Source organism: Nicotiana sylvestris, chromosome 7, assembly GCF_000393655.2.
Source record: "Nicotiana sylvestris chromosome 7, ASM39365v2, whole genome shotgun sequence".
NCBI lineage: Eukaryota > Viridiplantae > Streptophyta > Magnoliopsida > Solanales > Solanaceae > Nicotiana > Nicotiana sylvestris.
Window position 1 is genome coordinate 106617220 of NC_091063.1, and position 72089 is coordinate 106689308.

Genomic DNA, 72089 nt, shown 5'->3' on the forward strand with positions numbered 1-72089 from the left:
TTTCGGCATAACCCGATGACTTTCCCGGCATAACCCGTGGACCTCCCCAGCATAACCCGTGAACCTCCCCGGCATAACCGAGGACCTTTTTCTTTTCCGGCATAACCCGACGACTTTCCCGGCATAACCCGTGGACCTCCCCGGCATAACCCAAGTACCTTTTTCTTTTCTGGCATAACCCGACGACTTTCCCTACATAACCCGTTGACCTCCCCGGCATAACCCGATGACCTTTTTCTTTGCTGGCATAACCCGATGACTTTCCCGACATAACCCGTGGACCTCCCCGGCATAAACCGAGGACCTTTTTTTCTTTTCCGGCATAACCCGATGACTTTCCTGGCATAACCCATGGACCTCCTCGGCATAACCCGAGGACCTTTTTTCTTTTCCTGCATAACCCGATGATTTTTCCGGCATAACCCGTGGACCTCCCCAGCATAACCCCAGGACCTTTTTTCTTTTCTGGCATAAGCCGATGACTTTTCCGGCATAACCCGTTGAAACTCCCCAGCATAACCCGAGGACCTTTTTCTTTTCCGGCATAACCCGATGACTTTTTCGGCATAACCCGTGGACCTCCCCGGCATAACCCGAGGACCTTTTCTTTTCTGGAATAACCCGATGGCTTTCTTGGCATAACCCATGGGCCTCCTTGGCATAACTCGATGACCTTTTTCTTTTCCGGCATAACCCGGTCATTTTTCCAGTATAACTTGGTAATTTTCCCAACTTGGGGCCTCCGATCCCCATTTGATTGCATTTTAGATTTAGGGTCTCCATTCCCTAATCTCTTTTTCTCAGGGATACACAATCCTAATTTTAATTGTTTTCAATAAAGAAATAGTTTAGATTTTTGTTACAATAACTCACGAAATTTTTCTAGTGAAAACTGGGGCATAAAATTTCGTTCGTTTGTTTGCTTTGGTGCCTAAATAGGTTTTCACCGTGAGGTACAAGGTTTGAGATGATCAAAAGAAGAAGTCTCAACCCAAATAGAAGAAATGAAGAACAAGAAAAAAAGTTGAACTCTAAGTATAGAAGCGGAGAAAAAGATGCGGACTGCCCAAGATATGATTGAAGTCACAAGTTTTGCATGTCTCGCCTTGATCTGAAAAGCTGAAGAAGAATGAACCAGCGGTTGCAACTAACGAGCATCAAGATTCAGATCAAAGTTTGCAGGAAGAACCATCCAAGACTCAAGATCAAGCTTCAGAAGGTTTATAGGTAGGAATCTTGTAACTCGTAGTTGATAGGCTTAGCTAGTCTAGTTTTTCATCTTTTATTTCGGTGTAATAAGGAGCTCAGCAAGCAGAAACAGCAGCAACAACAGTGAAATCATAGTTTCTCGCTAGTTCTAGCTACCAAAACTTCCAAAACTACACCGACCTGATTCCTTTATAGCCAAGGATATGTAGACAACCTCTGAAGCAAGGTTCAGTCAAACTTTTTCAAAATGCTTCCAAATGGAGTCTCAAACGGGCAAATATTGCTCATAATTACTCACTTTATCTTTTACCAAAAACTCTTCATGTTTCCGAGCAAAGAGGGGCAGCTGTGAGCACCTAATTTTTGCCCTACATGAAAATAATTCCTAAAATAAGCCAAAATAATTTTAATTAATTTTTAGAAGTTTTTTCTTACTTAGTTTCATTTCATGCATTTTTAATATTTTTAAAGTCAAAAGAAAAATCATAAAAAAATTATCACGTTTTAATTTCACGCCATCTTAGGTTCAATTTGCATTTAGGAATTAATTACATTTAGTGAATTGCTTTATTAAGGAAAAATCACAAAAATGGTCATTTTTACATATTTAGCTTTTAGTCTTTAGAAATTAGTGCTCTTATTTAGTTTTAAGTAAATTAGTTGTTTTAATAGATAAATAATTTTAATTTTTACAAATTATATTGATTTAGGATTAATTTATATTTTAAAATTAAAGGAAAGAAAAAAAAGAAAACAAAGAAAAGGAAAATGGGAAAAGAAATTGATTTAGTTTTGGTGTATTGAGCCACCCCAAAGAACAAATACAGTGACACAAATTTTTGTTCCGCCCCAGCCAACCCAAGTCAAAAACGACCGGCCCAAATCCCCTCTACTTAAGACCCCCTTTCTAATAACCTAAGGGATCAGATGTTATAGAAAACCTAATGACACAAAAAAGAATAAGACCTCTTCCCTTCCAAAGAGCAACGACCCTCTTCTCTCTGGAGAAAACCAAAAATAGACCCCCTCTCTTTCTAAAAAAAAGGGGAGCACCTCTCCAGTCTCCAAAAAAAGGAAACGAACTCCCACCTTATTCCCATAGAAACTAACAAACCTCTCATTTTGACGCAAACAAGTATTTTCAAATCAATATTTTGACTGCCCATTTTTACTAATAAGCTAAAACGGGCAGTAATTTGAGTTGAAGTGGAGAAAAGCAGCTAAAAAATACATAACTTAAAGATTTTCATAACTAAAATATGGCACAAGTGGAAAATTCATCATCAATGTAACCCAGAAAACCGTTGAGCTTGAGAAGCTGTTGTTCGCTGTTGGATTTGTCCGTTTCAAGTTGCTGAGCTAACTTCAATTTTCTTCTTTACTTGTAAAGGTACGATTCTTACTGCTGATAAATTTTCAGATGTTTGTAGTGGTTGAAAAATTGTGATGTATAGCTGAATTATGGATTTTGAATATTTAATGAAATAGATCACTGTTTGTTAGATCTAATTGAGCTAAAATTAGTTAAAATAAGTGTTAAATCCAATTAGCTATAGAGATGCATTTTGGTAGATTCATGGGTTTTCAGCAGAATAGTTTTTTTTGTTACTCTATGTAATAGGTTTCATTTTTCATTTGGGCTAGGTGTTTTCCTTTTCTTTATATTTTTAAATTATGCCTATGTATTGAATTGTTATTATGAGAGGCTTTGGGCCTAGTGAAGCAGATTCTCAGCCCAAGGTGAAAATCACTTATTGGTGTAGATAAGCTTTTATTTTGACTTGTCAATTTTTATCTTTTCAATAATTTAGTGATTAGCTATGAGCGACAGCCATAGGATTCGTGTGTTTGGATGCGTTAAAATATGAATGTTGTTTCTTTGCTTGGAAAAGGATTTGAGTAATTTGGCTTAAATTACCGAGTTACTGTTCTAACATTTAGTTATTGAGAATGACCTTTAATGAACATGCATAATTATGACTTTTGAAGTAACGAATTAACATTCTACATTACATGCTCCTATGTGGAAGTTTGTGCTATTCTTTTCATTCGCATGATTTTGGTACATTATCTTTGGGTTGCTGTATTTCTCACAGTTGTGAACTCCTTTGAACCCACTAACTGATGGAAAAATATTAGACCAAGTTTGTCAAATCTATCACTACTAGTCTAACATAATTTTGCCTCAATAATCTCAAAGTAGGAAATAATTCATGAACTTTCGTAGCTTTGCTTTAGGCGCGATTAATAAACCATCATGATTATGGGTGCGGTTCCCGTGACATAGTTACGATGCCTAATTCCCAAATTCAGGTGTGCATTTCATGTGACCCGATCGTAACAACTTCGAACTTTTAATAAAAATAAACATATCGCGAATCACGGATGCATTTCATGTAGTGTGGTTTGCGATGTGTTCCAAGACAAACAAGTGTACGACAATCATAACTTGTTCAAGAAATTAAATCCTAAATGCGGTTATAAAGTAAAAAATGCACAATAGGTTTAAAACATGTAGTAAATCAGATAATTAGGCCAATTTTACTAGTTTAAGCGACCGTGCTCGAACCACAGAACCCGGAAATTCCTAACACTTTCTCCCAGGTTAATAGAATTTCTTACTTAAAATTTTTGGTTCGCAGACTTTTAAAATAAAGTCGAAATTTCCTCGATTTGGAATTTTAAAATAAACCGGTGACTTGGGACACCAAATAAACTATTCCAAGTGGAGACTCTGATAAATTAAATAAAATAATCTCATTTCGAATAATGTCACTTTCGTTGGAAAAACTCCATTATATACCCCTTCGGGGTGGTAAAAAGGAGGTGTGCTACCCGAATGAATAAAATACCGGGAATTGTGGGCCTCCTCTATAATCAATTCACGAAGTCCATCCATATTAGGCACACAAACACGACCCTTCATCCTTAAAACTCTATCATCTCCAACCGTAACCTGCTTGGCATCACCGTGCCGCATTGTATCCCTAAGGACAAGAAAATGAGGGTCATCATACTGTTGCTCCCTGATGCGCTCAAACAAAGAAGACCGAGCGACTGTACAAGCTAAAACATAACTAGGATCAGAAACATCCAACCTCACGAACTGATTGGCTAAGGCCTAAACATCTAATGCAAGCGGTCTCTCACCGACTGAAATATATGCAAGGCTACACATACTCACCGGCTTCCCATTCAAAGCATTGGCCACCACATTGGCCTTCCCGGGATGATACAAGATGGTGATATCATAGTCTTTCAATACCTCTAACCACCTCATCTGCCTCAAATTGAGCTCATTTTGCTTGAACAAATACTGCAAACTCCAATGATCTGTGAATACCTCATACGACACGCCATAAAGATAGTGCCTCCAAATCTTTAACGCGTGAACAATGGCTGGCATCTCTAAGTCTTAGACAGGATAATTCTTCTCGTGAACCTTCAGCTACCATGAAGCATATGCAATTACCTTGCCACTATGCATCAATACTACACCAAGTCTAATACGAGATGCGTCACAATATACTGTATAAGGCCCTGAACCTGTGGGCAACACCAACACCGACAATGTAGTCAAAGTAGTCTTGAGCTTTTGAAAACTTAGCGTATAACTGGCTATCTCTCAAAGTCTGAAGAACGATCCGAAGATGTTGCTCATACTCCTCTCGGCTGTGGGAATAGATCAAAATATCATCAATAAACACAATCACAAAGGAATCCAAATAGGGCTTGAACACCCGGTTCATCAAATCCATAAATGATGTTGGGGCATTTGTCAGCCCAAATGACATCACTAGAAACTCATAATGCCCATACCGAGTCCAAAAAGCTATCTTAGGGACATCAGATGCCTTAATCTTCAGCTGATGATAGCCAGACCTCAAATCAACAACAACAAACAACACCAACACTTTGGCACATTGAAGCTGATCAAATAAGTTGTCAATCCTTGGCAATGGATACTTGTTCTTGATGGTGACTTTGTTCAACTACCGATAATCTGTTCACATCCTCATCGATCTGTCCTTCTTCTTTGCAAACAACACGGTCACACCCCAGGGCGAGATACTAGGTCTAATAAATCCATTATCAAGCAAATCTTGCAACTGCTACTTCAATTCTTTCAACAGCGGTATGGCAGAATGGAAATGGGTTGAGTGCTCGGAGCCAAATCAATACAAAAGTCGATATCTCTGTTGGGTGGTATCCCCGGATGGTCTGCAGGAAACACCTCTGGAAACTCACGAACAAAACACAGAATCCATGGAAGGAACCTCTGCGTTAGAATTTTACGGACATAAGTCAAATAAGCTAGACACCCATTCTCGACCATATGTTGCACCTTCACATCAGATATAACACTGCTGGTAGAATGGCCAGGAGTCCCTCTCTACTCTAATCGAGGCAACCCCAATAAGGCTAAGGTCACCGTCTTAGCGTGATAATCTAATATAGCATGATAAGGTGACAACCAATCCATACCCAAAATGGCATCAAAATCAACCATATCAAGAAGTAAGAGATCTACGATAGTCTCAAGACCTCCAACGATAAACACACATGAATGATAGACACGATCTACCACAATAGAATATCCTACAGGGGTGGACACATACACGGGAGAACTCAAAGAATCACGAGGCACAACCAAATATGAAGCAAAATAAGATGACACATAGGAATAAGTAGAACCCTGATCAAATAGAACTGAGGCATTTGTACTACAAACTGAAACTGTACATGTGATTAGGGTTGCTTATCGGGCAGATTGGGCAGTTATTTACTCTTAACGGTTTGGCTTATCGATTATCAATTTTTAAATGTATTAATCCGCTAGCCACCCGATAAAATATCGGGTGGATTGGTATCGATTTAGCTATTATCGGGCGGTTATTGGTTTAGTTTTAGTTGATTGAAACTTAACATACTTCCAATTATCGGCATAAGTTTTCATTCCCGTGAAAAAATATTTTCCACGGAAAAATAATTCCTAATAAATGGTCAAGTCAACTATTCGTTAAAGATGGGAACGTTGTTGCCAAGCCGTGTAACACAACTAGTATTTGCCCACTATCTGGATATTTGGGCCTTATATGCAAACAATTTGGGTTTATGCTGTTGTCAGATATTTTTCTTGCTTACTGGATAACAATAGTGTCTCATACTCAAGATTGTTTCAGACTCAATGGCTAATTAGATACTTCTAAGCAATCAGTACAATTCATTTTGCACTTCGCACAATTATCTAGAACAGTAATATGAATAAAAATAAATTATATGTATATGTATATATATATATATATTCTTAACGGATTAACGGATTATCCGCTAAGAAAATTGAATAACCCGCCCCAAACCAATAAGCCGTTAACAAAAAAAATCAATTCATTCCCCGTCCGTTAAAACGTTAACCTGATACCAGTAAGCCATTAAGCTTTGGTTTCGGTTCGGTTTTCAGTTTTGATTCAGTCTTGAACACCCCTACCTTTGATAACCGCATCAGATAATCAGCCTCAGGCCTGGTTGGAAAAGCATAGCATTGGGTTTGGGCCCCACCACTCTGAACCATATCTCTAGGACGGCCTCCTGCTGGCTGGCCTCCACCTCTAGCGGCATGGCCTCCATCTTTAATGGCCTGACATCCACCTCTAGCAGCCTGATCTCTACCTATGGGTCCTTGACCCCTACCTCTAGTTGGCTGAGTGGGAGGTGATGCAACCGGTGCCTAAATCATGGCACGAGAACTCTGCTTTGGTGTACCGCCCAATAATCTTGGACAGGTCCTCCTGATATGTCCAAAACCACCATACTCAAAACATCCATCCTGGTGTTGTGGCTACTGAAATTGAGACTGACCCGGACGGGCTTGTTGACCACATCAATAATTTTGAATAGGAGGTGCACTGATAGGAGCTGGCGGTGCACTATAGGTTGGCTGCCCAAAATGAGGCACATAAGGGCCACGCCTCCCTAAAGCACTGTGGGATGCCTAAAGTGCTAACTGATATGGCCTGGTAGGATGTCCTCTACCAAAAGTACCCCTGCCTCCAGACGAGGCACTACTGAATCCACCAGAATGACGAGGTCTCTCGTCAGATCCCTGACCACTCCCCTGAGCTAGTACCATCTCGACTCGCTTGGAAACATTGGTTGCCGCCTGGAAAGAAATCTCACTCCCAGTCTCCTTATCCATCTACAATTTGATAGGCTGAGCAAGCCCCTCAATAAACCTCCTTACCCTCTCTCTCTCTCTCTCTCTCTCTCTCTCTTTCTCTCTCTCTCTCGGTAGGAAGCAGAAGAATAACATAATGGGCCAGATCCACAAATCGAGTCTCGTATTGAGTGACAGTCATAAAACCCTATTGTAGACGCTCGAACTGCCTCCGATAGTCCTCTCTCTTAGTGATAAAAAGGAACTTCTCAAGAAATAGCTGAGAGAACTGGTCCCAAGTGAAGCAGGTGACCTAGCTGGTCTGGTCAACATTGGTTTCCACTATCCCAATGTTCCGTAGCACCTCATGATAGCTGTCTAGATAGTCCTAGGGATCCTCTGAAGATGCACCACTAAAGTAAATTGGGAAAAGCTTGGTAAACCTATCCAATCTCCACAAAGCCTTAGAAGATATAATCGATGCATCACTGGTCTGTGCCGTAACACCCGACTGAACTACCCCAACTTAATAGGCTACTGGAGTTTGAAATTGGGGAGCCATCTGCTCCGAAGTGTAAGTAGTGGGAGTCTGTGCACCTCCCCCAGCCTAAGAGATGTTGGTGCTACAGGAAATGTTCCGGTCTGGTCCACACTCTCCATAAGGCCCAGTAGACGGACCAAAGCATCCTCAAGTACCGGGGTGGCGATGAACCCCTCTAGGACCTGAGCTAGTCCTGCTGGAACGGTCTGGGCTGGAGCCTCCTCATCAAACTCCACCTGAGGCTCCGCCGCTGGTGCTGCTACTCGAGCTCAAGGCTGAGCACTACCCCTGCCCCGGCCTCTGGCACGACCTTCGCCTCTGCCCCTAGTAGGAGCTGTTGTTGAGGGCTCTGGTTGTTGCTCAACTGAAGATGCGGTACGCGTTCTTGTTGATACCCAATTTTTCCCTATATATTTTCAATATGCAAAATACCTTCAAAATAATATATATATATATATATATATATATATAAGCATGTCCCAAGGTTTTATTATTTTTCCATAATTTTAAAGGTTTAAATTGATTTATTTTCTCCCTTTCTATCCATAAAATCCTCAATAATTATTTCCAAAATTATTATTTTGATAATTCATCTATTGTATTTCTATATTTATGCCAAAATATGGCTAAATTAATTTTTACATATTTTTATAATTACATTTGGTATTTTTAAAGCTAAATTGCACATAATTGCAATATTAGCCCTTTTAAGATTTAATTACGTTTTATACGCATAAAATTGGATACTGTACTTTTAAATTGCTAATTATGTGTTATAAATCATTTTAGCACTTTAAATTATTTTTCAGAAAATTATTTACTATTTTTTATAAATCAAATAGGGAAAATGGCTATTTAAAATATAGCCAAATTGGCTTTCAATTGTAGCCCAAATCATGAGCCCAATTCCCAACCCAATTTCAAATTAAAACCCGGCCCACACCCTTTTAACCCTTATCCAAAACTCGAAACCCCACCTACCTATTTAATCTCGACTGTTGATCTCCCAAATCAACGGTCCCTATTATTCCCTTCCACTTTTAACCTGAACGACCCCCTTAACCTAATTCATTCTTACTAAACCGCTGCTAGAATCCCCTTTCCTATCCAATTCTCTCTGAAACCTAAACCTAACCCTAGCCACCGCCACCCAAACCAGCCCTAATCCCTTCAATCCTCACTCAATCCATGGATTCCCATGGCTGTTTGAGACGTATACTTGTCTCCTACGTCTCCTGGTTGCTCGTTTTTGTGATTTCGTGAAAATATCTCAAAGAGATCTAGTCCAGATCTTGTTCAATTCCTATCCATGGTCTTTTATGCCATTTTCTGGCCATCCATGGCTGTTCGAGTTAGATTATGACTTTTCCGGCCAAAACCGGTAACATTTTAAAGTCCTCTCATCTTCTTTGGGTTCTCTGAAACCCTAACTCTTGAGATTTTTCACTTTTCTTTAAATTTGTCTTAAATCTTGGTGTATCCATGAGTTTTTAACCGTTTATTTCTTCGTCTCTGCTATTTTCAAAAAAACCTAGCTATAAATCCTCCGATCTTTTTAGATCTGTGATAGATCTATGTTTTTTTTAAGGTTTTCACCTGTTTTTCTCAAAATATTTCTCCGATTTCAAACAATTTCTTCATTTTCTAGACTAGGGTTTCAAAACCCTTTTTGCAAAAAACGATTTCTTTTTTATTTTAGCAATTACTTTGATTTTTAGCATGTTTAAACATCACCTGAGTCATTCCTTTTTGCTCGATTCATTTTTGTCAAGAAACCCTAATACTTCTGGGTTCGATTCGAAGTTTGAGTCTGTTTGCATAACTATCATGAACATTCTAGGCTTCATATGTGTTCTATAAGCTCTTGTGCTTCCTGCTCTAATTTGTTCTTAAGGTTTCTTTGATTTTGTCCAAACACGTGTTATTTATCGTTTAATAGGTCCAATTATTTGTTTTATTGATTGTTCACATAATTTATGTTGATTTGGTGTAATCTCCTTAAACCTACATCTGTGATTTTGTGTATTTTTCTTGTAATTATGTACTGATTTTTCGAAATTACTTCCTTATTTTTTACACTTTCCTTAGTTAGTGTTGATTCCCTGTGATTTTCCATCACATCCATGATTCTTTGAACTGACTTTCAAAATTGAAAATGTGCTCTACCTAATTCGATGCCCAATATGCTGTTAATATACTTTCCTTACTTGAAAATATTTCGTACTTAGTCCTTATTACATGCTACATGCTTTTACTACTCCTATTATGGTAAAATCAGTTCTTTTCCCTGATTGATACAAATTGTACATGTTTGAACTATGACTCCCTAATTGAAGGGAGTCCGGGCCTTTAATTGATTCTGATTTGTATTATTTCTATAATTATGCTAAGTCAGTACTTATTACCTTATTTTCCTGCCTGCTCTCAAACTATAAATACTCTACCCTCTCTTTAGCATAAGGCATGAACAATTAGTTCAGAACACACACATATACACTCAAACTCTCTCTTTTTTCTCTACTACTTGTGCTACTACTTGTCTAGCCGGCTGAAAGCCAAGGCTAGATTGTGGAACTCAACTTGCTTTACTTTTTTGCACTTTATTTCCTTAACTGGTATGTTCCTAGTTCAATTCTGAAACTCAATTCTATGTGCTCTATTGTTTGGCAATCCCTGTCTCTTTCTGCATTGACCTAATGACTCATGTTGTTTAATTGCACTTCTTGTTTACTACTTTATTCATCATGCTTAAGTTCTGCCCTCTCTTGTTCAAATGTAATCAGCATGTCTACTTGAGTTCCTGTTTATGTCTCTCAACTAGTATGCCTCATAATGTACTTGATTAACACTAAGTCATGACTAATTATGTGTAATAGACCCCTACATGACTACTCCCATACCATGTCCCTATGTCTTGTTACTATTCTAATTTCAAGCATGATTCCTTGTTAACTCTTTGAAGTTGTAGTTTGTAGGCCAATCAGTTGCTACTTGTTTTTGTGCTTGCTGGTCTAAATGTTTCTCTTCTCATCCATGTTTTATGTGTTTCTGATTTGGGCCCTCTATGTCCCCAACCCCTTGCTCCCCTGCTTGTGACTGTTGAAATTGTACTATCCTTCGAACTTGCTTTGTGTGTGATGTGTTGTTCCAAGTTATTGTTGCTCCTATTCCCTTCTCCTTTTTTTTCAAAACTATTCTGTTGTTTTGCAAACTTATTTCAAACATGTTGTTTCAAAACTGTTTTCCAACTCAACTCTTTTAAATCTATGTCAAGCACTCTCACATATATTCTTAGACCACTAGGTTCTGCCCCTTTTGTGTGAGCCTTGCCTTGGGACCCTTGAGCTCCCTCTGAACTTGGACACATAAAAGCTGGCCTTTTCACACTGCACTTACTCTGTCTTGGTTATGCAATCTGGGTGTGAGTACTGTCCGGGATCCCTTGAGGTCCTTAGGAACTCTTACACACCTAGATATGAGGAAAAACTATGAAACAACCTTGTCACTTGAGGTGATTGATTACATAACTCAGAGAGGAAGTCCTAATCAGGCTTCCTATAGTGTAACTTCTTATTTTCATTGCTACTTATGTAATTCATTTCAAGGTTGGTTTGTAATGACTTGTTGTAAACAAGTATTGGGGTTGGCTAGTGAAAAAGGGATGGGGTAAATATGCATACTATAGTTGTTAACGGGTATAAATATGTTGTTAGGTTTATATTCCTAATTGCGCAATAAAAATCATGCTTAAGGTTCACACATGCATTAGAAATCATGCTATTAGGACCCATGTTTCTTGCTTCAGCATCTCATCCATAACTAATCCATATTTTATGTCTATCACTTAGAAATCCTGCTCCTAGGACAATAATAACATTGGCATAAAAGTTGTTACTCTTGAAGTCATATTTCAATAATTCTACAAATTTTGTGCGCATTTAGAAATTATGCCTTAGGGGTTCTGTTTTTTTTTACAATCACGTCATTTGCATGTGCATATTAGATATCATGTCCTAGGATCCTATTTGCATTTTTTGTTTAAGACGCCTAGTTAATTACTGATTCATGAAAAGGTAATAAAAATAATCTCACATCGTGATGTTTTCTGAATAAAATTGGTAATAATCTCTGCATTCGTATCAATTAAAACATCATGCTCTTAGGTAAAAACCATCTCCAAACTATTTTAATAATTCTAGATAACTGCTGCATATTGCTTTACGCCTAAGCAAGCCTTAGGTAATTGCTTAAATAAAAACAGAATTGTCCTTAATTGCCAACATGCTAAAATTAGTAGGCAAGCATGATTTAGACTTCTTTTCTGAGTCATGCAATAAATCTGGTTCTGTTGTTATCACTTAGATACTATGTTTTAGAATTCTGAATTCAGGCCTTATTTGTGTATGAGTCATGTTGTTCATATGCACTGTATGTGGAGGTATATTTGAGCCTTTCGTTTGTCTTCCATGCTCTCTTTAAATGCAGTTCTATGTGTCCTTGTTTGTCGCCTAGCATTTTGCCTTTAAACCTTAGGGTCTGCCTAGAACCTCCCTCATAGGATAGAAGTCTTAAATTCCTCCAGGATTGATAGGAAGGGACGTGTAACAACATGCAATAGGGGTCAGGACTAACCCTCACTTTAATTACCTTCACGGGGCGGGAAATGGTAGATATGGATATGATGAATGGTACGTTAATACCACGTGTATCCCCTCTTTAAGGAGTATCATACCGGGTATTGCATTGATGTGATCCATATTATAAACAAACCTAGGACACCCCCTTTACATTCATAAGCATGCTTTAGATTATAATTATTTTCAAAATTTCGCCTTTCATTAATCGTTTTCAAACACTTGTGTATTTAAACTTAAATCCCCTACTATTTGAGTCATACTTGTTTATTTGTTAATTGCACAAATTCACAAAAACTGTCTGGCCGGGAACCACACTAGTGGATCCTGAGGGGTGCCTAACATCTTCCCCTTAGGATAATTTCAAGCTCTTACCCTATCTCTGGTTACCAAACGTAGTTATAGATGAACCCTATAGGTATCCTAACGCACCTTAAATCATTAGGTGACAACTCTTCAAAATTGCAAAACCCATTTCCCAAAAGGAAAGAGTTGTCCCAACCAAATGTCATGAACCCGATTTTGTGGAAGGAAAAAGGGGGCGCGACAGTTCTCACCATCTGCGAGAGAACATAATAGAAGAGATCAATCAGCAATGATAGAATAAAATTGCACGACGGAGAAGAATACAAGTGAAATTGTTCCTAACTCCATAGCCTCTAGAATATAAGTACAAACGTCTCTATACCTATCCTCCAAACTCTACTAAGTTTGCTCGTGACTCGTGAGACCTATGTAACCTAGTGCTCTGATACCAACTTATCACGACCCATAATTTTCACCATCAGGACCATGATGGTGCCTAATATTTCACTTGCTAGGCAAGACAACGTTAGAACATATTATCCATTTTTAACAGTTGAATTAAATAACGAGAGATAACTGAAATAACTGAAATATTAATGCAGAAGATAAAACTGCCGAATGTTTAGTACAATCCCTGATTATGGTGTCACAAGTGCACGAGTTGCTAGAATATTACATACAAAGGTATGAAATAACATAAAGTTGTTCGAAAAGAAGATACACAGCTAAATAAGAACAAGAAGGTGATTTCAGGAGCTGCGAGCGCTGAGCAGTTGTACCTCAAGTCTCCGTAAGCTGTCTGATCCGAGCTCTCTAGTAGCTACGGTTGGGACCGACTCCAAAATCTATACAATGTGCAGAGTGTAGTATCAGTACAACGACCCTATGTACTGGTAAGTATTGAGCTTAACCTCGACGAAGTAGTGATGAGGCTAAGGCGAGTTACCTATACTATAACCTGTACGCAGTATATAATAATGATACAATAATGGAAATACTGAACAGAACTTAAACAGCCAACAAAAATTAATAACCACAGCCTCGAAAATACACCAGTGTCATCCAGAATTATCAATCTTTACCATTTCAAATAATAATACCGAGTAACAACGCAACTCAGGGAATGGAAACATATAGGTTATTGTGACGCACAACCCGATCTCACCAGACAATACAAAATCCTTCCTTATTCTACCGTAGCAATATCAATAACAGTAAATATTATATATATTTGTTGTGGCGTGCAACCCGATCACACCATATATTAATATTAATAATTCACCATTCTTTCACCATGTCAATCCACCCTTATTTTACCTATTGCGGTGTGCAACCTGATCCCACCGTATAAACATATTTACCCTTATTCCACCATATTAATCCTCCCTTATTACGCCTGTTACGGCGTGCAACCCGATCCCACCATATCAATACCAAAAACTCAATGTACACAGTCAAATCAACAATCTAAATCACAAGGCCTTTACGATGAATAAATACCAAACTGAACCAAGAAAAGGAAACCTTGTTCCATATAAAATCTACACAAATAATACTGCTCAGCAAGACCAACCCAGCAATTTACAATTAGAAGGTACAAACAAGTCAAATTAAGCAAATAACAGGGATTAGGGAACTATGAAAAGAGTTAACATGGTTAACACAAGAAGATATTGATTAACACGTAGCAGTTAAGCATGAAAAACATTTAGAGCATGTAACAATTAAGATATAGAAGGAAACAGTTAAGGAAAAACAGTAATTCAGGGAAGATAGATAATTTGGCGACGTATAAGCACTCATCACCTCGCATATACGCCGCTCACATGGATTTCACATATCATATAGTATGAGGGTTCCTAATTCCCTCAAGTCAAGGTTAGACACAATACTTACCTCTCTCCAAGGATCACTCGAAGCTCAACCATGGCTTTGCCTTTCAACTAGCCTCCGAACCAACAATATCTAGCAAATTACCAACCAAACAGTTCAAAATTAGCCTTAGGAATCACCCAAGATAACCAAATTTCGATTTAGGTCATTATTGAAGTCAACAAAAGTCAACACCCGCTGCTTGGTCCAAATCCAAAATTCAGATCAAAATCCGATTACCCATTCGCCCCGAGCCCGGGTATACAATTGATTTTGGAATCCGACCTCAATTTGAGGTCTAAATTCTCAAATTTCGAAATCCCTAGTTTCTATCCAAAAATCCCTAATTCCACCTTGAAAACCTTAGATCTTAGGTTAAAGATTTGTGAAATGTAATGGAAGATTGAAAGAAAATGAGTTAGAATCACTTACCAATGCTTTGGGGAAGAAAAGGTTTTTGAAAAATCGCCTAGAGAGTTTTTTGTTTTGAAAGTTTTGAGAAATGAGTAAAAATCCCGTCTAAATTAAGTTTTACACAGCTGCAGATGTCGCAAATGTAACCAGGGGTTCGCAATTGCGAGAAACACTTCGCAAATGCGAAGCTTTCCCCAACCCTGATGTCTTCGCAAATGCGAACAGTTGTTCGCAAATGCAACCTGAGTTAATCGCAATTGCGAAGGTCCCCTCCCAGCCCCACTGCTCGCAAATGCGATGATCTTCACAAATACGAGGCTCGCATTTGTATGCCAGACCTCGCATATGCGAAGTCTGCAGACCTAAAGCACACCAGCTATGATTTCTAAGTCCAAAACAATCCGTAGCCTATCTAAAATTCACCCGAACCCTCGGGGCTCCAAACCAAATATGCACACAAGTCTTAAAACATCATACGAACTTGTTCGTGCGATCAAATCACCAAAATAATGTCTAGAACTATGACATTAGCACCAAATCAAATGAAATTTTCAAGAAAACTTTCAATCATCTATTTTCACAACCGGACGTCCGAATCACGTCAAACCAACTCCGTTTCTCACCAAATTTCACAGACAAATTATAAATAATGTATTGGACCTATATAGGGTGAATCAAAATGCGGACCCGATATCCAAAAAGTCAAACCTTGGTCAAACATCTCCATTTCATTAAGTCTTTAACTTTCAAATTTCGACAAAGTCCAATATCTCGGCTAGGGACTTTTGATTTCGATTCCGGGCATATGCTCAAGTCCCAAATCACGACACGGACCTACCGGGACCGTCAAAATGCGAATTCGGATCCGTTTACCAAAAATATTGATCGAAATCAACTCAAATAAAGCTTTTAGGCAAAATTTCTTATTGTCATCAACTTTTAACATAAAAACTTTCCGAAAACATATTCGGACTGCGCGCACAAATCGAGGAGGATAAAAATAAAATTTTTAAGACTTAAAAGCATAAAATTGAGTTCTAAAACACAAGATGACCTTTCGAGTCATCACAACAACAAGAACTGGATCTTCATAACCAACAATGTCAAACACTAGAGCAACTGGTAGTAATTCGAAGTCTTCCTAGTATTACATTAGTACGACTCACTTCCTTTTTAGATTTTTTCATTTAATTTAAATAAGACTCCAAATCGGCCTTAGTTTATCCATATATATTAATTATACTAAGTGTAAATATTTGATGCGTATAAATTTTTATTGGCGATGATGACTAATCATGTTTGTAAAGATTTGTGATTGAGTAGTCAAAAGAACACATTTGAATTGATTTAGAATATTTTTTTTTTTGAGAATTGGGAGGATTACTATCAATAATTTTTACTAATAAAAAGGACCACGTATGCAAAAGTCAGGCCTTGTTAGCAAATCAAGAGTAAAAAGCTTAAATTATAATTGGGATTACATAACTATATTCTTTCTTACTGATCCGACAGCAAATAACTATCTAATCACAAAATATTACCTTTTTATCCAAGTCAATAGTGCCCAAATTCATTTGAATAATTTTGTACAAACTTTCTCTTCCCCCCCCCTCCCCCCCTCATTTCTTCTAGCTCTATACAACAACAGTCCGTGAAATTTCATAAGTGGGGTCTGGGGAGGGTAATTTCATAAATGGGGTCTAGGGAAGGTAGTGTGTACGTAGACCTTACCCCTACTCTGGGGAATATAGAGGTTGTTTTCGATAAATTCTCGGCACAATAAGATGAATTTATCTAGGCCTAACTATACATGATTTACAAAAACATGAAAAAACTTACCTGAAAGATCCTCAAAAGATATAGAATACACGTGCAACACACATGCAATATACAAGTTCATAAACTATTTATAAAAAAGCAGGAAAGAAAAATACCTAATCGATGCATCAACAATATCTAATGTCTATGTGGAATAAGGAACTAATTGGTACTTAATTAGTTTAATATCTTCATTTATCTATGCCTAACTATACATGATTGGATACATTAATTACACGAGGTATTTAAACACAGTAATTCCATATATCACTTATAGGAATTACCACATATCCCACGTATTTACGGCATCATGTTGTATTATCATTCATTTAGATGTGTATAGCATTTTTTTGTTAAGGAACGAAACTTTTTTCCACTTAAGTACTCGTATCGCAAATTTTCAATATATTGTCTCCAACAATATCCTTTACGATAATTTCATAAAATTTTATAATTGTAGTTCGCTTACATACTAAAAATCAAATTACAGTGTGATTGTTTTTATCAAGTTTACTTCTTTAATTAATACTTTAAAACTTGTTACTTGTTTCATCTATAACACATAATTCTAATTAATATACAAATTTATTTAAAATGTTAAAAGATGTCATATATTGAGACACTTCTTGTGCCTTTTTTTCTTCTTCTCCATAATCATATTAGTGGTTGAAGGGGATAGGGAGTAGCTTTTATAATTGCACTATAAGTATAAATTTGTTATTCTTTTCATCATTGATTAATATTAAAATAGATACTTCATCCTTTGAACCAAATATGAAGTCTATAAAGTAAATTAAACTTATATGCACCATATTAACGATAAAGAAATAAAACAAATTTTAAAAACTGAAAAGTAAACTTAGTAAGAAAAAATATCAAAAAAAAAGTTTCACTTTAAAAAGATTTTAACTTTAAAATTTAATTTTCAATACAAAAGTGTCAAAAGATTAATTCTTAGAATAATATCTACTAATATACAGAGTAATAAATTAACTAATAAGGATTTGTGATTGAATAGACTGTTGAATAACTAGTAGTAAGAATTTGTGTTGATACAAAACTCGCTGTGAGAAAAAAAAAGAACTAAATAAAGAGAAAATGCAAAGAAGGAAAAGGCTCAATTTTCAGTCGATATATGCTTCTCGAAAGTGCATTACATCAGGTATAAGGAAAAAAGGGAAAAAAGATAATGTACAAAAATCTAACTAGAGGTGTCAGAATAAGATTACTATTAGTTTCAGGACTAAAGTGTAACTTCAGAAACTTTGATGAAGCTTCATTTACAGCATAGACCAAAAGTACACATTTAAATTAATTTCAAATAGGAAGGATTTCTTGAAAATTGTAAGGACTACTATCATTATTTACCAATAAAAAAAGGACCACATGTGCAAAAGTCCCAGAAGGAACATATACTTACTAAAATATCGCAGCCGTCGTGAGCAAACTCAGATTAAAAGCATAAAATATAATTTAGAGTAAATAACTATCCTTTTTATTTTCTCATCAGACAATAAATAACTATCTAATCACAAAGGATTCCCCATATTATCCAAGTCCATTAGTACCCAAATCCTCTTAAGACAGTTCCGTACAGATTTTCTCCTCCATTTCTCTCTCTCTCTCTCTCTCTCTCTCTCTCTCTCTCTGGTTTCTTCCAGCTCCCCGATTTCAAACTCGCTGCAGATTCAGCTATATTCACTTCGAATTTTACCCACTCATTTCAATTTTGCAATTGTTTCGAATTTTGAAGGCAGAGGGTATATTGGATTTGCGGTGTAGAATATTGATGGCTGCGAGCGCGAACCCCTCGGCGGGTAATAATAACAATAATAGTGGTGGTCAAGAAGGCACCAGCAATGCGAATGGCGCCACCAGTAATGGTCTCTCCGTTCCGGAAAATTCTGTGGTTGGCCCCACACAGGCGGCTCTACGACACAATCCAGGTCTTGCCGTCGATTGGACTCCCGACGAACAGTCTCTCCTCGAAGAATTGCTCGCCAAGTCCGTATAATTCCTTCCTCTTTTTTTATTAGTTTTGTTCCTTCACTCTGTATAAATCTTTCTCTTACTTTTGTAGTCTTCTTTGGAGTTTTAGTATATTTAAGTTTGCTAATGTTCGGTGTCAATTGGTTTGTGAATATAACACCCCATGTATCCTTCAATCTTGTTGTGAAAAAGTGAAGAAACTTTAGAATCTTGTTTTGAGTTCTGAATTTAACAAACTAAATCTAATTCTAGCAAATCCAATTCTTGATGAAGCTCATGTTCATCTGTAATTTGAAGATATAAAGATGTCAGTTTAATATGTCTGCATCTGAGGGGGTTAGTTAGATCCCTGTTGCGCCAAAAATGCTCTCAACTGGCAATGGTACATGACACTCGCAACGGTCTTGGACTTCTGTTTCCTTTTTGTTTGGGCGGATGGGCGAGGAATGCGGAACCCTACAAGTTTTAGGGTACCTTCGTGAAACTTTATATAGTGGATGTATCTTTTTGAATAATTTAGACAAGATGTAAACTGCTTAAAGGTAATCTAATGATTAGTTAATTCTTCATCCTGGTGGATTGTGTTCTGGATGTTGTAATTCACTTCACTATCTTAAAAGTACATTAATAACATCTGTTTTGTGCTTCATTGGCTCCTTGAGCTTTGCATGGGAGTCATTAACACTTCTATGATGATGCATCTTCTGGATGCCAATATTAATATAAAAGTTTATTTACTTCATAACGAAATAGCTATAATGACAATGATCTTGCAACCAACTTGGAAATTTACCCGACAGAGCTTGCTATATTACGTGTAAAGGAGGGAAGAGAATAACCCGATGGCTATAGAAATCCTTGTATCAGTTAATAACTATATGTTATGAATGAAAATGGCCAAGAGGCCACGGTGGGGGACACATTGCGAAAGTTAGCAAATTTTGAGTGGGACATATATTTAGGAGCATGTGAGGCAATTGTATTGAGTGGTCTTGTAATTCCCTCGTCTCCCTTCTTCTCTGGCTTCTCCTCCTTCCTCTGTATCTCTCTCACTCAACCCTCTTATTTCCTTGTTACTGTTTTTATTGCAACTTCCTTACTGTTGTTCCGTGTATTTGATCCTGCAGCTTCAATACACACACACATATATATATTTGATGAAGTGATCCTGCAGCTTCAATATAACTTAGTTGCTCCTTTACAATGTGTTTAGAGTGCTTAGAGTTCAACATATTGGTACTTTCATTGCTCATACTCCATGACTCTGTACTTTTCTACCATGATAAACACTCAACTCAACACCATCTTTGAATTAATGATGGCGATGCAAGAGAATCTCTATCGTCTGCTCCTCCAATCTGACAACGCTTTGTCCTGTGCTTCTTAACTTGATAATGTGGTGTTCGCCTGCTCCAAGCCATTCATTGATGCACAATGAGATCCAACTATCTTTTACCTCTGTGATGGAATCTGATTTGGTTGATATAGAATCATATGAGGACAAGGTATTCAATGAAAGATCTCTACGAATCAGCTATATGTCCAGCACATTGGAGTTCAAGCGCTCTGCTGCTACTGAGATTTTGGCTGTCGAACCTACGGAACCCACACGGAATGAGGTCATTGCTTCCATTATCCCAAAACTAATGTTAGAGGGTAAAAATACCATTTAGGCTGCTACTACTTTTACTACTAACATGCTGGAAGGGTGTGATGCGTTTAGCCCATCATTTTGGAAAACCAGTTCATTACCACAAATGAGGAGAGGTTGGGACTTGGGACTGCTAGGAAATTGTTTGACGAAATGCCCAGTAGATATATGCTTTCCCAGAGTGTTTGTTGTGCTCGTATGGGTGAGATCGAGAAGGTATTAAAATTTTCAGATTTTGATACTTTTCTTTTAATGAAATTGCTGCACCACATCAAGCTGCCTTGGTACATATTTGTCTCAATTTCATCAAATTGAGGAAGGGAACACTATGTTTCGAATATTTAAAGCAAAAAGAGAATCAGGGTTGACGAGATATGGAGTTATCTTCTAGAGATTCTATGATTTTGAACCAGATTATGTTACACTTTACACCATTTTTGGATAGAAATGCGTATGCTGTTAGCTGACTTTAGCGGTGCAACAGGGACATTGAAGTTAAAGCTGAAAGAGGAAATAAATCCTCCATTGATAAACACAAGTGCATAAATTGGCTTGATTAAAAAAAAATCAAGTTCATTGTTTACATTTGTTTTGGAAGTTTAGCAATTTTCATTACATCACAAATGCGAGAATTTTCTCTTGGAATTGAAGCTTCGGGACATGAATCTATTTAGGTTCTTAACATAGGCAAAGAGGAACCGGGCAACTATGAATGGCTGCTTGAAAGATTCTAGGATAGCACGGAAGAAAGTTCACTCAGGGTTGTAAATAGCGTTCGCCTCAACGCTAATAGCGTAAGGCGTAGCGATGCGAGCATCCAACACCGCTTTTTTCCTCTTTGCGATGTGTTTTCAAAATAGCGTTCCCCTCTGCCTGTGTAGTGAGAGACGACTGTAGCGTCACTTTTTTAAAAAATAAAAGAAAAAGCGCAGAGATTAAAAGAAATAGATCCCGGATTAGGGCTTTCAGGGATTTCTTTCTTCTTCAATCTTCAAGCAGTCGAGTAGACTAGCGATTTCTTTCTCCAAGTCAACCCAACCACAATGATTCTTCTTTCTTCTTCATCTCTTCTGCCATTTTCTTCTTCATCCAAGTCGACCCAACCAGGTACGCTTCTCTTCTTCTCCTTTGTTCTTCTGCCATTTTTTTTCTTTCTTCTTCTTTCTTCGGTCTTCTTACTTCTTTCTCCTTTCTTTCTTTTTCTTCTTTTTTTTTTCTTTTTTTTTTGTGCTCTGTTTTTGATCAAGCAGCACTCAACAGAGAGTAGCATTCAGCTCTGTTTTTGATCGAGCAACACTATTTATTGAGTTTTTAGTTTTTGAATTGATATATTATTGCTATTGAGTTTTTAGTTATATAAATTTAATATTTTTTTTTTGTATAAATTGTCACTTCACATAAAAAAGGCGAGCGCTTCGCTTCTCACCTCTCGCCTCAGTGAAGCGGGCCCTCATCGCTATTTGTCGCTCACCTCTCGCCTCAGTGAGCGCTCCTCATCTGCTAAATTGGAACCTAATAGGAGGTGAATTTACATGTCACGAATGTTTGCACAGTATTAAGATCATTTGACACTCACTCAGATTGGGAAGAATTTCAAGGACAACAGATTTCCATATGTGCAACTGCTATGTCTGGCATTGTATTCTTTACTAGCCCTTATTTATTGGAAAGGAGTTTGTTAATCACAATGTTGTGAAGAACGTGAAGCGAGGAAAAGCGACAACCCCCATTTCATGAGAAGGGAGAAGCGAGAAGCGAGAAGCGAAGCGCTCACGTTTTTTAAGTGAAGCGGAATTAAAAAAAATTTAAAATAAATAGTGCATAGATAACACATGTAATTGCAAGCAAATGTTCAATACTTCAATTAAAAAACTAAAGAGTAGCATCAATTAAAGCACAAAATGAGCATCCTATTCTTCTGCAAGATTGTCAAATTCTTGTATTCCACTATCATTATTATATTACTCGTCATCTTCTTCAACTTCTTCTTCTTCATCAACTAGGAACAAAGTTGGGCAGAAATCGGAAAAACAGAATTATTCTGAAAAAAATTTGCCAGCATTTCGGCGCTTTTTGGACGTTTAGAAAGAAAAAGAAAAAGAAAAAGAAAAAGAAGAAAAAGAAGAAGAAGAAGAATGAAAATCAAAAGTGCAGAACATACCTGTTGAAAGTTGTTGTTGTACTGTTGAAGAAGAAGAAGAACAACCCTAGTTTGAAGAAGAGAAATCGCTGGTGTTGTTTGAAGTTAATGAAAAAGAGAGGAAGAAATCGCTGTTGTTGTTTGAAGAACCCTAGTTTCTCGCTGCTGTTGAAGTCTCGAAGAAGTCGAAGAAGTCCTGACTGTTTAGAATACCAAGTTTTTAATAAAATAGGGCTTTGGGTATTTTAAACAAAGAAGCGGACGCTTCACTGCTTCTCGCTTTTTACAGAGAAGCGGTTGCTTTTTCGTACCAGAGTCGCTTTTAATGGCAGAAGCGATGAACTGTGCGCGCCGCTTCGATTCTCGCTTAAAGCGAGGAAGCGCTCGCTTTTTTAATCACTGGTTAATCAACAGACTCTAGCCGAGTTGTGTTCATAGAAAGGAGAGATTGTTGGCATCTCCCCCGATAGGGACGGGAACAGCCTTCAGGATTTATCTCTTACCAGACACATCCGGGATCTTACCAAATTTAAAGTTTATCAAAAAACAGACTCTAGCCGAGTTGAGAGCTAAGCAGGTAAAAGAAGTTGACGTTGCTGGTACTGCTTGTCGAGATCAGATGGAGGAGTACATTTCCTTTATAATAAATGAGATGAAGGCTAGAGGATTCATATTTTGGCTTACTAGAGTTGAATTGAGCCTTAATATTGGTTGAAACCATACATTGATGATTTTCTTGTTGAGCTTGGTGGGACATGTGTAAAGTAAAGTCCCTAATGGTTATTCCCAAGTTTTGTTAGCAAGCGTAAAGAGGCAAACAATATTGTGAAGCAAGCTTTTGGAGGTCATTTTGTTAATGAACTGTTGTATTGCAATCGTGGGCATTGTTCCGAGACTTGCACGATGCTACTTGACTTGAGTTTGGAGATTGGGGTGTTGACTGTTGACAACCTAGACATAACTCTGGAATCTTTCGCAAAGGTTAAATTTCATGCTTGAATTTCAGTTTTGAGATGGATTTGATATGCATATATTAAACTTGAGAAAAATTCGGTGATCCATCAAGGCATAGAAAATGATAATCCAAATTGTTTTTATGAGTTGTAATTCTTTGATTCATACCTTTATTCTTTTCGTGAATCCCTTTCTGCAGAAAAAGTAAATATCAATAGGGATACATGTGACCCTATATTGAGGGAAGCCTGGAATTCAGGACCTTCGACGAATTGGTTGTTCCCCATGAGCTCATTCCTGTGGGCTGTGGATAATTCTCTCTGATGATTGGCTGTAAGTCTAATTTTTGAGAATGGAAATATAAGGTCAGTGCACTTTTGTATTAAGGAAATCCTGCTTGAGTTGGAGCCACAATCTTCCTCCATGTCTGATGGTTTACACTTAGGCTGGCATTTCGTGGAAGAAGAGAAGTCAAGTGTTGGGAAGAAATTATGTTTCTTTACCTTATGGGTGAGATAGATGCTAAAACATTGACATATGCTTGAACTTTGGTCAACAGGATGCTTGTGTCCAGCTTTCTTTTCTCTCGTGATAGTCCACAAGAATCAAACAGATTGGAGAGCAAAGCGCTGCTGATTTATCTTCCAAATGGAATTCCTATATCTCCCATTCCTTTAACATAGAAGTGTCAACTAAGTTGCTGAATGATGGAAGTTCTCAATTGAAGGATTATCATCCCAGTGAAGTGCTAATAAAGCATTTTTATTTGTTGATTCCCAGTCAGAATTTAACGATCTTGATTTTTTCTTAAATCTGAAGGAGTATGTTCCACTTCTTGAAGGAGAGACAAGAGGAAGCAAGTGATGGAGCGGAAAGTGACAAATATTTTATGAGAGTGTTCCTCTTTCCTGGTTAATATTGCTCTATTCGAACCACGAGGGTAAGGTTCTTTTTGAGGCGGGGTAATGAAATTGGCCAAGAGGCCATGATGAAGGACACATTTGAAAGTTAGCAAATGATGTATGGGACCCGGGTTAGGAGCATGTGAGGCAATTATATTGAGTAGTCTCTGTGCTTCTTCCCCTTTCTCTCTATCTGTCCCTTTCTCCCCCTCTTCTTTCCTTGTTACTGTTCTAATTGCAACTTCCTTACTGCTCCGTGTGTTTGATTCTGCAATTCAATATAATTTAGTTGCTCCATTACAATGTGTGTTGCGTGATTAGAGTTCAACACAAACTACGCTCTATGTAGATGAGCAAATATCATCTGGTACTTTGTTTTTCCTGTTTAAAGATTTTGATAAAGCCTTATTAATTATTATAAATATGAATGTCCTAGATATGGTCAACTGAACCATGCATTTAGCCCAGTACGACAATTCTTTCTGTTGGTTGATCAGTATTTGTTTCAATTTGCTGCATGCATTGTCAAGCAGCATCACTTACGCCAATTGTGCATTCTTAATATCTGTGTCATGGTTAACTTCTGATTTGCTTCCTATTGAAATGAACTGTTAAATGATGACAGGAATTTTACTTTTGCAGATATGCAACAGAAAGCAACATATCTAGGTATGCTAAAATTGCAATGCAGTTAAAAGACAAGACTGTTCGAGATGTAGCATTGAGATGTAGATGGATGACTGTAAGTTCTCTTATTCTTTTTTAACCAATTTATCCACATAACATAGTTAGCGGAGTAATATAGATGTTATAGATAAATGTTGTAGTACAGGCCAAACCGCGAAGGTGTGTGCCTCATATCCTGTGGGCTCTATCTTGAGGAGGATGAATCTAATAATAAATGAAGCTAGCAAAGCGATATATAAATTGTACATTATGATGATTTTATTAAGATTAAAAAAAAAGGAAGTTATAAAAGAAAACTTGTCTATAAACCTCAATTTAAAACATAAAACTGAACTTTTGCTATGTATCAGAAACTCTGAATGATTCCTGAATGTGATTTATATGTTTTTTGCTTCTTGTATTCCACATATTTGTAGTTTTTTTTGGATTTCTCTACCACATATTTATTGTGTGTGTTAATAGGTATTTTTTCATGCATTGCATGTATGATCCCCCCCCCCCTTCCTCCTCTTTGTTTGCTCCATTCTTCGCTAAGTCCGTCCTTCAATTTCATTTACCCTTAAAGCCCAAGACTATCTTTGACAAAACTGTAGTTGAAGAAGTTCCCTTTTGGTGAAATCACAAAATTTTAGAAAGGATTTAAATGAGAAAGTGAAAGGTTTACCCCTTTTGGGTTTAAAGGGCCCTGCCTTCCCTGAGGCCTGAACAGGGTTCCTCAATGTTTGTAAAAAATGGTATTGCTATTTTAACTTCTCCATAAAGAATAATATAATACTACTGTGTGCGGACAAATGCAGCTAGTGGTTTTGTTAGAACAGCCTTCTGAAGCTGGAAGGCATTACATTCCCTTCTTTTGCAACTAAATCCAGCTATTTTGGTTTGCTTTAATAACATTTAGCTGTTCATTCTTCTTTTACTTTTTCCTTGTGGCAGAAAAAGGAGATTGGGAAGCGCAGAAAAGATGATCATAACTCAAGGAAAAATAAAGACAAAAAGGTATTGCAGTTTTCTGGGTTGCATAGTTGTCAGTTTTTTTTTCTTTTCCTAAGCCTACTAAAATATGAGGGTGTTTTCTGTCATTGTGTCTGTTGAAATTTCCACCTACTTTTGTGTGCTACAGTATAGACCCATATGCAGCCATGTCCATATCAATGTGGAGAGGTCATTGGTTTCATTTTGTCATTTACCTGCAAGTATTAAGTGTGTCTTTGTCGACTGTAGACTGACTGTTGTACGTTACAGTATAGACCCACATGTTGCCATGCCCATATCACTGTGAAGAGGTCATTGATTTCATTTTTTCATTTAACTGTTGAAGTATTATGCATCATAATGTTGATGACAGAATATTAAATTCATCGAATGGGCAAAACTGGGATCTTTATTTGTTTAATAAGAAACTTAGATGTTCACAAGCAAATGGATTACTGGCATTTTTGGTTAAGCTGAATTACATTTTTTAAAAGCTATCTCAGTATTGCTTCCTGATATTTGTGCCGCTCTTCTGGTATGCAATTTGCAATTCCCTTCAACGTAGCTGTCCTGGTCATTCCTTACTGCGATTCTCTCTTTGAGCACTAATATATACGCCCCACGTCCAATGAATTCCTATATTCTATTTGTATTGTCTCAGTCATGTCGGCTTTTCCGTGGGGGAAGTTCGTCGCAAGGCTCTTCAGTACCTTTCAATATTCTGTCAAGAAAGGTTTATTGGTTCGCCGTTTAATCTTAAAGTAAGTTCAAAAGTCATCTTTATCTCCACATGTGACCCACTTCTGTTTAAACACAATAAAACTGTTACCTTAATACCTATGCTCTAGCAATCAAGGGTTTGACCTAGTGGTCAATGAAGTGGGTTTAAATCTTGGAGGCCAGGGTTCACTTCCTAGCAGAGACACAAAACACTAGGTGATTTCTTTTCATCTGCTTAAACTTTGGTGAGCAGAGTTACTCGGTACCTATGTTGATGGGAGGTAGCAGATTATTGATGGAATAATCAAGGTGTGCACAAGCTGCCTGGCACCCCTTTATTCCAAAAAAGAAGAAAAATAAAAATACCTATGCTCTATCAAAGTAGGCCATTGTAATTGGGACAGAGAGAATTGAAGAGGCCCTAGTCTCTCTGTTTCTTTGTTTCAAACATGTCTTTACCATGTGGCTTTGTGGGAACTAAGGTAGCAATTAGCTTTATTTTCTAAATGGTGCGGAAATCCTTAGGTGTTGAGGGCAGAAGTAGAAAATTGATTGCAGCAGCCAGCTGTACTACTAGCTTGTATGTGGTAGGCTTTGTGGATGAATAAGTAGAGGGTGAAAGGAATGATCTTATTATTTGAAATTGAAATGTGGAAATGCACAATTATAGACTGTTGGATGAGCTTGATTTAAGAGTTCCCCCTTGACTTTGTGCACAGGAGAAAAAGTATGATGGTGCTTTCTTTGCACAGGAAAAAAGAAGAAGGTTTTGCTGGACTTTCAGTACGTTTTGGTTAAAGGATAAAAGAAGGAAGGGAAGGAGAATGTGCAGATAAAAAGAGAGGAATGGGACGAAAAAAGGAGAAAATCATTAACATTTTGTGTCTATCAGTATGGAGAGAAAAAGAAAGAGAAATTCACATCATTAGACATTGATATCCTTAATATATGTTTACTTTTTGATCATATTCTGGAGCTCCATTTGGCATTGTAGAAAACATTACTAAAAGATATTAGGTCCCTTCCCACTTTTTGTTTCAAGTCGACCCCACCCAAGAAAACATGCAAAGTCAAAAGGGGAATTTTCTAATTGTTTTCTTCTTAAGTGCTTCTTAGTGAGTGAAGGATCATTTTGTTCTGCAATGGGTTTTAGGTTTGCCAAGTATGTTTCAAGATCAGTGTCAGATTGAAACAATCAAAAAATAAAAAAGAGGATCAGTGTCAGATTGAAAAATAAATCTCTGCAAATATCATGACTAGCTGGATGGTTCTCCCCGTACCAAAAATGAAACTGGACTTGAGCCTCTTATAACATCCATCCCTTTTATTTGTGATGTTCTTCTTTCTCTTTCCATCCAAATACAGAAGAATAGCTCTTGAAATCTACCTCTTTGGCCAGCAAATAATACTGGTGAGATGTCACTCAATTCCTCCAGACTTGGGCAACTTTCTTATTCCCACACACAAACACAAAAAGAAGGTTCTATATCTCAATAAACCAGTCATAATGGAGGAGAGATGGTCCACTGTTTCTGCAGCTTTCTTGCAGAACATACAATTAGCACTAGTTCTTTTCCTCTCTCCGAAGTTGTCACCTGTAAGGGGACTTTGAAAGCAAAAATAGGACGCTTTACTTGGTCCTTCACTTTTCCAATTATTTTCAAATGAAAAGGTGTCTCGTCTGTGCTGCTAAGGGCATGATACTGAGACTTCAGAATATGAGCCGCTGCTATGCCTTTTGACTAAGCAGGATTCAGCTCCTCAAGTTGTGCAATGAGCTTGAAAAAGAAAGAAAAAATAACGGACTCCACCTCCCAGCCTGTGCTATCCTTCAAAAACAGGAACGGATGTGAGTTACATTATGTGAAAAGTGACAACTGCATTTTGAGATACAAAAATTTCCGGTTGTCCTTATTTCTTCTATACTGGTATCTCACAGATACATGCTCCCCCCTCCCTTTCGGAAGGAGGCCACGGTATCTTACTGATGGCTCTCTGCCCCCTTCGAAGGATTCTTTTTTTGCCTTCCATCCTTCAGCTTTTAAGGTCACATTTCTCGTTTTGATGTTGGATCGATCTCATTAGATAAGAACTCGATATGTCTAGGTACTTGGGGCGCCAAAAACTGTACAGACCCACAAAAACACACCCACACACACCCGCACACACTCTCTCTCTCTCTCTCGCACACACACACACAGATTCATACTCTACATGCACACATGTCCAACTGGACAAAAAATACATTTTGCTCTCAGGAAAATCCTATTATTTACTATATACTTGCATCTGTTATATGGAGATTTGGTGGGCACGTAGAGAGAAACTATCAGTAACATGAGAACCCTTTAGTATGAAAACGCACGACCTTAAGCTTTTGGGGTGGATGCTCAGAGTCTTTCAAACCATTTTTACATCAATGTAATAGGAATCACTGGTCGATGTCCAATTGACTTGCACAGGCGTTGTAGTTTTCGTGGGTTCTTACTCCATTTGCTCCTCTAGCTTTAAGTCACCTTCACTTCCAAATATTAGTGTGATTAAAGCCAGATTTCATACCCTAGTTGAAACTATCTACATGTAGATATTCCATCAATGCTCATTTTTGACATGTGATGTTTGGTCATAAAGAAAACTACATAGCGGTACAAGTTTCTTCTTGAAGTCATATCATGACCTTTCCTCTTCAATTTGGTTTGCAGTTTGTAAGTTTTGATGATTAAGAAAAATGAAAGAGCTGTTGCCAATTTCATGTTTCTTGATATACGAATCTGCTGGTGCTTCAGTGCTTGTGGCTATTTCCCTTATCTAATCTTTCATTAGGTAGGACAGCCCAAAAGCTGGGGTTTTAAAGTGTTGCTGACTTAATTTCTGAGGAAGAAATGACTTGCACCTTTAGCTAAGTCCTCGTTAAATACAAAGGGTATATCCGCCTTCTTAGACTGCTATGGACCTACGGTTTCTTTTCAATTCCAGATTCTAAGTCCTCTTTGAGTGCGTAGGGCTTATGAGCATCTCTGGACTGTTGTGCATCCATGATTTCTCATCAACTCCAGCTTCTCTTCGACAGCTTGGTGGAATAATTTGAGATTCATTGCTCAAATTACTTGTGGATCGACTAGTTTTTTTCCAAATACCTGAGAGAAATATTTACTTGCAACTGAGCTACGCCTTCTTGGAAAATATTATTCTTATTTGGTATTATTTTAATAAGGCAGTCCTGTACAGTTTTGTCAGTAATAACTTCTTTGTCATGCTTCCCTTGTTTTTGGTTTTAGGAAAAAGTTACAGATTCTATGCAAAAATCTACCCATGTTGCTAATCGTGCAAATGGTCCTCCCTATGCTCAATCTGTTATGTCAATGGACAGTGATGATGGAATTTCCTACAAAGGTTGGTTCTTATTCACACTTCTGGCTTTACATTTAAAATTGAGTGAAATCCCATGTTCTTGAGAGTCTTGCTTTTTTCTAGATAGACATGCCTGGAATTGAACTTAGAGGAAAGTTTACGTAATTGGAAAGATGAAAGGATAGAGAGGATGATTAGCACATCACCTTTTGACTGCTACATGCATAATCCGAGATTATCATGTCTGGCATTAGTTGTGCGCGTTGCTTGATGCGTCAATATGCATGTGTTGTTGGACTTTAGAAGCCATCTTTTTCTTTCTTCCAGAAGGTATTTTTGTATATAAGTTTCATCCCGAGATTATACCTCTTCTCAGATTTCCTTAAAGTTGAAAAGCTAGACTGGTGGAGATGTGAAAATCAATAGCTCGATTATCAAATTTTCATCTGTTTTCCAATAAAAGTGCGAAGTTCCTAATTTTCTATTGACATGTTTAATGGTCCGGCCAATTTATTAGTTCTGAAAATTGATGCTAATCAAGAACTTTGAACTCAATTCTTAACAGAATCCATTTGAACTTCTGTTGTGCGAAGGTGATCCAATTGTTTTCATAATTCACGATTAGCTGAAGTTTGTAATATTGGAAATAATATGATCAGGAATGCTCTTTATCACTTTGGAAGAGCTAGTTCCTCGGTGAATGCACAGACGATATCATCTAGTATGGAGAATAACAAGAAAATGATTTCTCTTTTTCCTACGGAAGTTAATATACAAGTCAAGAGGAATGTAGCATAGAAGATGTCATGTTGTATGTAAAAGATGTCATGTAGCATGGAGATATCTTCGGTCCTCCATGGATTAATCAAGGAACACTCTTTTTCCCTTAGCACTTATAATCGTAACAATCAATAGATTCAAAATGGAAAAAGGGCGAGAAGGAGCAGTCAGTATTACTGTTTTGATATGAAACTGTAAAGACTGTATATCTTCTGAGTTTTCTTTCCTTCTCTTGTATCTTTTTTTTTTTTTTTTTTGAGAAGGTAACATTTGTTGCATATATATTAACTGTATCAAAACAGAAATAATTAACCATAATTACAAAGGGTGGTACAGGAAGATTCTCAAGTCCTTACAAGGATCCTAAAACATCAACAAAAGACTTCTCTTGTATCTTTTTGTGGGAATTTCTGAGGAGTGTGTGCATCTTGTTACTTTTGCAGCCATTGGTGGTACCACCGGACAGCTTCTTGAGCAAAATGCTCAGGCCTTGGATCAAATATCTGCAAATTTTGCTGTTTTTAAGGTCAGATGACGGTTCTTCACAATTTCATTTCCACTGCCTCACCTCCGTTTCTTTGTGAGAGATGACACAAATGGTGTCGGATCAAATACGTGAACAAACCATACGAGTCATTTTCTGTTTTTTCTTTTACTCCCTTGACCAATTATATGCGATATAACTGAAATGGTAGACTGAACAAGAAGTATGTTTAAAAAAATAATTGGTAATTTATTAAGATGGTGGAAGCATCAATCATTACGAGTTCAATTGTTTAAATGAACTTAAGTTCTGAAAGAAGTGAGAATTGCATTAAGTCATGTCTAACATTTCGAGATGTACCAGAAAGTTTCATATAAGATGGGATGGAAGGAATAGTATTTCCATAAAAACTGAGAATATTTACCTCTTATTCTGTTTTTTATATGAACATTACTTTACCCTTCTTGACCATTTGGTTTAGATCAAGTGTAACAAAGATATTGAAATCATTGAGCTTCATTCCATCATCCTGCTGTTAATACTTGCTAGCAAGATCCCCTCTTTTTATTTCACTCACCCACTGCATGGTATGTTGCAATTACTCCTTTTATGTACTGCTAAGGTCAAGTCAGCTGTACTTTCCGTGTTAAACCCATGTGGATAGATTGTTACTCATGCATCATTTGGTTATTGGTAGTATTGACATCTTTCTTATTTTTGTTTCGGTGCAGATCCAAGAAAACATTAACCTTTTCACTCAAGCTCGAAACAATATCCTCAGCATCTTAAATGAGTATGTTGTGGTTCATCCTTCCCCCTCTCACTGGATATGTATGTGTGTATGCTTTTATGCAGTGAATATATGTAATGAAGCTTATGCCATCTCTTTAGCATAAATGAATCTTATTTGCAGTGAGTGATACATGCTTTTATTAAGTGGTACTTTTGCATGCATTGTCATCTAGTTTTGCTCAAACTTATGTAATCTGTTTGCATTATGTATGGCTTGACTTTCAACTTTTATAAGCATATCGTGAATGTCTTCAACTCCTCTTGATTGTCCATATTGGCTAATATGTCTTGTTGCAGCTTGGTTTAAAATGGGAATTCTCTAAAATTGTGAAAATATGAACCATGACTTGCGCATTGTAATTGAAAACATATGTGAAATGACTTTCGAGATTAGGAAGAAATTTGCCTCTCATACTTATAGCCTGTTTGACCAAGCTTCTTTTTGGCAAAAGTGCTTTTTTTTGGCCAAAAGCACTCTTGGCCAAAAATTGAGGTGTTTGGCCAAACTTTTGGAAGGAAAAAAAAGTGCTTTTGAGGAGAAGCAGAAGCAGTTTTGGAGAAGCAGAAAAAAGTAGTTTCTCTCCAAAAGCACTTTTTTGATAAGTACTTTTGAGAAAAATACACTTAGAAGCAGTTTTTTTAAAACTTGGCCAAACACTAATTGCTGCTTAGAAGTGCTTTTCAAACTAATTAGCCAAACACAAACTGCTTCTCACCAAAAGTACTTTTGAGAAAAGCACTTTTGAAAAAAAAAAATTCTCAAAATAAGCTGATTTTTGCAGCTTGGCCAAACGGGCTATTAACCTGAAAGATCCCTAATCATTGAAGTCTTTTACAGATCTGTTAATAAAGTATTTGCTTGTGCTATATGCTAAACATGAATCTTGAATGAATGATTTTTTTATCTCCTTCAACCGAAATGTTTTGCTTTAATATGTGTCAACTTATAAATTGTGGAAAATAATACTTGACGATGCATTCCTGTTTTAGCCTTTACTGTAATTCTACTCGTTTTGCTATTTCAATGCATGCTAAGATAAACCATTTCTTGCAGTCTGAATGACATGCCAGAAATAATGAAGCAGATGCCACCCCTCCCTGTAAAGCTAAATGACGAGCTTGCTAGCTTAATCATTCCGTCTCGGCCACCCTTGCCAAATAAATCATGAGATCCTGGTTTCTATAGGGCTTGGGCTATGGATAGATGTTTCTTAGATTTTACTGAAGTTGAGATCCTATGGATTACTTAGATAGCATAATAAAATAGTGAATCTAGTCTAGTTATTCCTCGTGGAAATATGTATCAAGATAAGTTCCTTTGGGCTGTTAGGACTCTCCATTTGTTTACATTAGTTAATTCTCTTTTTATATTATGTAGTTTTGTGTTTGATGTTGATTTATTTTAGCTAGCTGGGTTAGCATGTGCATATAGTTGGAGTAGGAAAGATTGCTGTTTCTGTAAATTAATTGATGCAAATAAGTTAAATCCACTGTTTTTTTTGCAATGCACAATTGTTACGGACTAAAATTCTTTCCCTGGCAAAGGCAAACTCCTCTTTTCCCTTCTTGTATATGGTATAGTGAGGGTGTGCCCGGGCCAATTGCCATAGCTAACATTGTAAAGTACTCTTTTTCTCCTCTAAAGTTATTTGGGGCAATTAATTATAAAGTTTGGTTGTAGCAGTTGAGGTCCTTGAGGATTAAAGCATCTATAAAAGATAGCAATGAACAATGGACTAGTTGATCAAAGATAAAAGTCCCTTGGTGATTTAAAGCTTTTGACTTTGGTAATCCAAATGTCACTATTTGCATGATGAAGGCTGATATATTCTCTTCTTCCTTTTTTTTTAACCAAAAAAAGGGTTTATATTGAGAAACTATAAGTTATATCCATTTATAAGTAGCTTATTAGAAAAATTAGTTAATTCATAAAATATTATTAATATTAGTCAATTAGCTATTTGTAGCAAAGAAAAGGTCAAATTTTTATTTTCTTTTGAGTGAGTGTTATTAGAATAGATTGTATATATCTTGAGTTTGAATCTCAGTTTTGGGATGATTTGGTGGAGTTTTGAGGTGATTTGAATTGAAAATTCGAAGTAAAGCTGAACATGGAAAATAATAATACGTGTATCACATATGTATCATATTTATATCAAATGTGTATCACATGTATATCTATGCATACCTGTGTCTGAGATACATACGTGATACAAGTTTGATACATGTGTCGCAGAAGAATCTTTTAAACTTGATTTTAACTACGAATTTTGATGTCAAATCACCTCTAGTCTTGCTCAAATTTGGTATATTGCCTCATCTATACGTTATCAACGAATTCCAACCATACCCATGGAAAAAGAAATCCTTTTTAATAAATATTTTATATTATTGGTAGTGAAATTTGACTCTAAACTAGTCTAACTCGCCTTCAAACTTCGTTAAATTTTGTATATTGCCTCATATATATATTTTCAATGAATCACAACAATACCCGTTGGCAAAAAACTTTTTTTTGCCTATATTTTTTGAATGTTATATATTATTGGTAATTGTTTTGGCTATTTAAGTAGTAATGACTAACATGGCTAGTAATTGGTAAATATTGTCTTTCTTTGGTATATTCCCGTAAGATAAACTACCTAAATTGTCATTCTAAAAGCAATTTCAACCAAAACTAGCCCAAACAAAATATCTACCAAAAATAGCCCAAATGTCATGTAACAACCGGACTGACCGTTTTGAGCTTTTGCACTTTGCTCGCCAGTTCTCGGGCATGGCTTGTCCCGTGTGATGTATTATGACTTATGTAAAACGTTGGCTTTGGTTTTCAGGGTAATCAGAATGAATTTGGAAGAACAATTCTCAGTTTGAAGCGTGAAATTTGAAAGGTTTGACCAAGATTTGACTTGATTGTATATGATCTCGGAGCAGAATTTTTATGATTTGGTTAGCTCTGTTAGGTGATTTGGGACTTAGGAGCGTGATCAGAAATGCATTTTGGAAGTCCGTGGAAGGTTTAGGCTTGAATTGGCGAAATTGAGATTTTAGCATCTTCCGGTTGATAGGTGAGATTTTGATATAGGGGTCGGAATGGAATTTCGAAAGTTGCAGTAGCTCCATTGTGTCATTTATGACGTGAGTGCAAAATTTCAAGTCATTCGGACGTGGTTTGGCTGGGTTTTTGATCAAAAGCGGAATTTGAAAGTTCTTGAAATTCTTAGGCTTGAATCCGATGTGATTTTGGTGTTTTAAGGTTGTTTTGAGCGTTACGAAGGTTGGAACAAGTTTGGATGAGGTTATGGGATGTGTTGGCATGTTTTGTTGAGGTCCCGAGGGCCTCAAGTGAGTTTCGGATGGTTAAACAAATCAATTTGGGACTTTGGACTTGGCAGTTTTTGCTAGTTTTGTGTTGCAGACAAATTGTTCTTCGCATTCGCGGTCAGGGACTCGCGTTCGCGAAGGGTGTTTTTATATGTTGATATTTTTGTTTTACGCGTTCGTGAGGAAGGGGATGCGAACCCGAAGGTAGAGGCTTCATGTGCATTGCGGACGCGAGGCTGGGGTCGCGTTCGCGAAGAGGAGTAAGGTCGTTGGGCACCCCAGACCCATGTGATATGCGTCCGCGAGAGTTGGACCGCGTTCGCGAAAGCCTGGTAAGGCGAAGCATCGCGTTCGCATGGAAATTGTACGCGTTTGCGAAGGAAAAAATGGAGAGCCAGTGAATTTGGTCTATGCGAACGCGAGAGACCGGTCGCGTTCGCGAAGAAGGTAATTTTACTTGGGGTTGAATGTTTAAAAGTGAGTTTCGCGAGCTTTGGTCTATTTTCTCCATTGTTGAACGATTTTGGAGCTTTTGAGAAAGATTGAAGAGGGAATCGAAGGGTAACACTTGGAGGTAAGATTTTTAAACGCTATACTCGATCCTATGTTGATTCTTACTTGTTTAATCATGAAATATGTGGAAATTAAAGCCTAAAATTGGGGTATTAGTGCTTGAAATTGGAGAGTGTAAATGGAAAATTTGAGGGGACAATTGAGGCCCAATTTTGATGTTCTTGGTATGTATAGACTCGTGAGAGATGAGGATTCCATTAATGTTAATTTCGTCGGATTCCAAGATGTGGGCCCGGGGCCCGGGTTTGAGCAATTTCGGGATTTTTGATGTAAATTGGATATTTTCGAGTGAGCTTTGTTCCCTTAGCATATTCTAATGGTTATGTACTGATTGTGGCTAGATTTGGAGCATCTGCAGGTCGATTTGTGAGGGCAAAGGCATCGCGGGTTAGAGTTTGGACCGGATCGAGGTAAGTGATGATTGTAAATGCTGTCCCGAGTGTTTGAAACCCCAGATTTCACATCGTTGTGGTACTTAAGGTGACACAAACTCTAGATGACGAGCGTGGAGTCTGCACCGTTGGAGATTGTGACTTGGTCCGTCCCGTACGACTGTTAAGTCGCGTATTTGATTTGAAATCTTATGATATTTCATATTTTTACTATTCCGTGTCGTACGACTGTTGTGCCGACCTGTTGAGACCCTTAGGAGAATTTTACTATTCTTCCTCACTCTATTTGTTTTGAAAGCATATCCGCAGTCATGATTTACCTGTTTATTGTCTAAACCTGGTTTTATCACTTAAATTCTTAAAATGTGAAAACTGTTTTGGGCTGAGTTCCCTATTTTACTGATGGTCTGAGTGATTGAGAGGTTGATGACTGAGATAGACCGAGGGTCTGATTGTGTGGTTAATGACTGAGATAGACCAAGGGTCTGATGGTGAGGTTAATGACGGAGAGAGGCCGAGGGCCTGGTTGTGAGGATTATATATTTATGGATCGGGATGCACGCCATATCAATATATATATATATATATATATATATATATGGATCGGGCTTCACGCCACAACGATATGTTGGATCGGGCTGCACGCCGCAACGATATAGCGCTTAGGCTATAGGAGCCCCTCCGGAGTCTGCACACCCCCAGTGAGCGCAGTCGACTAGATATATGGATCGGGCTGCACGCCGCAGCGATATATGGATCGGGCTGCACGCTGCAACAATTACTATATGGTACTTATTGAGTGTGAGTGTTGAGTATGAGCGCTGATTGATGGGAGTTGAGTCTAGAGTGATTGAGAGGCTCGCCCGAGGGGATATATACATATATGAGTGATACTTTGCCCGATGGGCTTGTTTTAGGAAATTGCTGTTTCCACTCCTCTTTATACTGAGCCTCTGTTGAAAATATTGAACAAATGCTTTTAAACAACTTTCATTTAAGCTGGAGTTTTTATGAGATGTTCGAAATTGAATCATTGATTTGGTTTTGTTATTTCCACTGAGATTTTTATGATATAAGGTGTTTATGATTCCAGTTTTTGCCCGAGGGGCTATATACGAACTATGTTTTGCCCGAGGGGCCGATTATGATTTTCATCTCTTTAATTATAAATTGTATTGAACCTCTATTGAAACTGTTGGAAAGCAGATTCAAATGATTTTTACCAAAAGATGGATTTTAAATGAGACGATTGACTTGTATTCTGATTTGAAAGCCTGCTGTGCTTATTGAGTTTATCATAAATGTGGATTAATCATTTCCTACTGCTCAGTCTTTATTTACTCTTATTACTTACTGGGTTGGAGTACTCACATTACTCCTTGCACCTCGTGTGCAGATTCAGGTATTTTGGAACCCGATAGCGGGTGTTGATTGCTTAGAGGCAGAGTCGTCGGAGTTAGCAAGGTGGTTGCACAACGTTCACAACACTGCTTTTCTTCCTCTCATTTTCATTACTGTATTTAGTATATTTTTAGTCTCATGTTGTACTCGGACCTTGGTAGATGCTCATGACTAGTGACACCCCGATGTCGGGCTTGTATAATTATTCCGCACTTTTCTTTAAAATTTCATTATGAGAATTATTGTTTTTAAATGGTATAAATACAACTTTTATTGGGAAAAATGACTGATTCAGGAGTTGTGTCGGCTGGCCTAGTTTCACGATAGGCGCCATCACGACCGGGTAGGTCTTGGGTCGTGACAAGTTGGTATCAGAGCCTAGGTTACATATCACGAGTCATGAGCAGGTTTAGTAGAGTCTCGCGGATCGGTACAAAGACGTCTGTTTTTATCCTCGGGAGGCTGCAGAACATTTAGGAAAAACTTCACATTCTTGAATTCTTATTGTGTTATTCAGCTTGAAAAGTAACTATTTGAATTCCTTCCACGCGTTTGTTTGGACTAATGAGCGCTCGGTATTAGATGTGCATCGATGGCTCGTGATTCCATGATCGAGGGGCGAGATGTGATCTGTGTGTGTTGATATTGGGCCAGTCTAGAAGACTTGGGGCCGAAGTTTTGCCTATAGCTTGAGCCTTGAGCTGTTGATTGCGTGAGCGCGTTATTCTGGATCTATATGTTCTATGGTATCCCTATTAAGGGAAGTAATGACTGGATAGCTGCATGATGAGGGTGAAGTGACTGCGAGATGTGTTCATATGAATCGAATGAGGCGAGAAGGGTCTGCTTTGGGGCAACAAGAAATATTAGGTTCTTGATTTTCATCTCGATTTGAGGTGTAACCCTAAGTTATGGGCGTGTGAAGAATTTCTTCATGTTTCCTAGTTGGGAGTGAAATAAATTTCATGTTGCGGTATGAGTTCAGACTCAGGAAGACTAAGTGACTGCGTAATGTTTATGATGGTGGAAGGTATACAGAAATGTTAGTTGGAGGCAAAAAAGGTGGGTTATCTCCTGCGGAGTGTTCTGAGGTTGTATGATCCTTATGTTGTCTGTTAGGAGATCTCATTTACAAGTGTAATATATGTGTTGCAATTTAAATTTGGGTCGCTTAAGAGAGTGAGGTTCAACTGTTACGAGAGTGAATGCGAGATTTGCATAAGATTTAAAGTACTAGGTGGTCTATGTTTCACGAGTGTATGAAGGGTTGAGGTTAATCTCACTATGGTATTATGGCAGCAATAAAGTATATGCGTTATGAGTTATTGGGTGTGTTTTGATCTTTGGCTTCGAGCCAAGTGGGGGAGTCTGCTATTGATTAGTTGATTGCACGGTTATGTGCTATGTTGGTTCCAATTTGAGGCGTATTGGTGAATCATTTATGGCCTACGGAGATTGAGACCGAGGATGGCTCGAGTAAAGGAATTTTTTTGACAAAGGTTGTAGTATGCTTCATACGTGTGTGAGAATCACGAAATGTCTTGAGTTGTTGTTGGTAAAGGATGCTCGGTGCATAAAGAAGGAAGTTGCTTGGTTGTATTGGAATGAGGCTGCATTCTGTAGTATCTGAAGTGCTAATGAGGCACAGGTTGTTCGGTTCTTTTGATCGGTCTAATTGCGGTTTGAGTAGAGTGGATGAATCTCAAGAATGGTTCTAATGTGTTCAAGATTTTACATGTAACAATTGGGTATTTTCAAGTTGTATGTGTGGCTAAAAACTGAGTTTTCATTGGAAGATGTCAAGATTTGTGGCATTTCTATATCAATTATGGGATTCTATGTATCAGTATCAGGAAGGTAAATGTAAGGGATTTAGATTCGCAGGAAGTCTCTTTAAAGTAAAGTATTTTGAATGTGGTGTTTTTGGGAATATTTAAGAGAGTATTCAGCGGCTTATGAGTCTTAGACGGTGTGGGTTTGTGCTTGGGTCTCGTGTGGTGAGTCTGGATTGAGTATTTGTAGTATTGTAGCAAGAAGAAGTGTCAAGCTGACGGTAGATTAGAAGGAAACTCAAATAGATGGGATAGCTTGGCAGTAAGCCGGATCGGTGTGGTAAGGATATGATTAGTTCTTTGGATGCTTATGAGGTAATAAGTTTATACAGGTGTTTCACGACAATTCTCTTGGGTTTTAGTGGCCTGCGTAGCTTGGTTGAGTTAGAAGGATGTAGTCCTGACGGTTTAGTTTTGTGCAAATGAAATTCGGAGAGTTCTTGATGGCTTTCTGCCACGGTTTGGAGGTGTACATTTTCTACTGGCATGAGGAGCATGTGAGGTGTAGTGATTTTCTTCTAGATGGGTTCAATGGAAAGTTCTTGGCTAATTGAGTACGTAGCTTCTTGTGCCCGGAAGGGATATGAAGTTCTCGTGGTTATCCTAGGATGGTACGGTTTATGTGGTTGTGGTGTAGGATTGAGATTTGCATTTGTAAGGACACGGTTCAGATTTGAAAAGAAGGTCACAAATTCTTAGATATCATGGGAAGCTTCAGGTGACTAGATAAATGAGATCCCTGATTGGTGTGGCTTGATGAGGGTATAACATTTCAGAAAGGGCGATGTGTTTGAGTTACAGATGCTTTATTGGTATTGCAGCACTATCTTGTCTAATCGACGGATGATATTCGAGTTTCTTGGTGGCTCAGAAGAATTATAGGTGTACCTCTCATGAGATGATTGAGTACTAGAGGTGTGTTATATATGCGAGCAGCGGAATTGGGATCAGATATGGTAATTCGTGTGTTTTATGGACTTGGAGACTAGAAGTTCTCATATACAGGTTAGCTCGTGGTTGTGGACGACAAAGATGTGGGTAAGTTAGTCAGATGATAGTGTGTGCTATGATTCAGTTACTGTGAACCTTTGGAGGATTATTTATCTGTTGTGTGTGACTAGAGTTGATATGTGGTTCATTAGTAGACCTATATGGATGTGTGTTTTGCATTGAGACGGCTTTGTTGACTTCGAGTTGCCATTGGTGAGGGATGTGTTGATTTGGTTGCTATTGAGCTATTAGTAATCAGGGGGATCAATGAGTTACCTTTTCGTGTTGTGAGCCGTTAGGATTTGTTGATTATAGGCACATGTGGTGCGGTGTTATTAGGGCCTCTCAGTGGAATTCGAGTGGGAAGAGTATCAGGTATTGCTCGGCGGGTAGCATATCGGTTGTGTCCCTTCGGGTATGTGTAATGTTATGTCAATTGTTTTGCGGTGGTTATGATGATTGCTTTGGTTTTAGACATCATATTGTACACGGTTGTCGATTTTGAGCATAGTGACTTAAGGTGTTTTCATGTGGACCAGTGTTTGGATGAGGTCGCGCATTGGAGCGGAGCTATGTGGAGGTATGATCCTGCGGGTTCGATTCGTGTGTTCTTTTTTTTTATGATGTGTGATGGGTTCTTAACATTGTGTGTGATGGTACTGGTGAGCTTGCGGTACATCTCTTTCATTTGAGTCATTTTCATGAATTAGGTATGTTCGGATTGTTGCTTATCGGTGTGCAGATTGCACAAGTCGTGGCTTTGGTCTGTATTGATATGTCATGTCACTAGAGTAGTTGTGTTGGATTAGATGATATTGTTGGGATCTTTAATGAATACAAGTGGGTTCGATTTCAGCATGTTAGAAGGATAATATCGAGGTTCGGCTCAGAAATTTGCGATGGTCCTTGCCAAAGGAGAAGTGACTTCATGAATAGTTGATCTGGGGAACTGGTTATGGCTTACTGCGTGTTTCATTTATCAATGGTAGTATATGAAAGTATTGGAATGAGACTTTAGTTGATAAGAGTTTCTCTATCGATATTTGGTTGTGTGCAACTGCTGTGATTAGAAGTTATCGCTACAAGTATTTGAGTTATGTGGTATGTCATGTAATTGCACCTGAGGTCACATGTATGGTTTATTACAGCTTATTCGACCTATTCAGAGTATAAATGTGAGACTTTGATCTTGTGGATGATTTAAGAAGTGGAATTTCAGTTACATTGTGTTATCGGACCTATATAAGATAGAGTGACGTGGGATCACCCCCAGGTATGTTCATAGTAAGGTTATTCAGCGATTGGTTGGCTTTTGAAACAACTTTGGGCACGTTCGAGGACGAACGTATGTTTAAGTAGGGGAGGATGTAACGAACAGAGCCATCGTTTTGATCTTTTGCACTTTGCTCGCCAGTTCTCGGGCATGACTTGTCCCGTGTGATATATTATGACTTATGTAAAATGTTGGTTTTGGTTTTCAGGGTATCGAAATGAATTTGGAAGAACATTTCTCAGTTTGAAGCTTGAAATTTGAAAGGTTTGACCAAGATTTGACTTGTTTTTATATGATCTCGGATCGGAATTTTTATGATTTGGTTAGCTCCGTTAGGTGATTTGGGACTTAAGAGCGTGATCGGAAATGCATTTTGGACGTTCGTGGAAGGTTTAGGCTTGAATTGGCGAAATTGAGATTTTGGCGTCTTCCGGTTGATAGGTGAGATTTTGATATAGGGGTCGAAATGGAATTCCAAAAGTTGCAGTAACTCCGTTGCATCATTTGTGACGTGTGTGAAAAATTTCAAGTCATTCGAATGTGGTTTGGCTGGATTTTTTTTTATCAAAAATGGAATTTGGAAGTTCTTGAAATTCTTAGGCTTGAATCCGATGTGATTTTGATGTTTTAATATTGTTTTGAGCATTCCGAAGGTTGGAACAAGTTTGAATGAGGTTATGGGATGTGTTGGCATGTTTTTTTGAGGTCCCGAGGGCCTCAAGTGAGTTTCGGATGGTTAAACAAATCAATTTGGGACTTTGGACTTGGCAGTTTTTGCTAGTTTTGTGTTGCAGACAAATTGTTCTTCGCATTCGCGGTCAGGGACTCGCGTTCGCGAATGATGTTTTTATATGTTTATATTTTTGTTCTACGCGTTCGTGAGGAAGGGGACGCGAACACGAAGGTGGAGGCTTCATGTGCATCGCGGATGCGAGACTGGGGTCGCGTTCGCGAAGAGGAGTAAGGTCGTTGGGCACCCCAGACCAATGTGCTATGCGTTCGCGAGAGTTGGACCGCGTTTGCGAAAGCCAGGTAAGGCTAAGCATCGTGTTCACATGGAAATTGTATGCGTTCGCGAAGGAAAAAATGGAGAGGCAGTGAATTTGGTCTATGCGAACGCGAGAGACCGGTCGCGTTCGCGAAGAAGGTAATTTTACCTGGGGTTGAATGTTTAAAAGTGAGTTTCGCGAGCTTTGGTCTATTTTCTCCATTGTTGAACGATTTTGGAGCTTTTGAGAAAGATTGAAGAGGGAATCGAAGGGTAACACTTGGAGGTAAGATTTTTAAACGCTATACTCGATCCTATGTTGATTCTTACTTGTTTAATCATGAAATATGTGGAAATTAAAGCCTAAAATTGGGGTATTAGAGCTTGAAATTGGAGAGTGTAAATGGGAAATTTGAGGGGGGAATTGAGGCCCGATTTTGATGTTCTTGGTATGTATAGACTCGTGAGAGATGAGGATTCCATTAATGTTAATTTCGTCGGATTCCAAGATATGGGCCCGGGGGCCGGGTTTGAGCAATTTCGGGATTTTTGATGTAAATTGGATATTTTCGAGTGAGCTTTGTTCCCTTAGCATATTCTAATGGTTATGTACTGATTGTGGCTAGATTTGGAGCATCTGCAGGTCGATACGTGAGGGCAAAGGCATCGCGGGTTAGAGTTTGGACCGGATCGAGGTAAGTAATGATTGTAAATGCTGTCCCGAGGGTTTGAAACCCCGGATTTCACATCGTTGTGCTACTTGAGATGACGCACACGCTAGATGACGAGCGTGGAGTCGTGCACCGTTGGGGATTATGACTTGGTCCGTCTTGTACGACTGTTAAGTCGCGTATTTGATTTGAAATCTTATGATATTTCATATTTTAGAGATTGATATTATATTTTGGGTTGTATGCCATGTTTGGGGCCTTGTACCGACCTGTTGAGATCCTTAAGGGCATTTTTACTATTCTTCCTCACTCTATTTGTTTTGAAAGCATATCCTCAGTCATGATTTACCTGTTTATTGTCTAAACCTGGTTTTATCACTTAAAATCTTAAAATGTGAAAACTGTTTGGGCTGAGTTCCCTGTTTTACTGATGGTCCGAGTGATTGTGAGGTTGATGACTAAGATAGACTGAGGGTCTGATTGTGTGGTTAATGACTGAGATAGACTAAGGGTCTGATGGTGAGGTTAATGACGGAGAGAGGCCGAGGGTCTAATGGTGAGGTTAATGACGGAGAAAGGTCGATGGCCTGTTTGTGAGGATTATGTATGTATTTGGATTGGGATGCACGTCACAACGATATGTTGGATCATGCTGCACGCTGCAACGATATAGCGCTTGGGCTGTAGGAGCCCCTCCAAAGTCTGCACACCCCCAGTGAGCACAATTGACTAGATATATGGATCGGGCTACACGCCGCAGCGATATATGGATCGGGCTGCACGCCACAGTGATATATGGATCTGGATACATACCGCAACAATATATGGATCGGGCTGCACACCGCAGCGGTTACTATATGGTACTTATTGAGTGTGAGTGCTGAGTATGAGCACTGATTGATGAGACTTGAGTCTCTAGTGACTAAGAGGCTTGCCCGGGGGGCTGTATACATATATGAGTGATGCTTTGCCCGAGGGGCTTGTTTTAGGAAATTGTTGTTTCCACTCCTCTTTATACTGAGCTTCTGTTGAAAATATTGAACAAATGCTTTGAAACAACTTTCATTTAAGCTGGAGTTTTTATGAGATGTTCGGAGTTGAATCACTGATTTGGCTTTATTATTTCCACTAAGATTTTTATGATATGAGGTGTTTATGATTCCTGTTTTTGCCCGAGGGGCTGTATACAAACTATGTTTTGCCCGAGGGGCCGATTATGATTTTCATCTCTTTAATTATAAATTGTATTGAACCTCTATTGAAACTGTTGGAAAGAAAATTCAAATGATTTTTACCAAAAGCTAGATTTTAAATGAGACGATTGACTCGTATTCTGATTTGAAATCCTGTTGTGCTTATTGAGTTTATCATAAATGTGGATTCATCATTTCCTATTGCTCAGTCTTTATTTACTCTTATTACTTACTGGGTTGGAGTACTCACATTACTCCCTGCACCTCGTGTGCAGATTCAGGTATTTCGGAACCCGGTACCGGGTGTTGATTGCTAAGAGGCAGAGTCGTCGGAGTTAGCAAGGTGGCTGCACAATGTTTGCAGCACTGCTTTCCTTCCTCTCATTTTCATTATTGTATTTAGTATAATTTTAGACTCTTGTTGTACTCAGACCTTGGTAGATGCTCATGACTAGTAACACCGCGATGTCGGGCTTGTATAATTATTCCACACTTTTCTTTAAAATTCATTATGAGAATTATTGTTTTTAAATGGTATAAAAACAACTTTTATTGGAAAAAAATGGTTGATTCGGGAGTTGTGTCGGCTGGCCTAGTTTCACGATAGGCGTCATCACGACCGAGTTGGTCTTGGATCATGATAAGTTGGTATCATAGCCTAGGTTACATAGGTCTCATGAGTCATGAGCAGGTTTAGTAGAGTCTCGCGGATCATAACGGAGATGTCTGTATTTATCCTCGGGAGGCTGCAGAACCTTTAGAAAAAACTTCACATTTTTGAATTCTTATCATGCGTCCTTGATTCAGCTTGAAAAGTAACTCTTTGAATTCCTTCCACGCGTTCGTATGCGCGCATGAGCGCTCAGTATTAGATGTGCATCGATGACTTGTGATTCCCTGATCTAGGGGAAAGATGTGATCTCTATGTGTTTATATTGGGCCAGTCTAGAAGACTTGGGGCCGAATTTTTGCCTATAGCTTGAGCCCTAAGCTGTTGATTGCGTGAGCGCGTGATTCTGGATCTATATGTTCTGTGGTATCCCTATTAAGGGAAGTAATGACTGAATAGCTACGTGATGAAGGTGAAGTGACTGCGAGATGTGTTCATATGAATCGAATGAGGCGAGTAGGGTCTGCTTTGGGGCAGCAAGAAATATTAGGTTCTTGATTTTCATCTCGATTTGAGGTATAGCCCTGAGTTATGGGCATGTGAAGAATCTCTTCATGTCTCCTAGTTGGGATTAAAGTAAATTTCATGTTGTGGTATGAGTTCAGACTCAGGAAGACTAAGTGACTGCGTAATGTTTATGACGGTGGAAGATATACAGAAATGTTAGTTGGAGGCAGAGCAGGTGGGTTATCTCCTGCAGAGTGTTCTGAGGTTGTGCAATCCTTATGTTGTTTGTTAGGAGATCTCATATACAAGTGTAATATATGTGTTGCAATTTAAATTTGGGCCGCTTAAAAGAGTGGGGTTCAACTGTTACTAGAGTGAATGCAAAATTTGCATAAGATTTAAAGTACCAGGTAGTCTGTGTTTCATGAGTGTATGAATGGTTGAGTTTAAGCTCACTATGGTATTATGGCAGCAATAGAGTATATGCGTTATGAGTTTTTGAGTGTGTTTTGATCTATGGCTTCGAGCCAAGTGGGGGAGTCTGCTATTGATTAGTTGATTGCACAGTTATGTGTTATGTTGGTTCCAGTTTGAGGCATACTGGTGAATCATTTATGGCCTATGGATATTGAGACCAAGGATGGCTCGAGTAAAGGAAATTTTTTGACAAAGGTTGTAGTATGCTTCATAGGTGTGTGAGAATCATAGAATGTCTTGAGTTGTTGTTGGTAAAGGATGCTCGGTGCATAGAGCAGGAAGTTGCTTGGTTGTATTGGGATGAGGTTGCATTCTGTAGGGTCTGAAGTGCTAATGAGGCACATGTTGTTCGGTTCTTTTGATCGGGCTAATTGCAGTTTGAGTAGAGTGGACGACTCTCGAGAATGGTTCTAATATGTTATATTGTATGGATCCACCAAATTGTAGAGTACATGGTCCTCTACAAGATTCTGCTGAGAGCACTTAGTAAAGCAGTAAGTAAATGAGGCAAAAGATTTTTACGTGGATAAATCCCACACAAGGGGATCAAAAACCACGACCTACCTTGTAGGCTTTTAACTTCACTAACTTGTAATCTTACCTATTACAAGCCACTTTACAATACTTCCTATTGCAAAGAGTTTACTCAACTAACTTGTGGTACCTTTATCACAAGCCACTTTGTGACTATCCTAGTTACAAAAACTTTTTCTAACTTGTGATGCTATCACCACAAGCCACTTTGTAATTCTACGATTACAAAGATTTTTCCTTATGACTAAATCTAGTCACAACATAAACTCAACGAGTTTACGGATTTACAAGAGGATTCCTAATCAGTATGCTTCTAGATAAGCAATTTAGGAGATATAGTAAGTACAATAACAAGGATACAACTCAACTAGGACATCAAACATCAATCTTTTAGGAACTGGACTGTAGTGGCGTTCAACCCTGTTCTTCAAGTTTGAGAAGATGATTTTTCTGTTTTTGCAAGAGGCTTGAATAAGAAACAGAAACCTTCCAGTAATGTTTTTGTATAAAGCACATTTGGTACATCTTGATCACTTGACTTGAAATGATGTGAGTACATTGTTTGGTTAGAAAGTGAGTACATTGTTTGGTTAGAAAGTGAGTGGGCTGATAGTGTGTGCAGTGCGGCAAAAACAGTGTCGTCGGTCACTTCATTTACAGCTGTTTCCAAATGACTTTATACTGCTATGAGGAAACCACAAAAGCATCAGGTCCTTTTTTGGTTCCTAGTTCCTGAAGCTGTAGCAATTCATCATTAGCTGAAATCTATTAACGATTGCAGTAATCCAAGTAGGTCAGGTTCCCTATCTGGTTCTTAGCCATAAGTTTGTTAGATCATCAAAACATCATGCAAGAGAATTTAAGATCTATCAATTTCCCCCTTTTTGATGATGACAAACTTCAACAATTATAAATCGGAATTGGGGCAGTAGAAACCAAATAACCAGTTTCAAAGAGTTTCCCCTGAGACTATGCCTTGCCTTAAAGAATAATAGAGCATAAGAACCAGTTCCCCAATGTGTTTCTCCCTGAGTCCTGTATTAGTCTCCTCTAAGAACCAGTTCCTCAATGTGTAATTTCCCCCTTTTGGCATCATTAAAAAAGAACAACAACACAAAGAAGTCCAGCTAAGCTAACTCATGCCACATATGTGCACACAATCATGAGAAAGAATAGAACACAGAGCGGCAGTACGAGACATAAGAAAAAGGATTCATATTAATAATTTTTAATATGACTCGTCCTTTGAAAAAAGGAAGAGGCTACATTGGACTTGTTCACAAGAGTAGTAGTAGTAGTACATCCCAACTATAAAAAAAGCAAAAAAAAAACATCCAACAACAATCAATAGAGAGACAAAGAAGAAGAAACATATCCAGAAAACTAGTCACTGAAGGGGTTTTTAGGGGGCACTAGGAGGAAAAGGTTTGGAAGCTACAATAAGTGTCTGGAGAACAAGGTCTATTCGGGTGTTTCCCAACTTTTGCTAGTTGAGCAGTTCAGCTTTTAGGTTCTCGACTTGCGCCTTGAGATCAGCATTTTCTTGGGTCAAACGGATCATCTCATCATTTGACATGGGAACCGCTTGGGCTTGTTGACCTTCCAGGATAGCATTCCTGGCCTTCAATCAACGTATTTCCTCAGCTGCACTGTTCTGGGCATTGATGAGCTGAGACACAGTTGAAGTACTTCCTACACCCCATACTTCTTAATACACTCGCACTCTTCCAAGGTTGTTTGAGAGAATGTCTACTTACGGGTCCCCACTTTACCTGTTCCCAGTGGAACCTCAAAGAATTTGAACACCTGAGTGAGCAAGAATCCATAGGGAAGCCCGTGATTACCATCCTTTAAATTGGCCACCTTCTACATGTGTTCAATCATTATGGTAGGCAGACTCATAGGGTTGAAACCGTCTAGTTGCTCCATTAGGTATAGATCAGATTTTGAAGTTACATACCTCCTTTCTGCTCGAGGCAACAGGACTTTGTTAACCAGCTCAAACAACAGTTGGTAGACAGGAAGTAGTGCTTTCTTATGGATCTGGTCCCCTTTCTGATTAGAATTATCTTTCACCACTACATTTCTGAAGTTGTACTGACAGACATCTCATACACTCGACACCCCAACTGTAGGAACTTGCAAAATTTCTCCAAGAAATTTCACGTCAAAGACAATGTCCACCTCATTGACAAACGCACAAACATGGTTAGTAGTGACTGGAAAAAGACTAGCGAAGAAACTCTGTACCTCCTCCTCATACACTTTAGGGGCATCAATGTAGAATATATGCATCCATTGTTGTAACTCCACCATTTTCAGAATTTGGCACATTCCGGCCATCTTCGAGATTGTTGGGTCAAACGTACAACCTAGCAGAACCTTTTGATGGCTTAGGTGCTCAGAGCCAAGGCAGACCTCACTTCTTACTTTCTTTCTAGAACTAGGTTCTTCAACTATTTCAAACTTGCGTTTCCTATGCTTTTCTCCACTGACTTTGCCTTTCCCCTTGGACTTGACAAGAATATCCTCATCACTCACTGCCTTCTTCAACTTGAACTTAGAAGTAGACCTTTTCTCCATAGAAACAGACTCAACCTTTTTCGAGGACCGCCTTACAAGGGAACCTGGCTCCTCAAGAGTTCCTTCTTCCACCTCCACTACAAGAATAACTTTATCACTTACAAGTACACTATCATTCACCAACTTTCTTCTTTTCTTCTTACTATTTTTCTTTCTCTTTTGGAGTGTAAAGTTGTAGGCCATTTTGACTTGAAGCCTGGTAGTAGGCCTCTTAATTTCAGACTCAAGAGTGGAGACAACCCTTCGCTTACTTATGAATGCAACAAGGGACATGTTGTCTAGGTCTTCTTCATCACTAGATCACATTTATGGTGATTAAATTCCTAGGGGAACAACATCGAATGCAGGAACAACACTATCCTGGGGATGAGAGTCCTGACCTGGGTCCTCCGGAGAGGGATTAGGTTCCTCATGTGATGCCCCAGTAGTGTATACTACTGCATCCCCTTCAACAACCATAATCGCCCCTTCTACCCACACGTTTTGTGACTCATGTTTCTGGGAAATAACTTCATGCAATACCTCATCAGCGGATACCACAAACACAGTCTTTTCTTCTTCAACTAGTGCTTCCACAACCTAGAGTTGACGACAACAATGGCGAAGCCTTTTGTGAACTCAGTATTTTGACCTTGTTCTCCACTTAGGGTTTGACTGGTGTGGGAAACAGACGACGGAGAGAACAAAATAATAATTTCAAGGGTTTCTGAGTTGGGAAAAGGTTGGGAAACTAGGGAAGATATGACTGTAGCGGTAGGAGTGATAGAGGGTGACAAAGACTTAGTGAAGGCGAGAGGTTCCATAGATGGGTCAGAGATGGTTACAGTTGAGGCAGAGAGATCGGAAGTTTTCTCAGCCATTGAAAGAGATGGTGTGATGATCCTTTCCTTTTTGATGAATCTAGAATAGGGCCTATGGTTAAGAAGGATATAAGAGAGGGGTTTTTAAATGGAGAGGATAATTATGAAGGGAGAAGAATAGGCATCGGTTCTGAAACGACAGTTGGGCGTGGAGAATTGTGATGTTTCAGAGGGAGATGGAACATTTTGAATTGAAGGCACGTGATAGCCAGATCTGAAAAGTTGATGACATGGCAGTTGTATTTTGTACCTTTTAAGATGTGTATTAAATGATGCACAAAACTACTAACCTTTAGTACAAGAACCTGGTTCTCGAAAAAACATTTTCTTCAAGCCCTTTTTGAAAAGAATTAATCCTCTTTTATTAGTCATGTACTGCATCTACTGCTTCTATGCGTATCATGCATGTCTACCTGCAACGGTATTGAAGTGAGTTAAACAAGGCCAAAAAACACTTTGAACTAATTATTTCTTAAGAATACAAGCCAGCTAAAGAGGAATCAAGTTCTTAATTTGGCTTCAACAGTCCCAGCTTTACTCTGTTTCTTTCAAACTATTCCCTACTCAATGCCTTGGTGAAAATGTCTGCAATTTGATCTTTTGTGCTGCAGAACTTCATGCATATCAACCCTTTCTCCACATTATCTCTCAGAATATGATGCCTCACATAAATATATTTGGTCCTTTTATATTGAACTGGATTCTTTGCCATATTGAGTGTACAGGTGTTGTCACATAGTAGAGGCACACTCTCAGTAGGAACTCCAAAATCCTCCAGTTGATGCTTGATCCACAGAAGCTGAGCACAGCTGGATGCTGCAGCTACATATTCAGCTTCAGCTGTTGAAAGAGCCACTGAATTTTGTTTCCTTGTCCCCCAAGAGATAAGATATGATCTTAAGAAGTGAGCCATCCCAGAAGTGCTTTTTCTATTCACAAGATAACCTGCATAGTCTGTGTCAGCATACCCAATCAGATTAAAACTGTCACCTGATGGATAATATAGCACCAGGTCCTATGTGCCTTTGAGATATCTTAATATTCTTTTGGTAGCCTTCAAGTGAAATTCCTTGGTATTTGATTGAAACCTCGCACATAGCTCCACACTGAAGACAATATTAGGTCGACTGGCAGTGAGATAGAGGAGAGACCCAATGATGCCTCTATACATTGTTTGATTCACAGGAGATCCAATTTCATCCATGTCTAGTCGAGTGGCAGTTGCAATGGGAGTGTCCATCACTTTTGATGCTTCCATGTCAAACCTCTTTAAGAGTTCCCTGATGTATTTTTGTTGACAAATGGAAGTACCCTTTGGGGATTGTTTTACTTGAAGACCCAGGAAGAAGTTTAATTCCCCTATCATGCTTATTTCAAATTCGCTTCCCATAAGTTTTATGAATTCTTCACACAGAGAGTCAGTTGTTGCTCCAAAAATGATATCATCAACATAAACCTGAACAATGAGCAGGTTCCTTCCTTGTTTCTTTAAAAAAAGAGTGTTGTCAATCTTCCCTCTCTTAAACCCATTTTCTCAGAGAAATTTTGACAATCTTTCATACCATGCTCGAGGAGCCTACTTTAACCCAATATGTTGTCCAATTTGAACACATATTCAGGGTGCTCATGACATTCAAACCTAGGGGGTTGCTTCACATAGACTTCTTCCTTAAGCAGTCCATTCCAAAATGCACTTTTGACATCCATTTGGAACAAAATAAATTCCATATGAGAAGCAAAGGCAATCAGAATTCTGATGGCTTCCATGCGAGCCACTGGAGCAAATGTTTCATCATAGTCAATCCCTTCCTCCTGATTGTAGCCTTGGACCACTAGTCTGGCCTTGTTCCTTGTGGTAATTCCATGTTCATCGAGCTTGTTTCTGAATACCCACCTGGTTCCTATAATGGTTCTATCTGGGGGTCTGGGTACCAGGTGCCACACATTATTTCTGTCAAATTGATGCAACTCGTCTTGCATGGTTGTAATCCAATCTGTATCTTTTAAGGCTTCCTTGATGTTCTTGGGTTCAATCTGGGAGAGAAAGGCTGAGAAGGCAAGTGAATTTCTAGCTCTTGACCTGGTTTGAACTCCGGAAACTAGAGGAGTGATTATGTTGTCTATAGGGTGAGAACTTTGATGTCTCCAGTTAGATGTCTGGGGTTCATTCTGAGAGGAGGAAGGTATGTTTGGCTAATTTTCTTCTATCATTCTCTCAAATGCAGTGGAATTCCCTAAACTGCATCAACCACTCTTTCTTCGGCTTTAGTGATTGTAATTGAAGTGCTTGGTTCTGTTGATGATGAGGCAGCGTTATCTTTATTTGGCTCCTTCACTTGACTCATCATGTCTGCCTTTCTGTTTGTCATGTTAATGACTTCACTAAGAACAAGTAAGGGTTCTCCATCTTGATCTTCCTCAGCACTCTTCTCAAATGATGGATGAGATTCATCAAAAATAACATGGACGCTTTCTTCAACACATTGAGTCCACTTGTTATATATCTTGTAAGCCTTGCTTTGAGAAGAGTAGCCAAGAAATATCCCTTCGTCACTTTTGGCATCGAACTTACCAAACTGATCATTTCCATTGTTGAGAACATAGCATTTGCATCTGTGAGCACGTGATTTTTGCTTCACGAAAACTACTCCAAAAGAAATCGAAAAATAAAACAAATGTCATTTGGGTAAAAGTTTAAGAATTTCGCGTGACATTTTTCATAATTATTTTGTCTGTGAGTGTTTATTTTGTTTAATTAATTAAAAAATACACGTTGCATGTGTACTTAGGATTTTTATTTTTACAATTAGGAATTAATTAACCATAGTTTGGATTTAAAATAAAGAAAATCACAAAAAATACATATTTTTTGTATTTTTGGCATTTAATGTCCAAGTGCCCGATTTTGTTTGTAATTAATATTTTATTTTTGTGCGATATTTATTGTTAAAGGTCAATTAGTATTTTCTAAGTTAATTTTGTTTTTTTTTACAATTTATTTTAGGAATTTTGGTATTTAGGAATTAAAAGGAAAATGAAAGAAAAAAAAAGAAAAGAGTGAAAATCGGATTGGACCATTATTTTTGGACCAAAAACCAGGCCCAAATCACCCATTTACCATGTCCAGTTGGCCTGGCCAGAGACGTCTTAAAACGACGTCGTTTGGTCACTCTTAATCAAGGCCGTTGGATTAAATCAATCCAACGGCTTAGATTCAATCCCCCTTACCCGTTCCCAAACTCGACCCGTTACCCGGATCTAGCCAACCCCCCACTTAAACCAAACAGTACCGTTTCTCATTAATGAATTAATCCTAGCCATTGATCTCAATTGATCAAACGACCAGGATTTAATTCCTTCCCCCGTATATAAGTCCAACCTCTCACCCCACACCCCCTAAGCTATACCCCCCGTTCACATCTCGTCTCTCTCAAAGACCAAACAGATCCTCCGCCTCTTACCACCGTGCTCTGTCCACCGGAAATTGTCTCACGGCGGTTCCGGTGGTCCAAACGACCCCATCTTTACACCACTGATTCCCCTCGACCTCCCCAATTAGAACCCCTAACCCTTATCCCTCGAATCCTAGCCGTTTGCTTCGAATATTAGATCGAAAATAAGGCCGGAATCCTAGTTCATCCAATGACCCCCAATTTCACACCACAGCTCCGCCTTGACCTCTTCTCTCCAAATCCACCCTCTTCTTCTTTCGAATCTAGTCCCAGCCGCTCGAATATTGATTTTGAGCCAAGAACCCTAGCGCCGCCACAAGATCCCCTGGTGGCGGCGCCTAACCTAAACCCTCCCAAACTCACACCTTCTGACCACTAGCCCACCCTCGTCCTAAGTCCCCTACTAGTTTTGCTCGAATCAGAGCGGAGTTGGTAGAATCTCAAATGAAGGCAAACCCTAGAGGAACCAGCTTCAGGCTGTGTACGAAGTTAAGGGTTTGAGGTCCTAACCGACTTTAGTCGAGTGTTCTCAGTCGAGAACACTCGATTAAAGTCCGTTTTTACCCCAAAAGGCTCAAGTCGGAGTTACGAGCAGAGCGAGTGAGAGATAGGTCTGAGTTCGGAGGTATTTCTTCTGTTTCTCTGTTTGTTTTTCATGTTTTGTTGTTTGTTTGTTTAAGATGAGTTCAAATTCGCCTTTTATCAATTACTCTTTTTTTCTCCAATCAGACCTTTTATTTGGTCCAATTTTATCATTGCTTCTGTTTGTTGTCGATTGTATATGTTATAATTTGTGTAATCGATTGAATAACTGTCGTCGATTAGTCTGGTATGCTTGAATGTTAGATTAGCATGATAATAGTTTAATTTGTGGTTCATTCCAGTAGGTTTACCCTCATGTTTCTTTTCTGTTCTAATTTTGTGTTGAAATAAGCCTGTTGGTATCATTTGTTTCAAATTGTTCCAATTTCCTTTTCTCATTGTTATTCACCATGTTTTTTCATATGAGTTCAGTTCGTTTGTCGATTTTAGTACGTTTACAGTGATCATTCCTTCTGCCTAAGTTTGATTTAGAATTGTGAATGCAGTCAGTTAATCCCATGTACATATGCATCTTAGCAGCTTTGCATCAGTCTGCTATTTGATATAATTTGAGTTCTAAGTTCAAACTGCTAGGGGGATTGAATTAAATTGGTTATAGCTGCTATAATTTGATGATTAATTAGGAATCAATTTAGTTATCTGATTAAGGAGATTGGTTGTAGCTGATGAGGTAAAAGAGATTGGGTAGGACAGTAATTTCAGGGGCTTTAGGAGGGTATTTTGGGATTGAAAAGGTTTGAAAGTAGTTTAAGGTGAATGGTCTGACATTAGGGTACTAAAATACCATTAAACTAATGAATTGTTTAAGTGCTAATGGGGAACAAAACATAATGGTAGGGGAAGGTTTAGAGGAAATGGATTAAGAAATAGGTGCCCATACCTATTTGAATTTAAATAAAGAAAAAATGAATTAAAAAGAGAACAAAACATGTAGTAGTGGTCGAGGAATATCATGGGTAGAAAATCTGATAGTTTCAAGGCAGAGAGGGCAGGCCTATTTTTGGGTTATAAAGAGAGTCATTTTAGACAGATTTACGAGGATTCTGAAAATCTGAAGGGGGCTTTTGAATCTGAAAAAATATCACTGTTTGAGAGTTTAAAAAGGGTTGGCTTTTGAAAACACCACTCTTTCAAGAAGTCACACGTTTGAAAATCAATGGAAAAGGGTCCTAAAATTAGTCTAGGATAGATGTTAAGTCAGTTCTTGTTTCTTCTTTAGCTTGGGAGAATCAGTTTAAAAGGAAAAAAGGTTAGGCATTCATGGAGTTTGTTACTGTGCCATTGGGGTCCAGAGTTGTTGCTGATTTGATTTTGAGTAAGCTGGGTCTGTTGTAGCTGTTTGGTTTCCTTCCTGAAGTTGAAACTAGTGTGTTGTCTAGTTAAAGTTGACTCTTGGACTGCTTTCTGCTACTCTTTTGGTTTGAAGTTGGTTTCAAGTTAGGTTTATTTTGGGTGTTGTTATTGCTGTGTTGGTTTGTTTGTGTTGCTGTTTGGTATAGCTGGGGAATTTTTAACTGGTTTTCCTGAGTTGCTGCTGGATATCTGTTACTGTTGCTGTTGTGTTGTGCTATCTGTTGTGCTGATCACTCCTTCTTCTTCTCCATTGTATTCCATTTCCAGGTACACATTCTAAAAAACCTGTGTTGATGTAAGCTCGAATTTGAAGTTGAAGTTGAGATGAAATGGAAATGCAGCTGTTAGTTCTATTTGACATGACTGTATAAATAAACTGAAACTGTTTCTTTATTAGCTAGATTATCACTCGATATGTCTTGAATGTATATAAGCCTGTGATCTCGAGCAGTGGTTGTATTTAGTTTTATGTTAGGTTAATAGGATAATTAGATTAATTTCAGTTTTGGTAATTTGTTTCGTGAAGTCATGTGAAAGCGATTCACATTGCAATAAACCTTTAGTAATGGTCGTCATGTGTTTTGTACTAAAATAGGACTGTTTATTTGCTACATCATGGCATGTTAAAATTGGCCCATAAAGAGTGTTGTGGTTATTTTGTTCAAGTTGTTCCAAGTAGAACGACGTACTGCTTTCACTATAAAATCAGGATGCTTACCTAATGACATGCAAATGAATAAGAAAATGCTTGACTTAAGGGGCTCGATCCCTTGATCTCTCCTATGCAGCTTGGCACGCCCCATTCGGTTTTGGGCTTGCCTCAAGGCCCACCTGTTGTTGTTTGTTCACAAGTAGAATTAGTTGGCCCATTTAATTTGGGCCTGATTTAAAGGTTTCAGTATATAGTTAACACAATATAAGTTTGGGGCTTTGAGTTAGGTAGCGGGTTCAAATTAAAAGGTCCATCCTTTTGTTTGGACTCGAACTTGAACTCGAAGCCCGCTTTTATAATATTAACTAATTAGGACCTTTTCTTTATCTTTAGAGAAAAAAAAATATAGAAAAATCTTAATCGCTTTACGATATCCTTTAAATAAAATATGAGACGAGCCTCGCCAAATAAAACGTACAAACGGCGGGGCCCTCAATAAATGGTTATTTTAAATACTTAGACTTCGGGATGGGTCGTTTAGCAAAATTTCATGGCCTTCCCCAAAATAATAATACGCTAATCGCTTTAGGCGCGCATTTTAATAATCTTACCTTCTTAAACTCGGGTGTGCATTTCATGTGACCCAAATCCAAATCCCAAAACATTGAATAAAATGTGTTCCGGATTGCGGGTGCATTTCATGTGACGCAATCCAAAGACATGTTTTAAACGATGTTCACATTCTTTAAAAATAAATAAAAGCGGTTAAAAGTCAAAATTGGCACATGGGTTCAAAGGTTTTAAAATTAGATAAATAAGCTAAACATGACAGTTGAGCGACCGTGCTAGAACCACGGAACTCGGGAATGCCTAACACCTTCTCACGAGTTAACAGAATCCTTTACTTGGATTTCTGGTGCGCGGACTATTAAACAGAGTCATTCTTTTCATCGATTCGGGATTAAATCGGTGACTTGAAATACCATAAATCTCCCAAGTGGCGACTCTGAATTAAATAATAAATACCGTTTCGATTGTCCTTTAATTGGAAAAACTCCCTATATGCCCCTGCGGGCGCGGGCCAAAAGGAGGTGTGACAGCTTTGGAGACTCTGCTGGAGACAAGAACCCAGAACATTTTGTTCAGGGTTCAGAATTCGAGCTTAGGTAATTGTTGTGTTTGGCTTTATCTGATTTTGTTACATGATGTGTGCCTAATGTGCTAATTGACTGCTTTTACCGCTTTGATATTATGTGAACTATATATAAACTATGCCGAAACCCATCTCCTCTCTAAGTCTTCTAAATCATGAAGAAGGGTGCACTTCGTGTGACTTCTTTTCTGTATAGTGTCTAATTCCCAATTTAGAACAAGGTTTGGATAAGTTGCAAAGCCGGCAAAGCTTCTGTATTCCCGGTACGCTGCCTCCCCCTCGGCTTGAGTTGTCTGCTCGGGTAAGCCAGGTCTAGAACAAACACCTAGGTTTTGAACCTAGAATAACTCAACCTCATGCCGGGTCCCTAGTAGGAACGTTTATTTGCATCATGTGCATTTTGACTTAGGGGACTCAACACAGGGGTTGGGTCCGTCTAGGACGAGCAACCTGAAGTGAAAAGACCATCCTACTACATCTTGTTTGATTTATGCATTTGTTTGTTCAAGATTTGCATGTGGACCGGCTTACGAAAATTAGGGAATACTAGAAAATCGTGAAAAAGAGAAAATAACAGTGTAGAGAGATAACTACTTATTTTCAGAAAAAACCAATGTCCAAGTAGTGTCGAAACTCTACCGAAATTTTGAAAAAAAAAGAAGAAGTGTATTTTTGAAAAGAAAGAAGTCTTGTTTTTTCTAGTTTGTTTTCCTTGCCCGAACTACGTCGGTTTGATTCTCACCGGATGTGAGATACGTAGGCAACCCTCATCGGGTCCAACTTCCCCTTTTTGCAAAAATACCCAAAAATGTCAAAAATTTTATTATAAGTCGGGCGGTGCCGTTGTAGTCAAAAATAGCCAAATGTTCCTGAAAGGGACGCCGGAGGGCTGACTTTGCATAAATGGCCACTTTTGGCCTTTTTTTTTTTTTTTAATTTTGACCAATTAGCCCATACAACCTTAGAATCCTCGTCCCCGAGGCTCTGTAAGGCCGTGTTCTCAATGTTGTGTTACTATTTTGGAAAAACAAGAAAAGAGTCTTAAATAAATCAAGTGATGCTGTTTTTGTCAAAAATAGCCAAATGTTCTCGAAAAGGACGCCGGAAGGTAGACTTTGCATAAACGGCCACTTTTGATCATCTTTTAGAGTCTTGATCGGTTGACCCTTACAGCCTTAAAATCTTCATCCCCGAAGTGCTGAAATGCCGTGTTCGGAAAATCGGATCTTTCTTTCTGAAAATATAGTCAAATCATTTTTTGAGTCAAATAATTTTTTGCTTTTGTTTAAATCACCTTAATAAATGTGCAGGATGAGCACAAGTGAAAACAAACCCTTCACCGTCTTTAGCGAGATCCCTCTCCAGCTCCATATGTAGTGGGACGATTTGGAAAAAAGCAGCAAAGAAATAGTGGTTAGAGTCTTGGGGGTCTCATCAGTCTACTAAATATCAAGGCAAGGACGGATGTCATCGAGGCTTTGATACCATTTTGGGACCCGACCCGAAATGTATTTCGCTTTGCGGATTTTGAGCTTACACCCATACTGGAGGAAGTAACAGGTTATGCGGGTATGAATGAGAATCTGAGAAGTCAGTATCTGTTGTCACCAAGGCCGGTATCGCCACACCGATTTCTGGACTTGTTAAATATCAGCCGGACTGTGCAAAATAATGATTTATCAAAAGGATGTTGTGCTCTTCAGTTCTTATATCAGCGTTATGGTAATCCGCAGGGTTTTGACGAGCTAAATTTGGGACTGACTCACGCCAGAAACAGAGGTAAATGGGAAGCAAGACGAACCTTGGCATTCATAACGGCATTCTTGGGAATCATGGTTTGCCCACGAGACGACAAGAAAATAGAGATAGGTCTCGTGGGGATGGTTGATGTCGTAATGAAAAGGGCTGATAGCACTATAGTTCCCCTGATCTTATCAGAAATATACCGAGCATTGACCGTGTGTAAGGAGGGAGGAAGTTTTTTCCAAGGTTGCAATCTATTACTTTAGTTGCGGATACAAGAACATCTCTGCCATCGAGTGGGGTATATGAACTTCAGGCTGACTGGTTTAAACTGTATTGAAAAGTTTGAGAAGCGGGTAAAGGGTGTTGCGTTCCTCGAGGGTACTGGAGATTGGTTTATACGACTGACATCACTAACGACAGACCAAATTGAATGGGTGTTTGGGTGGTTTCCCGCTACTGAAGCAATATACATATCGGCCAAAGAATGTTATGTTCTTCTGATGGGTGTCCGTAGTATCCAACCATATGCTCCCCATCGGGTATTGCATCAATTGGGAAGGTTCCAGATTATCCCTCATGATGAAGATTTGAGCAAGCATACCATCGAGCTAAGACCGAATGCCATAGTCCCGGAAGATACAATTCGCAAATTGTGGCATGAATGCAGATTCCTTGAGCCCAAAACTATGGTGCGAGATTTAGCCAAAGGCGAGGTGGACCCGAAGTAAGATGCATGGTTTGGGAAAAGGTTCCGGATGCGTCAAAGGCCTGCTAAAAGAGCCCATGTCCAGCAATTCACGAATGACTCGCAAGAACAATGGGGCTGGCTGGCAAGAGAAGAAGGCTATCGGGTTGAAATTGGCAAGCTGAAACAACAAATTGAGGATCTAAAATATGAAAATAGAGTGCAATTCGATGTTGACACAGGAAAAAAGAATAGATTGATTCAAGAAAATAAGGCCTTGAAAGCCCAAATCCAACGAGTCAGAATGGATGCCGACAACCAACAAAGGAGTCGGTCCGACGAAGGTCTGATAACTGGGTTGAGAAACCAAGTCATTGAAAGCCGAGAGGGTTTGGCAAGATCAGAGGCCTGCATAGCAAGAATTCGGGCCAGATGGGCAAAAGGTACAACAACGCGAGCAAAGCACTTACGGCAAGTGAGAAGGGATTATGAAGCAAGCATTGAAATATTAAGAGAAACAAATTCCACTCTCAAAGATTGGGTCTTTAAACAAGCCCGAGATGCCATAACGGATAGGAAGCGCTGCTATGATTTAATGGCCCGAATGGAAGAACAAATGGAGAGGTTCCAAGATCAACTCGCTGACAACGCTCAAGTACTGGGAGCAAAGAATCAACGAATAGAGCAACTGTTCATGGAAAGGGATAGAATCAGGGGTAGAATTGAGGAGATTGGGCATTACATCACCATGAGGTGCCTAGCATGTGAGGAAATACCCCGTGATACCCTTTTTGCTTCAGTCATGGGTTACGTCCACCGAATCATGGAAGAATTGAAAAGCTTGCAAAGGGGCCTTGCACCAAAGCCCACGGAAAGGCCGAACGATGCCCCGTGGGCACCAAAATTCAAAGCGTTAATGTACTCCTAGTTCAAATCTGTATTTTTCTATTTTCAAAAGTCTGTTGTCTATCCGTGTGTTTCCTTTTGGCATCAAATTATGTTAGTACTTCGGAGTTTGTATTTTGTTTTCCTTTTCCAAATGGGTAGTTTGTAATAGAAGTTTTAGTAATGAAATAAATTTTCCAAAAATTGGTGTCTTTATTTGTGGTAGAACTACGCACGGTCTGGTTCATGCGGGGACATGATACGTAGGCAATCCACATAAGATTCGACCACCGCTAAAAGAAAAAGTGAATAAAAGAAAGGAAAAGAAAGAAAGAAAAAGAGAGAAAGAGAAAGAAAATAAAGGAAAGTTTCAGAAACACCTAAAGGGCACAAGTAAAATAAGCCGGGATGATGCATACGGAGCAAAGACATGTTAGAAATGGTTAAACTGCCTAGGAACATTGCATCCCCCAACGTGCAATTGCAATATGTGTTAAACTCTAACGCTAACAAGTTTGTTGTTTTCCAGAGATTTCAAACCAGTTAGTTTGTTAGAACGTTCTGGCAGATTACCATTACCAAACAAGATTCAAAGGGCCCATATCGAAAAGCATGACTAACTCAGAAAACAGTGTTGAAGAGGAAAGGACGGAAAGCCAGATGCTGAAAGAGGCAATGGAAAAAATGGAAAAAATGAGACTAGAGATGAAAGAAATGCAGCTGGCCTTAGCTAGGGTACAAAAAGTGCCTAACCCTCCCGTTACTCCCACTCTCCCACCAGGACACACGCCGGAATACCCTCCCCCGGCCCTTCGACAAGCTTCCCCAGTCACCAATGCTATCAGGGAAGAAATGCCTATGATCCCCAAGCTTCACAACCCAATCAGAACCCTCCTCCACCAAATGTTCCTGTTTTCGTGGCACCCCCACCAGCCACACTGCAAAGATCATCCAGCGAGCCGTTGTTTTAGGCTCACGATAACCAATATTACCCCCTGAACCAACCTTCAAAGCACCCGAGCCTCATACTTATAATACTCACTTCGAGATCCCGGTAGAGACTGAAAAGACGGCTAAGAGCCCAGAGCAAAACGAAGTGCTTCAAAAGTTTAAAAGCCTGGAGCAGTCCTTCAGGAATATCCATGGGTTAGGCAACCAAGTCAGTGTGGCCTACAAAGATCTGTGCCCATTCCCCGACATTCAATTGCCGGCAGGGTTCAAGATGCCAAAGTTTGATCTATACGAGGAGCACAGTGATCCAATGGCACATCTGCAAGGTTTTTGCAGTATGATGAGAGGGGCCGGGGGAAAAGACGAGTTGTTGATAGCTCATTTTGGTCAAAGTCTAAGCGGGTCTGCACTAGAATGGTACACAAGACAGGATCCTAGTAGGTGGTACACCTGGGACGATCTGGCACAAGCCTTTGCAGGCCACTTCCAATACAACCTTGAGATCGTCCCTGACCATCTCACATTGCTGAAACTTGAGAAGAAGCCCGGGGAAAGCTTCCGAGAATTTGGGTTCCGCTGGATAGAGTAGGCGGCAAGAGTTGATCCTCCGATGAGAGAGGGGGAAATGGTGGATTACTTTCTGCAAACTCTGGAGCCAACTTACTTCGGTCACCTGGTGACATCAGTTGGAAAATCTTTCAATGAAGTAGTAAAAATGGGCGGTATGATTGAAGAGGGACTTAAGTCCAACAAAATCCTGAGCTATTCGGCGATTAAAGCAACCACTCAGGACATCCAGAGCGGCACGGGAGGGGCGCTCGGAAAGAAGAAAAGGGAAGATGTCGCAATAGCCGAGGCAGGTACTTGGTCCAGATCCAGAGGTCCCCCTCACTACCAACCTAGACCCCATCACTCAAATTACCCACACATTCCATACGGCCCTCCACAACCCTACTACCCACCACAAGAGCCACATTTCTCTGTCCCTCAAGCCCAAACTTACACCCAGCCTCCGGCTCACCCGCAAGGGCATGCGCTGGTTCCCCAGAATACATACCCACCTCCACAAAACACATATCCACCTCCACAAAACACATATCCACCACCAAGGGCCTACAGGAATCCTTCGGGACCAGGTTTCCGTGGGAATCAGACTTTCAGGAATGAAAGGGTGCAGAGGCAGAGAACATTCACTCCTCTGGGAGAAACCTATACTACTCTGTTCCACAAATTGAGGTATTTAGGCCTATTGAGTCCTGTGGAGCCCAAATTGCCAAATCCCCTTCCCAAAAATTTGGACCACTCGGTAAGCTGTGAATATTGTTCGGGGGCTCCCGGGCATGATACTGAAAAGTGTTGGAAGTTGAAGACTGCCGTACAAGATCTTATTGACACAAATAGGATCGAGGTCCAAGAGCCAGAGGCACCTAACATCAATCAGAACCCGTTGCTGGAACACCATGAAGCCCACATGATCGAACTAGTGCACGAAGGAGGGAAGCTCAAGAAGCCCGCCCAAACAGTAATGATGATCCGTGCCAGTCCAAAAGTAAAGTCGATCAGTGGAAAAGCGGTAGTACAGTCGGAAAGGGTAGAAGGTAAGACAGTGGTGGTGATGGGGAAGAGTTCGTCTGATGTTGCCAAGAATCCAGAGCCGGTCAAAGTAACGGTGCAAGGGATATCAAGCAAGCCAGTAGCCGTGAAGGGGGAATGCATAGGACCAATTGTTATCAGGCCAGTAATGCAGTTGCCGATAATCAGCGAGAAAGTTGTGCCATGGAGCTACAGTCAAGTAATGGTAATGCATGAGGGGAAGGAAGTTGTGGAGGAAATATGTGAGGCACAGGGGTTAACTCGTTCGGGAAGGTGTTTTGCTCCCGCAGAGTTAAGAAGGGCCAATCCAGTAGCGACAAAGAATACAGTTACCGAGGAAGAGGCGGAAGAATTTTTAAAGAAAATGAAGGCGCAAGATTACTCCATTGTGGAGCAGTTGAGGAAGACCCCGGCACAAATCTCATTGTTATCGTTGTTGATCCATTCAGACGAGTACCGCCGGATATTGATGAGAATTCTGAACGAAGCCCATGTTCCGGATAAGATGTCTGTGAACCATCTGGAGAAAATAGCAAACAAGATTTTCGAGGTCAACAGGGTCACTTTTTCAGACGACGAGTTGCCTGTGGAGGGTATAGAACATAATAGAGCCCTTTATTTGACCGTGAAGTGCGAAGACTCGGTAGTCACTCGAGTACTGATTGATAATGGGTCCAGTGCCAATATCTGTCCTTTGGCCACATTGAACAAACTGAAGGTCGATGGTGACAGGATTCACAAGAACAACATCTATGTTCGAGGGTTTGATGGTGGTGGTACAGACACAGTGGGTGACATCATACTTGAATTAACAATTGGTCCAGTCGAGTTCACCATGGAGTTTCAAGTGTTAGACATGGCAGTATCATATAATCTGATGTTGGGGCAACCCTGGATCCACGCCACCAAAGCAGTGCCTTCTACATTACATCAGATGGTCAAATTCGAGTGGGATAGGCAAGAGATCGTAGTACATGGGGAAGACAATGCAAGCGCCGTAAGTGATACCATCGTACCCTTCATAGAGACTGATGATGATAAGGGACCGTGGGTTTACCAGGTTTTCGATACGGTTTTAGTGGACAAAGTTCCCGAAGGTGAAAGCGTCCCACTTCCCAAAATAGCAGCTGCAACTGTCATAGTAGCCTCAGAGATGTTGAAGAATGGGTTTGTACCAGGCAAAGGTTTAGGGGCTGATCTTCAGGGTATTGTTCAGTCGGTTTCTTTGCCCAAAAATCTGGATACCTTTGGGTTAGGGTTCAAGCCTACATCGGCGGATGTGAGACGGGCCCGCAAGTTGAAGAAAAGAGTCTGGGTCCTTCCCAAGCCAATCCCGTGCCTATCCAGATCATTTGTCAGAGCAGGTATCAGAAAGTTGTCGGTCCCGAAAGTTCTCGGACCACTGATTGGGCCAGATGGAGATTTGAATGAGGGCCTTGAAAGGCTGTTCGCCGATGTCAACATGATAGAAGATGGAGAAGGGTCCAGTAGGTTATATGTACAGTTTGTGGGGCCCAGGGCAAATATCAACAATTGGATGGCTACTCCCCTTCCTACCCGGAGGGAGTCTTGGTAGTGGGCTCTAATTTTTCTTTCTTGTTTTTTTGGATTATTCCAGGGTTGTAATCCAGTTTTGTTTTGTATTCGACAAAGTGTGAAACTCTGTTATCCCGTATTTTAAAAAAAGTGAAAGCTTTTCTCTTCTTATTTTGTTTTAATTTTGTTTTCTTCTTTTCTCTTTCTGAACAGTTCTCTTTATATTGGTTCTAATGACATGGCATGCACAACGGATCTTCAACCTAGTCTAAAAAATCAATCTGATTCCGAACTAATTGTGCAAGAGGTCGATTATGATGATGAATCGGAATACGATGAGGATGAAGCCTTCGAAGAGATAAACAGAGAGTTAAGCCAGTTTGAAGAGAAATCCAAGCCCAACTTAAATGACACAGAAGCCATCAATTTAGGGGATGCAGATGATATCAGGGAAACTAAAATAAGCATCCACATTGCACCGAATATCAGGGAAGAACTAATCAAAGCACTTATTGAGTTCAAAGACGTTTTTGCATGGTCGTATGATGACATGCCGGGGTTAAGCACGGATTTAATGGTTCACAAATTGTCCATTAACCCGGCATGCCCTCCCGTCAAGCAAAAATTGAGGAAGTTCAAAACAGACATGAGTGTGAAGATTAAAGAGGAAGTAACCAAGCAGCTGCAAGCAAAGGTTATTCGGGTCACTCGATATCCTGATTGGATGGCTAATGTGGTGCCAGTGCCGAAGAAAGATGGGAAGATCAGGGTGTGTGTCGATTACCGCAATCTGAACAGGGCAAGCCCAAAGGATAACTTTCCATTACCCAACATCCATATCTTGATCGATAATTGTGCCGGACGTGAGATCGGGTCTTTTGTGGATTGCTATGCTGGGTATCATCAGATTCTGATGGATGAAGAATATGCGGAAAAGACGGCTTTCATTATGCCGTGGGGGACTTATTGCTACCGGGTAATGCCATTTGGTTTGAAGAATTCTGGGGCAACGTACATGAGAGCAATGACTACTGTATTTCATAACATGACACATAAAGAGATTGAGGTATACGTGGACGATGTGATCATAAAATCCAAGCATCAAGAAGACCACGTAGCAGACCTAAGGAAGTTTTTCCAAAAACTTCGAAGGTACGATATTAAGCTCAACCCGAAAAAATGTGCATTTGGTGTTCCATCTGGAAAGCTGTTGGGATTCATCGTCAGTCGGCGAGGCATTGAGTTGGACCCGTCAAAGATCAAATCCATCCAAGATTTGCCACCGCCGAAGAACAAGACAGAAGTAATGAGTCTGTTGGGAAGGTTGAATTATATCAGCAGGTTTATTGCTCAACTCACAGCAACTTGTGAACCCATTTTTCGGCTACTGAAGAAAGATGTTGCGGTAGAATGGACGGCAGAATGTCAGGAAGCATTTGACCAAATCAAAGGATATTTATCAAATCCACCTGTGTTGGTTCCACCTGAGCCGGGAAGACCGTTAATTCTTTATCTAACAGTCCTGGAGAATTCGTTTGGCTGCGTACTGGGGCAACACGACATTACAGGAAGGAAGGAGCAAGCCATCTATTATCTCAGCAAGAAGTTTACAGGCTATGAGGTTAAGTACACTCAACTCGAGAAGACATGTTGCGCCCTAACTTGGGTGGCCCAGAAATTGAAGCATTATCTGTCATCATATACTACTTATCTCATTTCATGCTTGGATCCAATGAAGTATATTTTCCAGAAGCCTATGCCCACAGGGAGATTGGCGAAATGGCAAATATTACTCACAGAATTCGACATCGTCTATGTGACGAGGACGGCCATGAAGGCCTAAGCATTGGCTGATCACTTGGCTGAGAATCATGTTGATGAAGAATACGAGCCCTTGAGGAGGTATTTTCCTGATAAAGAAGTGATGCATATAGATGAGTTGGAAATGACCAAGGAACCAGGATGGAAGATTTTTTTCGATGGAGACGCAAATGCGAAGGGAATTGGAATAGGAGCGGTACTTATTTCTGAAACAGGGCACCATTATCCTGTTACGGCTTAACTGCGTTTCTATTGTACCAACAACATGGCTAAGTATGAGGCATGCATTTTGGGTCTACGGCTAGTTGCAGACATGGATGTCAAGGACGTCTTGGTCTTGGGAGACTCGGACCTCCTGGTGCATCAGATTCAGGGTGAATGGGAAACAAGGGATTTGAAACTCATACCATATCGACAATGTTTGCACGATCTATGCAAACGATTTCGATCAGTGGAGTTCAGACACATCCCAAGAGTTCATAATGAGATTGTCGATGCTTTGGCCACCTTAGCATCAATGTTGCACCACCCACACAAAATTCATGTTGACCCATTGCATATTCAGGTTCGTGATCAGCATGCTTATTGCAACATGTTAGAGGAAGAACTGGATGGCGAACCATGGTTCTATGATGTCAAGGAATACCTTAGGATGGGGATATACCCGGAGCAGGCCACCGGAGATCAAAAGAGAGTCATTCGGCGACTGGAAAATGGATTTTTCCTCAGTGGACGAGTGTTGTACAAAAGAACACCAGATTTGGGATTGTTGAGATGTATAGATGCTAGTCAAGCCACGACAGTTATGACAGAGGTACATGCTGGAGTTTGTGGGCCACATATGAGCGGATATGTATTGGCGAAGAAGATTCTTCGAGCAGGGTACTATTGGCTCACTATGGAGCGTGATTGTATCAGTTTCGTGCAGAAATGCCATCAGTGTCGGATACACGGAGATCTGATTCATTCTCCGCCGACAAAATTGCATACAATGTCAGCACCATGGCCATTTGTTGCCTGGGGCGTGGATGTCATTGGACCAATTGAGTCGGCAGCTACCAACGGTCATAGGTTCATTCTGGTGACCATCGATTATTTCACTAAGTGGGTTGAAGCTAAAACTTTCAAGTCGGTAATCAAAAAGGCAGTGGTAGATTTTGTTCATTCCCATATCATCTGTAGATTTGGGATCCCAAAAGTGATCATCACGGACAATGGTGCTAATCTTAACAGCAGTTTGATGAAAGAAGTATATCAACAGTTCAAGATTACACACCGTAATTCCACACCATATCGTCCCAAGGCGAATGGAGCGGTCGAGGCGTCCAACAAGAACATAAAGAAGATACTGAGGAAGATGGTAGAAGGGTCCAGACAATGGCATGACAAGTTACCATTGGCATTGTTGGGTTATCGCACTACTGTTCGTACTTCAGTAGGTGCAACTCCTTATTTGTTGGTATACGGAACTGAAGCGGTGATACCGGCAGAAGTTGAAATTCCATCCCTTCGGATTGTCGCTGAGGCTGAGATTGATGATGATGAGTGGGTCAAAACTCGTCTGGAGCAGTTGAACTTGATTGATGAAAAAAAGATTGGCAGCTGTGTATCATGGCCAGTTATATCAAAGGAGAATGGCAAGAGCATACAACAAAAAGATGCGTCCCCGGAAGTTTGAAGTGGGCCAGCAAGTGCTGAAACGCATCCTCCCACATCAGGCTGAGGCGAAGGGCAAGTTCGCCCCGAATTGGCGAGGGCCATTCATTGTAACCAGAGTGTTGTCCAATGGTGCTTTATGTTTAACAGATATCGAAGGGAAATGCGTCGACATGGCCATCAATTCTGATGCAGTTAAGAGATATTATGTATGATTCCTTCTTATGGTAATTGTCGTTTGTTTGCATTTGGCATGGTATCGGAGAATGAAATGACAGAGACAATTTGTTCTTCCATCCAAATACTTCAACCTTTGCTTCCCCTTTTGAGCCTTATTTATTCTTTCATACCCCTTTGTTGAAATCAGTAATGAAAATGAAAGAAAAAGAGAAGAGAAAAATAATGATAATAAAGACAAAAGAAAAGTCACAAGAAAAACAAAGGAACTGGGAACTACGTTTGACCTGATTCCTCGAAAAGGATACGTAGGCGCCTCACGGCTCGGTCATAGTGTAACAAAAAATAAAAAATCTCCAAGAAAGAAACTGGGGCAAAAGGTGTGTTTGTAATTTTGGGAAGGAAGTTTGATTCCAAGAGTTATAATGTTTTACCCATCAAAATTATTTTGAACCTTTTGATACCCCTTTTCTTTTAGCCATACACAAAAACCCATATTGGTGTCCAAAAAAGACCTCCCGATCAGTATCCGAGAAGTGCCAAGTCATGCAAATGGAAGTCGGGAATAACAATCTGATCCCCAGCAGAGAAGAGGATCATAAGCTGGAAATGAATTGATAGCCGAAAGAATCCCCAGCAGAGAGAGTCATATCGGTAACACTCCAATCCCCAACTGGAAAAAATAAAATAAAATGAGAGAGTCTTATTAGTGAAAACCCCTCGAAGGGCACTATGAGGCGACAACGGGTCAAAAGAGGCAAACAAGATAAGATTGACGGAAAGGACCCGTCGAGGCATCAAGCAGTGCAAAGACGTTGAGTCGACAAAGGAATTGGGCGCTTACATATCCCCAACAAAGTAAGGCCGTCAGAAAGATTGATTGATATAAATAGACTGGGTTGGTTAATCCAAAATGCACGACGTGATCATTGGGATCGGTTGTACCATTCAGAAAACTATTCTTATCTTATTTTCTTGAATTCGTCATTTTTTTATTTTTAAAGACTTTTATCTCCCCACCAGTTTATTTTTGAAAAGGATTTTCAGAGCTTATTACCAGTTGCCAAGATGGTGCAAAAACACAATATGGATAGGACGGGCCAAAGATAATGCAATGTAACGAGAAGGACGTTTGTTGCAAGACCAAATGATGGATTGGTCTAGGATTTCGGTGAGAGTATGGAGAAAAATGGGAAGCAACAATTGGTGAATAAAGAATCGTCAAGAAACAAGAGCATCCCTGGCAGATTATCGACCAAGTTCCAAGAGGGTCGGACAACACGGAGCAGGGAAAGAAGAGGGGAAAACCATCCCTAGTGGGAATATGATCGCCAACAGGAATATCACCCCCAACAAATAATCTCATCCCCAGCAAGTTTTGGAACACAAAGCTGGGAAAGGAGAAAGAGAAAACCATTCCCAGCAGGAGTGGCACGACCATTCACCACGTTTTAAACTAACAAATGTTTTTCTTTGATTTGAAGCAGGGACAGGAAATGTTATAGATGATGAAAAGACATCATGATAACAAGAAAGATTGTCAAACTGGGGCAGAAAGTTTTTTTTCATTTTGAAAATTTTCTGGAAGTCCGGTACCCACTTGGGGAAGAAGCAAGATAACACAAGTTTGGGGAAAGATGGTATCCTCAGCAGTTTTCGGAAGAAAGCCAAACAAGTTTTAAAGGAAGCAATTTCGGAAGGAAGATAACACAAGTCTTAAGGGAAGTAGTTCCAGTGGAAGGAAAGCACCAGCTTTAAGGGAAGTAGTCTTTGAAGGAGGAAAATAACATACTTTTGAATAAAACACCGGTGTTATCCCCAGCAGTTTTCAGAGGAATGAAACACTAGTTTTGAGGGAAGCAGTTCTGAAAGAAGATAATTTCAAGTTAGAAGGAAAATGGTTCAGGAGGCAGGAAGGAGCAACAACAATAAAACACATTTCTTAGAAGTCATTGAAGGCAGGAGCCTGCCTGGAGAATGGAGGTGCTATATTTTTAAGAAGTAGTTGAAGTCAGGAGCCCGCCTGGAGAATGGAGGTATTATGTTTTAGGAAGTAGTGAAGTCAGGAGCCCGCCTGGAGAATGGAGGTATTACATTTTGAGTTGTAGCTGAAGTTAGGAGCTCGCCTGGAGAATAGAGGTTGTTGTCATTTCAAGTTGAAGTTGAAGTCAGGAGCCCGCCTGGAGAATGGAGGTTGTTGTCAGTTCAAGTTGAAGTTGAAGTCAGGAACCCGCCTGGAGAATGGAGGTGTTATATTTTTGAGTTGTAGTCAAAGTCAGGAGCCCGCCTGAAAAATGGAGGTGTTATATTTTTAAGAAATTGTTGAAGTCAGGAGCCCGCCTGGAGAATGGAGGTGTTATGTTTTTTAAGAAATTGTTGAGGTCAGGAACCCGCCTGGAAAATGGAGGTGTTATATTTTTGAGTTGTAGTCGAAGTCAGGAGCCTGCCTGAAAAATTGAGGTGTTATATTTTTTGAGTTATAGTCGAAGTCAGGAGCCCGCCTGTAGAATAGAGGTTGTTATATTTTAAGTTAAAGGAGTCAGGAGCCCGCCTGTAGAACGGAGGTTGTTATGTTTTAAGTTGAAGAAGTCAGGAGCCTGCCTGGAGAACAAAGGTGTTATATTCTTAAGTTGTGTTGGAAGTCAGGAGCCCGCCTGTAGAATGGAGGTTGTTATCTTTGCAAGTTGTAGACGAAGTTAGGATCCCGCCTGGAGAATGGAGGTATTATCTGTTTAAGTCGTAGTAAAAGTCAGGAGCCCGCCTGGAGAATAGAGATGTTATATTTCTAGGAAGTTGTTGAAGTCAGGAGCCCGCCTGGAGAATGGAGGTGTTTTTTTCTTTTAAGAAATTGTTGAGGTCAGGAACCCGCCTAGAGAATGGAGGTGTTATATTTTTGAGTTGTAGTCGAAGTCAGGAGCCCACCTGAAAAATGGAGGTTGTTATATCTTAAGTCATAATTGAAGTCAGGAGCCCACCTGGAAAATGGAGGTGTTATATTTTTAAGAAGTTGTTGAAGTCAGGAGCCCGCCTGGAGAATGGAGGTTGTTAAATTTTAAGTTGAAGGAGTCAGGAGCCCGCCTGTAGAACGGAGGTTGTTAAAATTTTAAGTTGATGAAGTCAGGAGCCCGCCTGTAGAACGGAGGTTGTTATGTTTAAAAGTTGAAGAAGTCAGGAGCCCGCCTGTAGAATGGAGGTTGTTAAATTTGAAGTTGAAGGAGTCAGGAGCCCGCCTGTAGAACGGAGGTTGT

At 39.4% G+C, this 72089-nt stretch overlaps 2 protein-coding genes and 1 pseudogene across 2 annotated transcripts; 2 read left to right on the top strand and 1 right to left on the bottom strand.

Annotated features, from left to right (window-relative positions):
* The first annotated feature begins 18496 nt into the window (after nucleotides 1-18496).
* On the top strand, nucleotides 18497-33875 carry LOC104247442 (uncharacterized). The gene is made up of 7 exons (XM_009803494.2): nucleotides 18497-18952; nucleotides 25227-25326; nucleotides 26205-26267; nucleotides 30242-30356; nucleotides 31538-31620; nucleotides 32310-32371; nucleotides 33425-33875. The coding sequence occupies exons 1-7, from the start codon at nucleotides 18738-18740 to the stop codon at nucleotides 33537-33539; spliced, it is 753 nt and encodes a 250-aa protein (XP_009801796.1). The 5' UTR covers nucleotides 18497-18737; the 3' UTR covers nucleotides 33540-33875.
* LOC138874257 (U6atac minor spliceosomal RNA) lies at nucleotides 23157-23268 on the top strand (annotated as a pseudogene).
* An 18284-nt stretch (nucleotides 33876-52159) lies between the features above and the next one.
* On the bottom strand, nucleotides 52160-52558 carry LOC138873579 (uncharacterized mitochondrial protein AtMg00820-like). Its single transcript, XM_070152049.1, has one exon. It carries the CDS (start codon nucleotides 52556-52558, stop codon nucleotides 52160-52162), a length of 399 nt encoding a protein of 132 aa, XP_070008150.1.
* Nucleotides 52559-72089: the final 19531 nt, after the last annotated feature.

Excerpts from the sequence above, each read along its gene's own strand:
- LOC138873579 (XM_070152049.1), bottom strand. The coding sequence starts at position 52,558 with ATGCAAGACGAGTTGCATCAATTTGACAGAAATAATGTGTGGCACCTG.
- LOC104247442 (XM_009803494.2), top strand. The coding sequence starts at position 18,738 with ATGGCTGCGAGCGCGAACCCCTCGGCGGGTAATAATAACAATAATAGT. Across the intron at positions 18,953-25,226 it reads CTCGAAGAATTGCTCGCCAA|ATATGCAACAGAAAGCAACA; the intron begins GTCCGTATAATT and ends TTACTTTTGCAG. Across the intron at positions 25,327-26,204 it reads TGAGATGTAGATGGATGACT|AAAAAGGAGATTGGGAAGCG; the intron begins GTAAGTTCTCTT and ends TCCTTGTGGCAG.